This window comes from Bactrocera neohumeralis, unplaced genomic scaffold (assembly GCF_024586455.1).
Source record: "Bactrocera neohumeralis isolate Rockhampton unplaced genomic scaffold, APGP_CSIRO_Bneo_wtdbg2-racon-allhic-juicebox.fasta_v2 cluster09, whole genome shotgun sequence".
NCBI lineage: Eukaryota > Metazoa > Arthropoda > Insecta > Diptera > Tephritidae > Bactrocera > Bactrocera neohumeralis.
The window spans coordinates 28444138-28516226 of record NW_026089622.1 but is presented as its reverse complement, the minus strand read 5'-3'; the positions used below and the strand labels follow the sequence as shown (position 1 = coordinate 28516226).

At 38.3% G+C, this 72089-nt stretch overlaps 2 protein-coding genes and 1 pseudogene across 2 annotated transcripts; all 3 read left to right on the top strand.

Moving 5' to 3' along the window:
* The first annotated feature begins 25995 nt into the window (after positions 1-25995).
* On the top strand, positions 25996-26947 carry LOC126764698 (uncharacterized). Its single transcript, XM_050482349.1, has 2 exons — positions 25996-26764; positions 26871-26947. The coding sequence occupies exons 1-2, from the start codon at positions 25996-25998 to the stop codon at positions 26945-26947; spliced, it is 846 nt and encodes a 281-aa protein (XP_050338306.1).
* Positions 26948-42936: 15989 nt separating this feature from the next.
* LOC126764154 (uncharacterized) lies at positions 42937-43975 on the top strand. The gene has a single exon (XM_050481950.1). The coding sequence runs from the start codon at positions 43009-43011 to the stop codon at positions 43759-43761; it is 753 nt and encodes a 250-aa protein (XP_050337907.1). The 5' UTR covers positions 42937-43008; the 3' UTR covers positions 43762-43975.
* Positions 43976-46006: 2031 nt separating this feature from the next.
* LOC126764143 (jerky protein homolog-like) lies at positions 46007-51322 on the top strand (annotated as a pseudogene).
* The last annotated feature ends 20767 nt before the right edge of the window (positions 51323-72089 follow it).

Here is a 72089-nt window from a genome sequence, read left to right as displayed (position 1 = left end):
AGAAAAGACGGAGGATACAAAGCCCCACTATACTGGTGGTCCGAAGAAATTGCTCAATTGAGAGCTGAATGTCTCAAGCTCCGACGTAGACAACAACGTGCTAGAGGAAGAGAGGATTTCGCGGAACTTCTAATAAACTTCCGGAAAAAAAGAAAAGAAATCCATAAGGCCATAGCCAAAAGCAAAAGAGACGCCTTTAACCAACTTATCTCAGAGGTAGATAATGACCCTTGGGGAAAAGCCTACCGAATCGTGATGAAGAAAATAGGTAGATCAAGAAGCCCACCTATATCTCCCGCAATCCTACGTAAGATAGTCAGTAGTTTATTCCCAAGATGCGAACCCATGCATGTGCCACTTCTTCAAATTAACCCGGACGAAATCGCTGAAGTGTCCCACGAAGAAATACTACATGCGGTGAAAAGAATTAAGGTAGGCAAAGCACCCGGCCTGGACGGAATACCCAATCTCGTATCTAAGCTGATCATCCAGAGAAAGCCAAAATTATTCCAAAACGCATACACAAGCTGCTTGAAGGAAGGGATCTTCCCCAAATGTTGGAAGCGTCAACGCCTCGTTCTTCTCCCCAAAGGTGATAAACCTCCAGAAGAACCCTCGTCATATCGGCCCTTATGTATGCTTGATACGGCTGGAAAAGTTTTTGAGACAATTATCTGCAAGCGACTCGAGAAATATGCGGAAGGAGACGCTGGGTTGAACCCAATGCAATTCGGCTTCAGGAAAGGACGAAGCACAGTGGATGCGATAAATGCGGTTACCAGAATAGCGGAAAAAGCACTGGAAGGGAGTAGATGGCGCTGGGGTGACAAAAAATATTGCGTCGTGATTACCCTGGATATCAAAGATGCTTTCAATTCAGCGAACTGGACCCTAATCATTAGAGCTCTGATAGAGTTAAAGGTCCCGGAACACCTTATCCGAATTGTGGCAAGCTACTTTGACAGCAGAGTATTAGTATACGAAACAGAATGTGGACCTGAAACATATAAAGTCACAGGAGGTGTTCCGCAAGGGTCAGTTCTCGGCCCTGTACTCTGGAACGTGATGTATAATGGGGTTCTGAGAGTCGCGATGCCAGATGCGGTAAACATAGTAGGTTATGCGGATGACATTGCGGTCGTAGTAGTAGCGAAAACTCTAGACGAGGCGAAGAACAAGTGCAGTGAAAGCATCAGCAGTGTTAAAAGATGGCTCCAAACCGCTGGCTTACAACTAGCTGCTCACAAAACGGAGGTTGTTTTGATGAGTAGTCGAAAAAAAGTGGAAACAATTGAGATATGTATTGATGGGCATACAATAAAGTCCAGTCCACATCTAAAATATCTTGGAGTAATCCTGGATCATAGGCTTTCATTTAAGCAGCACCTAATGGCCACACACACCAAAGCGGCGAGGTCCGTTTCGGCAATAGCGAGAATAATGCCCAATATGCGAGGCCCCAGACAACTTGTCAGAAAGCTGCTGACAAGCGTCAGTAGCTCCATCATTCTGTACGCGGCGCCAATTTGGATATCTGCTATTAAACATAGCTCATATATGAGAGGAGTTGCCTCGGTTCACAGACTGGCGTCATTGAGAACTTGCTGTGCATTCAGAACAGTGTCGGATGATGCAATTCATGTTATATCGGGAAGACTTCCCATAGACATAGCAGCAGAACGTTGCTCATCAGTCCGCGATATGAGGGCTAACATGTCACCTAGCCAATATAAACAAGAACTGGCAAAAATCAACGAAAAATGCCTCCGAAAATGGCAGGAGAGATGGAATACCTCAACGAAAGGAAGGTGGACCCACTCTCTGATACCCAATATTAGAGAATGGGTTACACGGGATCATGGGGAGGTGAACTACTACCTCACGCAGTTTCTATCTGGTCACGGCTGCTTTAGAAACTATTTGTACAAATTCAAGCATTTGGAATCTCCTCTTTGCATGCACTGCGAAAATTATATAGAAACGGCAAACCACGTACTGGTGGAATGTGTCCGCTTCCAAAAGAAAAGGCAAATACTTTCTGATAAAATAGGAAAGCCCTTACCCTTACGTTCAAGGGACGTAGTAAATTTTATGCTAACTTCCCACCTAGCATGGGATATGGTATGTGGGATAATAGCATATATTACGCAAAGGCTGCGAGAAGATGAAATCGCTGTAAGACCGAGAGTGCAGTCCCGATAAGCTGCAAACGTATGACAAAATAAGAAATTAAATATAAAAGAGCTGTTACATACTTTAACAATACCTGCCCTGCGAAGGAAAGCCCTATAGGTAGTTCCGCAGGGAAACACAGGTCTGTGGGCAAGGGGGTGCTTTAGCACGTATGCGCTGTATGCGAATCGGGCATAATTTTTGGTACGGGCCAACAATATCTTTTGAAGATTTACACCCACCTTTGGCGTATCCATAAAAAAAAAAACATATGTATATATGTATGTACGTATGACATTCTCATAATATATGCTTACGCATGTAAACCAAAAAATACAAACATTCTTCTGTAAGAACAACAATAGTCTCAAAAATCATCATACATACTTACAATATGAGTACACATGTAAATATGTGCGTATGACATTCCCACACAAACAATGCATACACAACATACATACTTACATGCGTTCACATGCGGATATGCCACCCGCAAAAATTATAAATATTGTTCTACAAAAACAACAATCGTTTGAAAAAGCATCAGAAACCAATATGGCAGCCAAATTGCCGACGTCAAAATTTATAGTAAATTACCCAACAACAAAATTTTCATTCATGAACGCAAACGTACTTTCAAAACGCATATTTGATTCATTCATAAAAGCAGACGCCATTACATCTCCCCGAGCATGCCTTGCCTACAAGCGTCTTTTCGCGACGATTTCAAAAGCTAAAAATCATAAATTGAATATAGATATTTCTGAAATGTATGGGAAGGAAAAAGTGAAAACCTCGGAAATATAAGTATTAAAAAATATAAGAATAAAATAGACAACATAGTTTATTTGTCGAATTTCAAGTCTAGAAATTTTTCAAAGAAAATATTCAATATTCTTCTGATTTTTGTGTACAGTCAGCCCCGGTTAAGTAGTACTCCGCTTAAATGAAAATCAAATCCCTCCCTCATCACAACAGCCTATATTATGTCTTGCTGCATCTCACGGTTTGTTTTTTGAAATACATAGAAGTTATTGTTTTAAGTACGACTCGTTTAAGTATCCGCACTCGCTTATGTGCCAGATTACATTTTTATTTTTAACAAACCACAAATATCCGTATCTTTGAATGTGGCACATAACCAGGATTGACTGTGTTTGTCAAGGAATGTAAAAAATATTTTGAAATTCTGAAATATTTTTATGCAGCTGCGTCGATATGTATGCAAGCTCACGCACAAACATACATACATATTTACGCTGGTTTGCTGGCGGAGCTGTACAGCGGCAAGGGAAGCGGTGACAAACGGCGGCCATTCGTTTATTTTTTTCGGCACAGCTCATTGGTTGTCCGTGACAACGGAGTTTTTGTATGAAACAATGGTTGTATATATTTACATACAAAGTTGTGTGTAGACAAATGTACAAACATTATGCGAATGATTGTTTCAAATTTGTTTACATGAACACAAAATTACATACATAAGTATGTGAACATGTGAACTTTATGCGTACGGTTTTTTAAAATCTGTTTACATGCACACATAATTATATGCATATGACTTTTAAGATTTTATCAAAAGGGGATTTTATCAAAAAAAAATTATATCATTACGGGTACGGTTTTTAAAAATCTGTTTATATGTATGTACATATAATTACAACCATATGCGAATATGTGCGTCGGCTTGGTCTTCAAAATGTTATCAAAACCTCTAATGCCCAATATATGTATGTACATGCATCTACATATATTTATTTAGTTAATAATTGAAATATGACTTTATTATAAATTCCAACAGATTTAATGGAATTTATCATCAAATAGGTCAAATTGCGAATACATATGTATGTACATATTAGCTTTGTTATCAAATATATGGAGAATATCTATAAATGATATCCATAAACATTGAAATTAGCATTACTTTTCTCATTTCACACTGAAAATGCTCAATTCTGCTATTTTCGACCCCTTCATGTTAAATATTGGTGATATCCGCTAATAATATTTTTGTGGTGAGATCCACTAATAGAAAACTCAACCCCTCCAAAATGAGGAATATTTTGACAATCGGCACACCCTGAACCTTCTCTATATTATACGTTCTCTGCCAAGGGGTATCGCAAGAATTATCGCAAGTTATACTTGACTTAGAAAATTTGTTGTTGTTTTTTTTTTTTTTTGGTATTTTATTTTGTGGTGTGTTTGGAAACACGAATTAAGCGAAAAGGCAGGTCGTTGAACCTTGGCGTTATTTAATTTATGTATGTACCATTTGATTACTTAATTACATAGGCATGTACACATATTTGTGTAATAGAATAAAAAATCCTAAAATATATGTACATATGTGTTGCACTTATTATTATATCGGGTGATTTTTTAAGAGCTTGATAACTTTTTTTAAAAAAAAAACGCATAAAATTTGCAAAATCTCATCGGTTCTTTATTTGAATCGTTAGATTGGTTCATGACATTTACTTTTTGAAGATAATTTCATTTAAATGTTGACCGCGGCTGCGTCTTAGGTGGTCCATTCGGAAAGTCCAATTTTGGGCAACTTTTTCGAGCATTTCGGCCGGAATAGCCCGAATTTCTTCGGAAATGTTGTCTTCCAAAGCTGGAATAGTTGCTGGCTTATTTCTGTAGACTTTAGACTTGACGTAGCCCCACAAAAAATAGTCTAAAGGCGTTAAATCGCATGATCTTGGTGGCCAACTTACGGGTCCATTTCTTGAGATGAATTGTTCTCCGAAGTTTTCCCTCAAAATGGCCATAGAATCGCGAGCTGTGTGGCATGTAGCGCCATCTTGTTGAAACCACATGTCAACCAAGTTCAGTTCTTCCATTTTTGGCAACAAAAAGTTTGTTAGCATCGAACGATAGCGATCGCCATTCACCGTAACGTTGCGTCCAACAGCATCTTTGAAAAAATACGGTCCAATGATTCCACCAGCGTACAAACCACACCAAACAGTGCATTTTTCGGGATGCATGGGCAGTTCTTGAACGGCTTCTGGTTGCTCTTCACCCCAAATGCGGCAATTTTGCTTATTTACGTAGCCATTCAACCAGAAATGAGCCTCATCGCTGAACAAAATTTGTCGATAAAAAAGCGCGAAACACATTTCGAACCGAACACTGATTTTGGTAATAAAATTCAATGATTTGCAAGCGTTGCTCGTTAGTAAGTCTATTCATGATGAAATGTCAAAGCATACTGAGCATCTTTCTCTTTGACACCATGTCTGAAATCCCACGTGATCTGTCAAATACTAATGCATGAAAATCCTAACCTCAAAAAAATCACCCGATATATATTAATAAGGTCTATATATATATATACATGTATTTCTCTTATATGTACATATACATATATAGATATATACATATATTTTTTTTTCTCTTCTTTTTTTGTTCGCCTTTGCTTATTAGTTGTACACGATCCTGCTTGTTGCTTACTAGCCCAAGGGGTATCGCCGGATAGTTGCAAGTTGGTATACTTGACTTTGTAAAATTTTAATTTAATTTTTTTTTTTTGAGTTATATTGCGGTGTGTTTGGAAACACAAAATAAGCTTATAGGCAGGTCAGTTATTTCGGTACATACACACATATATACCGAACCGTCTTACTGTATATATATAATATATGTATATATATATATATTATCAAGAAAAAAAAATTCATAAAAGAAAAAAAAACATATGTATATATACATGCGTGCGTAAAACTTCAATTTAAAAAAAAAATAAATTGGACTGGACTCACATTAATTTCCGCCAAGGGTCTTTCAGAGGGTGAGATACTTATTTAAGCGAATATTCCTTCTCCTCTGAGTTTAGTTTTTTTTTCCTTGCTCCGGGGTTATTGCTGTATGTAGCATTCGTTTTCTCTGCTTTCCTGCTGGATTCCTCTCCCGTGCTTAATGTTTTGTTCTTTTTTTCATTTATTCTCATTAAATCGCGCCCGCTTTTAGTTTTTACTGAGTTTTGTGTTAGTTTTGTTTCAGTTGGTTTCGCGCTCGTTTATTATTAAATCGCGCTCGCTTTTAGTTTTTAGTGAGTTTTGTGTTAGTTTGTTTCAATTTGTTTCGCGCCCGTTTATTATAATTTATTTTCACTATTAATATGTATGTATGAGTATCTTGTACTCTGTATTTTTCTTTTTTTTTCTTCTAGGTGCCTTTCAAAGAGGCTCGAAGGACCATTTGTTTAATTGCAAACCTTTTGTTCACACGGATGTTGGTGATATACTCACTTGTTGCACTTGCACTTGCACTTGCACCTGGAATTTTCTTTTTTTTAATGGCAAATTTTCTTTGAAATAAAGAAACGAAGTATTTCACTTTCAAATGAATGGTTTTTTTTATTTTCTCTTTTTTTTTCCTTTAAATGATTGTTCGGTATTCACAACAAATGTTCAAAAGAATGCTTTATACAAAATTTCACTAGCACTTTGGCTTAACTTAGTAAAATTTAAACTTTGTAGAGCGTTGTGTCGACGAAAGCTTCGATGGCGAAAACCTTAGAGGTCACGGGTAAAACGAAAAAAGGCGATCATTCCGATGTGACCAATCCTTTTGTAACGGTTGTGAGTGGTGAAAACGGCGAAGTGTTGGTTCATTCTTCAAGTTATGTGCTCAAGATGATTTCGCGAAAATACTGACATATGACATAGTTCCAAATTACTATACATGGAACCAGAGTTCTAAAACTTTTCAACGGCGAAAACAAGGTACTGCGGTTAATGGTTTCCCCGGAGTAAAAAAAAAAGGATGCTCTTGGCAGAGTCTACGTGATTCATCCCAACAACAGCGAATGCTTTTATCTGAGAATGTTACTTCATATTGTAAAAGGCCCGACATACTTTGCTCACCTTAGAACTGTACAAGGTGTTGTTTACAATACTTATCAAGCAGCATGCAAAGCTATGGGGCTCTTGGAAGACGATTCTCACTGGGAAAACACATTATCAGAAGCAGCTGTTTGTAGTTCAGCTACATCATTAAGATATTTATTTGCCGTCATAGTAGTGTTTTGTCAAGTAACTGATTCTGTCAATCTATGGTATAAATTTCAAGAAAATATGGCCAGTGATATTCTGATTCGGTGACGCCGAGAGTTAAACTCAGATGATGTACAATATGATCAAAACATATTTGACGAAGAATTATTTGAATTTAACAAAGTAGTGCAACTACTTTCGGGTAAATCGATCAAGGATTTTGGGCTGCCGATGCCAGCTAATACTACTAACTCTTATTTAACTAACAGTGCCGAATACACAAGAGAAACATCATACGCATACGATCAAACGAGAATTTTACAAAATATAGCTCAAGATGAGCCACGATTAAACATCGATCAGAAAAAAGTATTCAATGCATTACTATCAACAATTGATAACAATGAAGGGAAATTGTATTTCCTTGATGCCCCAGGAGGCACAGGAAAAACCTTTTTAATCAATATGGTTTTAAAAAAAGTGAGATCCACCGGAAAAATTGCGTTAGCTGTTGCGTCATCCGGCATTGCCGCTACGCTTTTGGAAGGTGGCCGAACCGCACACTCTACATTCAAGCTCCTGCTGAAAATCGCCACCAATGATGATAACAGCGTCTGTAGTGTTTCTAAACAAAGCAATAAAGGAAAATTGATGCGTGACAGCTCATTAATAGTCTGGGACGAAGCTACCATGCCAAACAAGAGTCTGTGGAAGCACTGGATAGGACAATGCGCGATTTGCGCAACAAAAATTTACCCATAGGTGGATGTACAATTCTGTTCTCAGGAGATTTCCGTCAAATCCTACCAGTTGTGACTCGAGGAACACGAGCTGACGAAATAAATGCTTCCCTAAAAAGGTCCAACCTTTGATCACATGTCAATAAATTAGAGCTTAAAACTAATATGAGGGTTTCGTCATCTTCACGTGAGAACAGGCTATTTCCAGAGATGCTGCTAAAAGTTGGCAATGGAGAATTAACACAAAGTGAGGGAAGGATTAACCTAGAAAACCTTTGTGTTTCGATAGACAACATCCAAGAGTTAGTCAACAATGTCTATCCTGACATTGATAACAAAAGTTATAAGACAAATCTTGGTTTAAAGAAAGAGCTATTCTGTCACCAACTAACGAACAAGTAGATAAAGTAAATAACTTTGTTCTTTCAAAGGTTGATGCGCCCACGAAAATATACTACTCGGTCGATACTGCTCTCGATTTGGAAGAAGCTGTTCATTTTCCTACAGAATTTCTAAACTCTTTGAACCCGTCTGGACTCCCTCCTCACAAAATGGTGTTGAAAGTAGGTTGTCCTGTTATTTTATTAAGAAACCTGAATCCACCTAAACTTTGCAATGGCACGCGTTTGCTGGTAAAATCACTGAAAACTTTCATAATAGAGTGCACAATACTCACAGGATGTGGTACCGGAGAAGATGTATTGATTCCCCGAATCCCTATGATACCATCGGATTTACTATTCCAATTTAAACGTTTACAATTTCCGGTAAAGACATCTTTTGTAATGACCATTAACAAATTGCAGGGCCAAACCTTCAACGTTGCAGGCTTAGATTTGAACGTTGACTGCTTTTTACATGGCCAACTGTATGTCGCTCTTTCAAGAGTAACCTCAAGAGAAAACATGTTTGTATTGTCTAATGACAAGAAAGCTGTGAACGTTGTATATAAAGACATTCTGTAATATATTAATTGTTGTTGTAAAAATAAAATAAATATGTAAAAATTCAAAAAAATGTAGGGTATGAATTTAGATATTCCAAAGATAGCAAGGAAAACTTCATGGTATAAAGAAAGGGGAATTGTTTTACTCCAAATGTAAAACAATCAATCAAAACTACGGGATCGATTTTAATCATTTTTTCAGTGAGTGACATAGGCCTTATATTTTATTTCCGTGCAAAGCCGGGACGGGTTGCTAGTAATATATACATTAGGAACCAATGATGATAGCGGAATAAAACTTTACACAAATACGGTATTTGAAAAATATGTAAATGACGGATAATGAAATCTCGATTATCATGCGAGAGTATAAAGTGTTCGGTGACACCCGAACTTAGCCGTTCCTTACTTGTTTTTAATATTTTTTTGTGTTAATTAAACTCATAACTTAAGTTCAGCTAAACGGATTTACTTTTTTAACAAAGGCATTAAACCGTTATAAAAAATTAAAGAGTTTTGCGATTCATTTGATAGAATCAACACAAACTTTAATGATATCAACAATTGCAGTTATAACTTGACTTTCGGCTAAATCAAAGTAAACAAAGTATCCATTAATCAAAAACAGTTCAAATGAATTTAACACGGTTCTTAGGTGATGGTACCGATAAGCTGAAATCGGATTCTGGCGGTATGAGTCGGGATGTTCCAGGTTCACATGACTCCGATGAAATGAATGTAATGAGCGTTGTATTGTATGCACCGTAATTTTTATACTCTCGCAACAAAGTTGCTAAGGAGAGTATTATAGTTTTGTTCACATAACGGTTGTTTGTAAGTCCTAAAACTAAAAGAGTCAAATATAGGGTTATGTATACCAAAGTGATCAGGGTGACAGTAGAAGTTGAAATCCGGATGTCTGTCTGTCCGTCCGTGCGTCTGTCCGTCCGTCCATCCGTGCAAGCTGTAACTTGAGTAAAAATTGAGATATGATGATGAAACTTGGTACACGTATTTCTTGGCACCATAAGAAGGTTAAGTTCGAAGATGGGCAAAATCGGCCCACTGCCACGCCCACAAAATAGCGAAAACCGAAAACCTATAAAGTGTCATAACCAAGCCATAAATAAAGATATTAAAGTGAAATTTGGCACAAAGGATCGCATTAGGGAGGGGCATATTTGGATATATTTTCTTTGGAAAAGTGGGCGTGGCCCCGCCCCCTACTAGGTTTTTTGCATATCTCGGAAACTACTATAGCTATGTCAACCAAACTCTATAGAGTCGCTTCTTTCAGGCATTTTCATATATAGTTTGAAAATAGAAGAAATCGGATAATAACCACGCCCACCTCCCATACAAAGGTTATGTTGAAAATAACTAAAATTGCGTTAACCAACTAACAAAAAACGTTAGAAGCACTAAATTTTACGGAAAAAATGGCAGAAGGAAGCTGCACCCAGGCTTTTTTTAAAAATTGAAAATGAGCTTATGGACCAAAAACCATATCTCGGGAATTACTCTACCGATTTCAATGAAATTCGGTATATATTATTTTCTTACCACCCTGATGACATGTACGAAATATAGGTGAAATCGGTTAACAACCACGCCTTCTTCCAATATAACGCTATTTTGAATTCCATCTGATGCCTTCTCTGTATAATATATAGTACATTAGGAACCAATTATGATAGCGGAATAAAACTTTACTCAAATACGGTATTTGAGCTGAGGTATCCCTTTGGATGCGAGGCTGAATAAATTTCCAGTGTACTAAATTAATTAGGAATGTATGATTGTAATTATGTTGCTACGTCACTTGATTTGTCGCAAAGGCTAACTGTGGAAGTGTGCTCATACGCGGAACAATTTATAAAGCTGCACGAAGTGTTATAAAATAATATAAATCTGGCATCGATTTTTCTTTTAACACTATGTTGGTACATATATCATATTTAATAAAGTTAGTCGGAATATTATATTGATACTGCATAGGTATTTCAGCTCAACATATTTTAATTAACAAGAAGTAAAATATATTAATATAACCACTTGTAAGTGAATTTATGACACAGAAATAAGTAAATAAGATATCAAAATTGATTGCAATCTATTCACGATTTCGTTGAAAAATTAATGTTGAATTCTTTCGCAACCTCGTAATATATAAAAATCCAGTGTCCGTGTGTATGTTCCAAATGAACTCAAAAACGAGTCAACTGATATTCATGAAAGTTGGCATACACATGTAATTTGGTCCAACTGAGATGATATGATAGCTTACATCTCAATTTATACTCGCAATATTATATTATTGCAAATTATTTGTTAGCTCAAAAAGATTCTAACAGATGGCGCTATGTTACTCGTAAAAATACAAACGTTTTGTATAAGCTACAATTTTATCGTCTCCACAATTAATAATTAACATGTTGTTACTTCTAATTTATAGTTACATAAATACAGCCAAATATATAATCTACAAAATCAGAGAACAGTGAAATTCATTCACATTTAATTGAATGAAATTAAATTAAAATTTTATAATTTTCAGCTGTCACAAAAACAACACTGCCAAAATTAAATACCAACACCGAAGTGTTGTATGCGGCAGGTAGTTTACTACAATACCCTATGTGGATGCCATTCGATGGCCACAGGTGGTGTGTATGCAGGAATATCTATTTCTATTTAGGAGATGCATGTATGCATTTATTTATATCATATTTAATGAAAAACTATTTAATAAAAACCGGGTTTGCATAAATATGCTGCTTTCTCAACATGTATCAAAATGTAAAATTTAGCAACGACATGAACCTACGGTTATTTTCCAATTGGAAAAGTGTTATGCACAGCGTATAAGCACATAAAGAGAAGGGTTACCAGAACAAATCAGTTTAATTAAATTACAAGTTTACGAATATAAACTTGAATTAAACGTAAAACATTGTGTTCAAAATTGAACGTGTTCGTTTTCTTTAATAAGATAAGTTAAGAAATTTGTAATATTTAAGATCATGAAAACATATGTATACAGTCCACTAATTTTAGCTAATCATTTCTTTCCCTCGGCAATATGTTCAAATGTCATTGAACATGCTTACTTATCAGCAAAGCCGAAATTCTACTAAATATAAATATCTATTCATATATTAATATACATACATACTTATACACATAATGCATTTAGATGCAAGGCACATCAAATAATAATAATAACGCATGGGTAGACACAAGTCATAAATTTACAAAAGAGATAACATTAAACACACGCACACACATGTATTAAATTGTACACTTGAAAACAACCCCATGTCAAGCAGCAATAAACAATATGCTGCAATACACACATACATACAGTCCACTAATATTAAATATCTATGCATGTTCAAATTTATTGAATATACATACACATATACAGAAACAGACACATACTTAAAATACATGTTAACATGGCATATGTTAACATTGCCGAAATAATAAACTAATAAATCAGCAATACTTACTAATGCAGGTAGAGCGGATATGGAACTCAAGTTACACAATGTTTCCCACAGCACAGCCCAGACGCACTGTCAGCACACGCGCCACCTAAATTAGCGAATTCGTGGAATTTAATTATGTTTTACCCGGTGCATTTAGTTAAGCTTTTAGATTAAGAACATTGTAAAAATCACTTTTAAAAATAAAGTCATAACGAGAAGGTCGTGCTGACCAAAAACGATTTTTTTTCTTTCAATCAGTAGGAAAATCGTTAAGTGGCGCCCAACGTGGGGCCTAGTTGTAGTGAATCGTGAGTGAAGTGTATGAAAAAAGGACACGGTAAAGTCCCTACCATGAACCAAGAAGGACTTAAAAATAAAAGTCTACAAGGAAACCGGCTCACCACGGACTTCAGGTCCATAACGTCGCAACAAACGCCAGGACGAAGGAACATCAGCACTAGGTCCCAGAACCCGGTGACCAAAGTCACCATCCCAGGACAAAAAGTGTGCAGGAAAGAGCCCCTCAGTAGGAAACAAACAGGAGATGCTAGTCGTCAGCCGCCGCACCATTATTTTAAGAATTCTATTGTAAGTCATCTGTTATAATTAAGATAGGTGAATTTAAAAAAAAAAAAAATAGTGAATATTGAAAATGAATTAAAAAAGTTAAACTATGTAAATAAAAATTAACAAGCTTTTATTGAAAGTGGAAAAAAAATATTTTTAGCGAAACTATCTCAAAAATTATTTGAATTGGAATTGTAAAACGAAATTAACAAGTGAAATTTAATGGAAGAAAATTAATTAAAAAAAAAATAAAAAATTGGAAAAGAACGTTTAATTGCGTATAAAAAATTCCAAGGTCAGTTTTTAAAAAAAGAGAACTTAAACTTAAATATATACAATTAATTAGTTTTAGACATCCTAGTTTTAATATACATAAATACGTATATATCTAAACAAAGGCTTGTACAGCCAATAACTTACTAAAACCAAACCATATATTATAGCTTAATTCTGCGATTCTCAACACCAGGGACCCTCCAGAATAGAAAAGCCCTCCTTCCTAGAAGGAGTAATAAAAGCAATAATAATCCTATTCATAAATAAGGGCTCGTACAGCCGATAACTTAATACACATCAAATATAATATTTGCTTAATCCTGCGAATCCTACGGGACCCTCCAAGGTAGAAAGCCCTCCTTCCTAGAAGGAGTAACTAAAATAAATAAAATTAAAACAAATTAGCTTCGTAAGGTCAGTCAAAATTCAAGTCAAACTTTTAAACATATTTAAGAAATATGGCTAATCCTTCAATCCTCGTCCGACCACCCGTGCTCAGCACACTCCCTCCTCAACCAGCTCCTACCACCTCGAACACATTTAACATGGAATAACTGACGAATATGATAACATTTTTAAACAAGAAGGGCGAAACTTAGTTCAAGCCGCCTTCAATCCAATTGCGAATTTCTCAGATTTTTCCGATATTTCAATTGACTCTAACTTCGCAAATAACGTTAGCGAATTAGACAAGATACCGGACGTAGTGAGATGTCTCCGGGAATTCTCGGGAAACCCAGGAGAGTTCAACTCCAGGAAGAAGAGCGTAGATCTGTTCCTCCAGATCTACGAACCACAAGGAGGAACCCCCAAATATTATGGGATCCTCAATGTCATTCGCAATAAGATTGTAGGCAATGCCGACATTGCCTTGGAGTCGTACAATACTCCGCTCGACTGGAAAGCCATCACCAGATGTCTAACGCTTCACTACGCAGATAAGCGCGATTTGGGTACACTGGAGTACCAAATGACTTCACTTGTGCAGGGTAACCTCACAATCCAGGAATTCTACCAGCGAGTGTACTCTCACCTTTCTCTGATCCTTAACAAATTAGGATGCATGGAAGCCGGCGCCGAAGCCGTACATTTGTTAACGCGCACATATAGGGATAAAGCCCTTGATACCTTCATTCATGGGTTAAGAGGAGACTTACCAAGGCTACTTCGAAGGAGCCAGCCGATCTCCCCCAGGCTCTCCATTTATGTTTAAAACTAGAGAATCAGAACTACCGTTCATTCTACGCCTTAAACAGCAATACCCAAGCTTGAAAAGGCCAGGACATTCGTCCACCCCTTCCCCCCAGAAGAGGTTACCAGCGAATCCTACCCAGAATTGGCATACATTCCCCAATAAAGGTTGAATCCAACCTTCCTTAACAAATACGAATAATTTCTGACGGACATTGGTAAATTCGTTTACTCGGACATACCTAAGGACACTATCCTATATCCTATCCTAGAGCACGAACTAACCCAATCCCTCCAAATCTTAGAAACCATTAAACCGGTTGAAAAAAGATCTAGAAGATCAATAAATATTTTGGGAACGGCTTGGAAATTAATCGCCGGATCCCCCGATCATGAAGATCTGGAAATAATATCCAGTAACCTAAATGAAGTTAGTAGGGGAACACCACAAGGTGGGGTTCTCTCTCCTCTTCTATGGATCCTGGTTGTTGACGAATTGCTCAAAAAACTAGAGGATCGCGGCTGCCGGGTGATTGCCTACGCAGACGATGTAGCACTTATGGTCAAAGGAAAGTTCCTTAGCACCGTGTACGAGTTGACGCAGGGATATCTCAGCGATGTAACAAAGTGGGCGGCCGGAAGTGGACTCGCCATTAATCCTAACAAAACGGAAATGGTTTTATTCAGCCGAAAATATAAAATCCCGGCGGCACCGTTGCCGCAGATAGGAGGTATTCACCTGCAGCCGGCGGACTCAGTGAAATATTTAGGGCTCATACTGGATAAGAAGCTTTTATGGAAGCCGAATATCGAGGAGAGAGCAAAAAGGCATCTATTGCCTTATACTGCTGCAGAGGAGCTATTGGCAAAAGATGGGGTCTCTCACCGAAAGTGATCCTCTGGCTCTATGACACCATAGTAAAGCCCATCTCGTTCTATGGTGTCTTCATGTGGTGGAGGGCTTTAGGGAAGACCTCACTGGCCAAAAAGCTCGAAAGCGTTCAACGGGCTGCGCTAATTAGCATATGCGGTGCATTAAGATCTACCCCAACTATGGCACTTAATGCAATTTTGAACATTACGCCGGTGGACATTGCCGGTAGGTGCATAGCCGCGAAGGTGGCTATTAGACTCAGAGAATATGGTTTCTTAAAGGAACGTGCATCTGGTCATTCGGATATCCTTACAAACTTTGACTGCATACCGGATCATCTGGATCATGGAATCGCCGTACCGAACTCTGGCGTCTCCTTCTCTGCCCATATACCGACGAGGGAGATGTGGGTGGGAAGAAGCCGTTGGAGGAGAGGGGCAGCAAGCTTCTTCACGGATGGGTCAAAGCTTGGGGGGAAAGTTGGTGGAGGGGTCTACTGTCGGGAGCTCTCCATCAACTCCTGTTTCAGACTTCCCGACTACTGTAGTGTATTCCAGGCTGAGGTCGCAGCCATCAAGGTAGCAGCTAATTTGCTGTTGCAGTGTGCATCCACCTTCAGACAAGTGACTATTCACTCAGATAGTAGAGCGGCTATATTAGCCTTGAACTCATTCGAAGTGCGTTCAGGGTTGGTCGAAGAATGTCTAACGTCGTTATCTCTAGCAGCCAGATGTTTCGTAATTAGACCGGTGTGGGTGCCGGGCCATAGCGGAATTGCGGGCAATTGCAAAGCTGATGAGTTAGCAAGGAAAGGCACCCGAGATTCATTATCGGTAGAATGGAAACGGATCGGTGCTCCTGTTTCTTCTTGTGGTCTACTACTAGATAGCTGGGCCACGCGGATGCTCGTCCAACGCTGGGCCAGCACCGGCACTTGTGCGGTTGCAAAAGCCTTCTGGCCCAGTATAGATCGCAGGAGATCAAATGATCTCTTAGTCCTCAGTAAGGCCAACATCTCATTGTTAGTGGGTCTTTTAACAGGCCACTGTCCAATTGGCTTACATGCGGTAAGAATGGGTATCTTGCCGGATGCTGAATGCAGATGCTGTTTAGAGGAAGATGTGGTAGAAACAAGCCAGCACTTCCTGTTTGACTGTCCTGCTTTTGGGAGGTCAAGACTAAGACACTTGGGGGCGCATACCTTTGGACACCCCACCGAATTGGCGGGGGTTGAAGTTAAGCGTCTGTGTAACTTTATATTGGCTACAAAGCGCTTCGGCAATCTGTAAGTCCGAATACGGGAGTTTTCATTTAATGGCATCACAAAGGACTAATTTGTTAGTCTACGTGGGATCATCGATCAGCCATTTTTACCTAACCTAACCTAACCTAAATGAAGTTAATAATAATAATAATAATAAACAAGTAATTATAAATGACATATTTGACGAAAAATTAAATAACGTAACTAAAATAGTAAATAAACTTTTTAATAATATAAGAAAAGATTCGGATGTAGAAAATGAAACAATTATTAATTTGCAAAATAGAATAAGATTAATACAAGAAGAATTGATTAACGTAAAATACGCCATACAATGGGCGAAAAAAAGATATTTTGAATACATTATTGTTAAATAAAAAAGAAATTGAAATTGCTTTAGAAAAAGTAGAGAATATATAGAAATTATCGAATACTAACATTGTTAGCAAAAATATGAAAATTTTTTACTTGGTAAAAATACCATTAACTCTTAAGGAAAATTTCCAAAAAATTATATTAAGACCTGTTCTTAAATCTGATAAATCTATTATTAATATTGAATATAATAAAATTTTAAAAGGAAAAATAGAAATATATGGAATAAAAGAAAATTGCGATAGCTTTAAGAAAATTGAAATTTGTAAACATAATCAAGTAATTAACATAAGTAATAACACCTGTATACCTAGAATAATCAATAGTCATAATTCAACTTGCACCAAAAGTAACGGGCACCACATTCCACAAATTAAAGAAATAAAAACCGGAATTTTACCACTTAATGGCTTTCAAGGACACATAGATGCTGACGGAATGATCAAAACTTGTCAGGAACGTAGCTCATTAATTTCCATAATTCAACGCTGAAAATCAATGGTCAAAGTTATATTAACCGCGATTTAATTTCACTTCCCGCTTTCCCAGCAGTCCTGCAACCCGCACCAATTGAGAAAAATAGAATTGAATTACTTTCACTAGAAGCTTTGAAAGAACTCCACATAAGTAACATTCGAAGAATAAATCTCCTGAAGGCAGCAACTATATCCAACGGCTCACTTTCGCTTGGAGCAGTTGCAGCTACCTCTATCGTCACAATAATTTTTTGCAAATTTTGGAAGAAATCTCAAAATAAAATAAGCATCTCATCCAATAGGGATGCTAATCAGATCCCGGCAACAAACCTCAGGATGAATCAAATCAAAGATTCCCCAAATGATCAGCCAACATACATAAATTTCAACAACTTACCTTATTTTTGACAACGCTCGAGGACGAGCGAGAGGGGAAGTTTTAACATGGCATATGTTAACATTGCCGAAATAATAAACTAATTCATCAGCAATACTTACTAATGCAGGTAGAGCGGATATGGAACTCAAGTTACACAATGTTTCCCACAGCACAGCCCAGACGCACTGTCAGCACACGCGCCACCTAAATTAGCGAATTCGTGGAATTTAATTATGTTTTACCCTGTGCATTTAGTTAAGCTTTTAGATTAAGAACATTGTAAAAATCACTTTTAAAAATAAAGTCATAACGAGAAGGTCGTGCTGACCAAAAACGATTTTTTTTTCTTTCAATCAGTAGGAAAGTCGTTAAGTTACATTGTCATGCAAAACAATAGCATTCAACAGACAATAACACAAACATTACTAAGGATAAGATGTTTGCATATGATAACTCACGGGTTTTTAGAATACATTTTAGCAACTGTTTGTAAATGTACGCACATTAAAACAAACCCAAGGTCACACAACATAGGTTAAAACAATAGCCAACATACATACATATAAACATACACATATGCTATATCTAGTTATTTAGGATATTTTGAAAAATAGTATATAAGGCTTTCAAATTTAAAAATAAAAACAGAATGAAATAATTCTGAGCTCAGTGAAGGTCTCTTCATTTCCCCCCACCAGTGGTAAGGAATGATAAATCTTACCGTGCGATTCTGTAACTTGAGACAGTCTCAAGTCTCTAAATTTGAGATTTTAAGTTAGAGACAATTTTTGAGACTTGAGATGATATTGCTACTGTAAGTGACAGTCACAAAATTATTACATTTCATTATTCAGAGATGTTTTTACACTTGAATGAATATAAATATGTCGATAACAAATATTAAATTTTCTATAACATAGTCAAAAAACATAATTATCAATGAAAATAAAAATATATGTTGACTTTGTTTCATAATATTTACGAAATTTATGTAAAATTTATTTATTTTTAACCTTTTCGTGTTTGAGTTGCTTACAAAATATAAAGAAACGACAATCGATTAATATCTATGATGATCTCTATTCAGTATATTCAAAATGGCAGACAAGAGTTCTTTTTAGTTTTGTGACATGCTAACTACCAGGTCTCAATATTTTGAGACTAACGCCAGAGACTGTTTAGTGAATAGTAACTAGTCACAATTTGAGGCTTTGCCTCAAAATGTCTCAAATAGAGACTAGAGACTGGTTACAGAATCCCGCTATTAGTTGAGCTTAAACACATTGCAAGTTAAGAAAGAAAAAGAAATGCAGCTCAAAGAATTCGTACAGCTGAAATTCGTGCACGAGAATCACGAGAACAGCGTGATAATCGTCGAGAAGAAAATGCATTGAGAGCCAGGGTGGCATGTTAACAACACATAGATTCATTTAGAGAACAAAACCGAGAAAATCATCGGACCAACCGCGCAGTAACACGTCGATCATTTGTTCGTCTTGCATTTAATTACGAACCAGACATCAATTACTCGGCTGATTCTAAAAATATGTCCGATGGACAAAATATGCAATTATTGTCAGGCGTTAGAATTTCACAATGAAACACCCGGCATGTGTTGCGCTTCAGGAAAAGTTGTATTGCCACCACTCCCTACTCCACCTGAACCTTTGACATCCCTTCTTTCTGGCATTTCAAATGAATCAAAATTATTTTTGCATAAGACACGAAAATTCAATTCGTGCTTCCAAATGACGTCGTTTGGAGCATCCAAAGTTTGTGATTTTTCATCTGATGGTCGTAATTTTGAAACAACATTCAAAATTCAAGGCTAGGTTTACCATAAAATTGGATCATTGATGCCGATGCCAAATCAAGATCCAAAATTTCTTCAGATTTATTTTATGGGCAATTGCGAAGAACGTGTAACAACTCGATGCCAGTAAAATTTGATTGACCAAGCAGAAGAGTGAGCAATTGTATTGTTGTTAGAATTATTTTTGGAGAGCAATAATCAATTGGTTCAATTGTTTAAAAGAGTGTCACCACAATTAAAAAGTGACAATTATCAAATTGTCATTAAAGCGGACAAAGTGTCTGCGGAAGAACACGCCGGCAGATTCAATGCACCAACCGTTGATGAAGTCGCTATTATTATGGTCGATGATCCAGTTGATAACAGATCCATAAAAAATACACGCCGAGATAATTCAGTCAGTAGAATTTCAGATTAACACCGTACGGACGATGCACTCCAGTACCCACTGATATTCTGACAAGGACAAGATGGATATCATATCCACATTAAATAGTGTGTCAATGGTAATGAATTAAATAAAAAAGTTAGTCCAATGAACTACTATTCGTATCGTTTAATGACTGGACACAATCAAGACAACTACATATATCTTTCGATATCGTCAATTGTATCATCAATACGTTGTGGAGATGTTTGCTAAAATTGAAAGCGAACGTTTGCAATTCATTCGGTTCAACCAAGCTAAACTACGATCAGAGGATTACATTCACTTACGAGATGCTATTGTTGAAAACGTCGATGGAAATTTGAACACAATAGAAATCGGCAGTGCTGTTATTTTACCTTCCAGCTACATAGGTAGCCCACGAAACATGCAAGAATATATACAGGATGCAATGACTAATGTACGTCATTACGTTCGTCCAGATTTATTTATAACATTTACGTGTAATCCAAATTGGGAGGAAATCCAATCTTTACTATTACCAGGTCAACAATCAATACATCGTCACGATATTGTGCAGTAATAAACAAAACAAATAAACAAGTGTTTAAACAAAAGTTGAAATCTTTGATTGATTTTATAACAAAATATTCCGTTTTTGGCAAAACGTGTTGTTGGTTATATTCAATTGGCAGGTGGCAGAAACGAGGCTTACCTCATGCTCACATTTTAATTTGGCTTGAAGATAAAATTCGTCAAGAGGAAATTGATCAAATTATTTCAGCCGAAATTCCAGATTCTTCAATTGATCAAGAATTATTTAATATTGTTACAAGTCATATGATTCATGGACCGTGTGGAGCGTTTAACATGACATCACCATGCATGGAAAATGGGAAATGTAAGAAAAATTTTCCTAAGAAATTCACAAATGATACCATTATTGATATTGATGGTTATCCATTGTATCGCCGCAGAAACGCTGATAATGGTGGTCATACATATAAAATGAGAACTTCAAATTCTAACCAATTAGAAATTGACAATCAATGGGTAGTACCATACTCACCACTACTCTCCAAAACGTACAAGGCTCATATTAATGTTGAGCTTTGCAGTTCTGTCAAATCCATTAAGTATATTTGCAAGTACGTTCATAAGGGCAGTGATTTGGCCGTATTTAAATATAGACGAAAATGATGAAATAACACGCTACCAAATGGGTAGATACATAAGCAGCAATGAAGCTATCAGGCGCATACATAGCTTCCCCATACACCATAGAGAACCTGCTATCCAACATCTTGCAGTGCATCTTAAAAATGGACAACGTGTGTATTTCACGGAAGAAAATATTCTCCAAAAAGCATGTGAACCACCAAAAACGACACTAATCGAATTTTTCACTTTTTGTCAAAAAACTGATATGCATGGTCAATACGCAAAAACACTATTATACACTGATATTCCATGCTATTTTACATGGAACACGTCAGCTAAAAACTGGGAACCACGTAAAAAGGGAGAACGACATCCTTCAATTTCAGGCATATTTAAAGCTAAGACACTGGAACGACTTTATACTGTACATCCAAAACTATGTGAATGCTTTTTTCTGCGTTTATTGTTGGTAAATGTTCCTGGACCAATCCCTTTTCAATTTTTACGAACAGTTTATAGCCGAGTGTTCAGTACATATAAAGATGCATGTCACGCGTTGCAACTTTTAGAAGATGACAGCCATTGGGATCTGACACTTGCTGATGCTGCTTTAACGTTCTCGCCGAGTAATATTCGTCAAATATTTGCCATTATTTTGACGACATGTTTTCCAACACAGTCATCTACATTCTGGGCAAAATATAAGAACTACATGACTGAAGATATACTCTACCGACGTAAACAAATAAACCACTCTACAAACTTAGACTTCGCACCAGATATGTGTAACGAAGCATTATTAATGATTGAAGATTTATGTATTATGATCTGAAGTTTACCACTTAGTCATTAGTCATTCTATCTCCTGATCGCCCAGCTACAGACTTAGTAAATAGTGATTTGCAGCGAGAATAACATTTTAATAATCGTGATTTAAATACATTTGTTACTAACAATGAACCATTATTAACTGAATAGCAGAAGAGCATATGCAATCGAATTATGTTGGCTGTTAGGGCCAAACAAGGCGGTTTTTTCTATTTAGATGCACCAGGTGGGACCGGTAAAACATATTTGTTATCTTTCATTCTTGCGAAACTATGGTCCCAACATAAAATTGCATTAGCATTTGCATCATCAGGCATAGCTGCTACTTCGTTGGATGGTGGGCGCACAGCACATTCTGCTTTCAAGCTACCATTAGATATTCATAACAATCCAAATGCAATGTGTAATATCAAAAAAAGAAGCGGAATGGCAGCAGTGTTACGGAAGACTTCGATCATAATTTGGGATGAGTGTACTATGGCTCATAAGCATTCACTGGAAGCATTAAATAGGACTATGCAGGATTTAAACAATAGTGACAGACTTTTCGGTGGTACTATTTTATTACTCTCTGGTGATTTTCGGCAAACGTTGCCAGTTATTCCTCGCTCTACTATTGCAGATGAAGTTAATGCATGTCTAAAACAATCAATTTTTGGAGAAATGTTGAAACACTCAGACTGACAAAAAACATGCGAGTAAAACTCCAAAATGATCCAACATCACAAGAATTTTCTAAACAATTACTGGATCTTGAAAACGGTGAAATAGAATTTCATCAAGATACTCAACATATTAGATTGCCAGATAATTNCTGTACTGTTGTTCAAACNAAAAATGAACTGATTGAGAGTGTCTTCCCAGATATACTAAATAACTATTTAAATCATGACTGGTTTAGTAATCGTGCAATTTTAGCAGCGAAAAATGTTGATGTTGATCTGATTAACTACCAGATACAACAATTATTACCAGGTGATTTAATGTCATTTAAGTCTATCGATGCTACTGTAGAAGAAAACGAGGCAGTGAACTTCCCAATTGAATTTTTAAATTCTTTAGACATATCAGGAGTGCCACCACACAATCTACGATTGAAAATTGGATCACCGATTATTCTACTGCGTAATTTAAACCCTCCTAAACTATGCAACGGCACACGTTTGGTGATCAAAAGAATTACTGGAAACGTTCTTGAAGCAACTATTTTGACAGGAAAGTTTAAAGGAGAAATTGTTTATTTACCACGTATTCCGATGATACCATCCGATTCTCCCATACCATTTAAAAGACTACAGTTTCCCATTCGTTTAGCTTTCGCGATGACTATAAATAAGTCTCAAGGCCAAACAATGTCTATTTGCGGATTAGACTTGGAAAATCCATGTTTCTCCCATGGGAAATTATACGTGGCGTGTTCACGAGTAGGAAGACTATCAAGTTTATTTGTATTAACAACGGACCGATTGACCAAAAATATTGCACATCGATTGGCGCTTCATTGAAGATTAACTGTGATTTATTACTTTAAAGACATTTAGAGTATATATATCAAATAAAGATATTCAAAGTATTTATTAAACATGTTATAAAAATGTTATGTTAATTTGTGTTAAATTTTGTCTTTCAAATCCTTCTTGAATCACTCAGCCACAGCAACGCGTGGCCAGGCCTGCTAGTTTTTAATATAAAGTTTTGCCGGCACCTAAAGGAATTTCCCGACCTTTTATTCTTGCAAGTTGCAAGAGTATAAAATGTTCACTTACACCCGAACTTAGCCCTTATTTCTAGGGCTGAGCTCAGGCGGTGAGGCTGAGCTCAGGTGGTGGGGCTGAGCTCAGGTGGTGTGGCTGAGCTCAGGCTACTACCGGGGTCACAGCTGGCGGATAGTGGACGGCCTACGCTAAGTAGGTTAGCTGCGAATAGTAATACGCAGCCCCCGACCAAGATCTGCAGAAGAGGAGGGCTTGGCTCAAAACGCCTAATATGCTCAATGAACCTCCGGCGAAGAGGCGAGAAGATGCCGCCTTCAAATAAGCGTCCACAACCCCCACCGGGGTTGTACCGAGGGAGAACCTACCCACGAGAGGGAGGCAACAAAGCGACGAGGGAACCATACAGTAAGCAGCACCAAAAGTGCACAGACGACGGCGAAAACCCTGGGCAAGCGCCCATCCGAATCGAGGCCAGTAAGGTTCTGATTATGGAATACTGAAAACAAATAATGGATTAGTCTAACAAAGGGCTGGTGAGGGCAGTATTCTATCACCTCAGTAGGTAAGAGTGACATCTTACCGAAATGGCTGGCAGGCTAATACTGCTCTCGCCTCCGTCTCGTTAAAACCCTGGCAGGTCTTCAAGTATGTTCAATGCACGTCGCCAAAATTGTTTTGGCCGTACAGGTTCAGTTGAGACGAGCTCCTGATTCGTGCCTAAACCTGGCTCTGAACACAAGCTCCCATAAGGACTTGTGTCAACCCTAGCGTGGCCTCCCTGCCTGCATAGATAACCAAGGGGTTCATAAAGGGCAACTGTTACAACGTGCGGAGATAGCGGCTTGAAGCGGAGACCCACTAGATCTAAAATGAGTGCACCACAACAACAACAAAAACAGCAACAGAAGGAACAACATAAAGAACAACAAAACAAAGATGCTCAAGACGAGGAATACGGGACCGTGTTCCGCAGAAGTAGTAGGATGCTTAGATCCCCTACACTGACCATCACTCCCAAACATCTCGAAAAAGCGGGAGAAAAGATAGCCTTAAAAGAAACTCCTGTCACACAGGAACCACCAGCAAAACAAACAGAAGAGAAGAGCACCCCAGTGGCCACCACAGAAGGACCTCAAAACTTGCCGAAACAGGAGTACATCACTCAAATGAGACGAGCAGAAGAGGAATCTTTGGTAAAATGTAAGAGTATTGTACAAATCATGAAGACGGCGATGGCAAAGCAAAAGAACGTCAGCTTGGATGTCAAGAACGGAGCGGCACAGCTGGACGAACTCTTTGATGTAATGAAGAGTTACCGCAGAAACTGGCTCATCGCAGAAAACGAGAAAAGACGCGGACTTCTAAGCAGACGGATCATGACCCCAGAGCCAACGACCTCGAAGCGGCGGGCGACAAGCCCAGTGGAGCCCCGAGAAACAGTGCTACCAAGAAGCGAAAAGGACGGCCAGTGGCAGAAAGTCTTGCCCAAAAAAGCAAGGAAGACACTCACAACCTAAGGAACGGAAAGCAAAAACCCAAAAGAGGGAGGACAACAAGGGAGGAATACCGTCTCAAACCAGAGAGCAAAAAGCAGGCCCAAACGACAATCGGAGGCCGTAATCATTAAGCCAGCAGAAGGAAACAGCTACGCCGAGGTCCTCAAGAATATCCGAAGCAAGGTAAACCTAAGAGAAGCAGAGGTAAAAATCAAAGGGATCCGCAAAACAAGATGCGGGGCTCTACTACTGGAGCTGGAGAAGGGACAATCCACAAAAACCAGTTTCTGCGAGGCACTCAAGACGACCCTCCGAGAATCCGCAACTGTGGCCGACCTTAAGACAAAAGCCACAATAGAGATCAGAGACCTCGACTCCCTTTCAACAAAGGAGGAAGTAGCAGAGGCTGCAAAAAAAAGTGCTACAAGACTCCATCGGAGACTTGACGAGAAGCATAACAGCACCTAACATAAGAGAGAAGGTCAGGGCATATATAACGCTCGACGAGGATAAGGCTGACACACTGATGCGACAGGCACGCATAAAAATCGGCTGGGTTAACTGCAGGCTGCGACTGAAAGAAACCCCAAAAAGATGCTTTCGCTGCTTTGGACCAGGGCATTTAACCTGGGACTGCAAAGGGCCCGATAGAAGAGGAGAAGGTGATTGCATAAAATGCGGCCAACCAGGTCACAAAATGAAAGAGTGCACAAAGCCTCCCTCATGCTGCCTCTGCGTGAAGGCTAAACACGAAAAAGTTGACCATATCCCGGGTTCCGCAAAATGTATGGTATATAGAAAATATCAAAACAAATGAATATCTTACAGGCCAACATGCATAGATGTAAGGCTGCTGATGCACTACTCTCGCAAATGGTGATGGAGAACGCCTACGAGTTAATCATCATAAGCGAGCAATACAAAATGAAAGAGAGAGGTACCTGGCTGGAAGATAGCAGCTCGACCGCCGCTATATGGCTACCACCAGGGAGTAATGCCATCACTGTAGACAAAGAGAACGGCAATGGTTTTGTCTGGGCCAATTGCGACCTTTTTACAGTAATTAGCTGCTACTTGACGCCGAGCGATAGCATACAGGAATTCCAAGAAAAACTCGACAATATTGAGGACACAGACAGGTCTATAGAAGGTCAATTAATAATCGCCGGAGACCTAAATTCCAAAGCCGTAGAGTGGGGTATGCCAAATACGGATTTGAGGGGAAAGCGCATCCTTGAAATGGCTGCGCGCCTAAGTCTAATAGTGCCCAACACGGGAAATGCAACCACGTTTAGAAGACCGGGATGCGAGGAAACTACAACATACATCACTCTATCATCAGAACGCTTGGCAGGCTCAATAAAGAAATGGAAAGTCCTGGAGGATTACACTGGTAGCGATCACCAGTACATTTCCTTCACTATCGATACTGGAACAAACGCTAACCAGTACAGGAAAAAGACTGCAACACGGAAGTGGAACATTTCGAAGCTAAATACTTCGAAACTGATCTCTGCAATAGACGACCAAAACCCATCTAGCAGCTCCCCAAATAATGCAAAAGAAATTGTCGAGCACACAATGTTTAATATAACAAGAGCCTGTAAAAAGTCAATGCCCAAGGCTTCCCACAGCAAACATAAGGCAGCAGTCTACTGGGGGACTGAAAATATCGCCCAACTCAGACGCACATGCCTCCGCCTTCGCAGATCCTACACGAGATCCAGGCGCAGAGGAGCCGCACCCGAAGAAGCCGAACAATACAAAGCAGCAAAAAAGGAGCTGAAGCACGCCATCGACGACAGCAAAAAGAAAAAATGGGAGGAACTACGCGAGGACATAAACAGAAACCCCTGGGGACTCGGATATAAAGTAGTTATGAAGAAACTCGGCGCTCGAGCAAAGCCGCCTGACTTAACCGCTGTCAAAATGGATCACATCGTGAACGCGCTATTCCCCACACACGAAAGTAGGGCTAGTGATCCAGAACAAACACTAAGGTCTGCGCAAATCCCCCTGTTCACCCTTGAAGAGCTGCAGTTAACCACTGGCAAGCTCAAGGCCAACAAATCACCCGGCAGTATTACTGAACATGTACAACGCCTGCCTTGAAACCGGATTATTCCCTGAACCGTGGAAGAAACAATGGCTAGTGTTAATCAGTAAGGGAAAAGGAGACCCCAATTCGCCATCAGCATACCGTCCTCTATGCATGCTTGATACAGCGGGAAAGTTATACGAAAACCTAATAAAACCCAGACTCGAAGCGGCCATTAACGAAGCTGGAGGATTGTCCCCTAGACAACATGGTTTCAGACCCGGCAGATCAACAATAGGAGCCATAAAATGCGTCGTCGAAAACGTAGAAGCAGCGCAGCGTAGATGGCATAAATATAAAAGAATAGTATTACTGGCGACTCTAGATGTCCGAAACGCTTTCAACAGTGCTAGATGGGTGGACATGATTGACGCTATCGAAAAAAGCTTCAAGATATCCGACTACCTCAGGGCTGTGGTGCGGAGCTACCTCAGCAACAGAAAACTGCTGTATGAAACTAAAGAAGGGTCACGACATATAACGGTTACGTCAGGAGCAGCACAAGGATCCATTCTAGGCCCAGAACATTAGCTACGACGCTATATTAAAACTATAAATGTCAGACGAATCATATTTAATTGGCTACGCGGACGACATTGCGGCAGTAATCACAGCAAGGGACGCAGAAGAAGCGCAAAGAAAGCTGAATTAGGTCATGATACGGACGCAAACATGGCTCGACACACACAACCTCCAGCTCGCTACGGAGAAAACAGAGCTACTGCTGCTAACAAATAAGCACATACCTCTCGAGATAAGCATGCACACAACTACGGATATTCTTAGGACGCAGAGAGCAGTAAACTACCTAGGCGTAAGACTGGACCCCAGACTAACCTTCTGGGTTCAAATCCAGCACGCCGCAGGAAAAGCAGCGAAGATCACCTCTCAACTGAGCCGATTAATGGCCAACATAGGGGGCCCCAGCCAAGAAAAGAGAAAGCTCCTAATGTCGACGACAATAAGCGTCTTACTATACGGAGCCGAGATCTGGGCAGACGCTCTTAAAAAGGAAAACCGGCGCAATATAATGGCCAGAGTGCACCGCACCGCAGCCCTCAGAGTTGCATCAGCGTACCGGACAATATCAGGCGATGCAATATTAGTTATAAGCGTCAATGCCCCAATTGACCTTCTAGCATATGAAAGGAAGAAGCTGTGGGAGCTAAAGAAATCATCCAATAACAACAAGAGCGCAATTCAACAAATAAGGAAAGATACAATAACAACATGGCAACAAAGATGGGAGAATGAAAGTCGCGGCAGATGGACGGCCAGGCTAATAAAAAATCTAGACTTATGGACAAGCCGTAAATTCGGAGAAGTCGATTTTTACACAACTCAGTTATTATCCGGTCACGGATACTTCAAAAAGTACCTCCACAGAATGGGAAAAGTCGAAGAGCCGTCATGCCTATATAACGATGCGACAGAAGACGACGCTGAACACACCTTCTTTGAATGTGTGCGTTGGCAACAAGAACGCACCGGCGTAGAAAACCTGGTTGGCCCAATAAACGCGGACAATTTAGTTAGCGTCATGTTGGAGAGTGAGGCAAATTGGGAGATAATCAAGAATTTCGCAGCAATCTTGCTTCGCAGCAAAAAGCGGGACTTGGACGCAGGTGCGCAGATGTAAATCTCTCAATGAGAAGCAAGTGGCACATACCGCTGCTGTGACGATAGCACCGATGATGCCGAAGGCATTTTCCACCCCCTCACCCGCAAAAAAAAGGAAAAAAATGGTGTTATGTATCCCACACAGTAAAACGCTATTTTATTTTAGGAAGTATGTGCATTATAATTATATATTATAAACGGCTATTGTTTCTTATGGGGAGAAAAAGATGGTAAACATGAATGTAAAAAATATGCAAAGCTACAATATGTATATATGTATGGAGTAATGTGTAGAAGTTCGTGCTAATAAGGAAAGTTCTCTGAGCGACATTCATTTGGGAGTGGCCAGAAAATATTATTTTATATATTAGTCAAGCAGCTCACGCCTTCCGGTCTTAGGCTATGTATCCTATGAGTAGTCAAAAACACGGGAGGCCACTCTTTTGATTTAATGGCATTGATCTGTAACCCGACGTCAATATCGTGCAATCATCAGTGTGCGAGATAATAGAAACTCCCTCTGGTGGTTGTGGGAGTTTCGAGATGTAGAAGTTAAACAAAAGCAGAGAGGACACCACCCTGCGGAACCCCTTGTTTAGTTCTTCTCAGTTTTGAGTTTCACCTCGAAATAGTACGTTTGATTCACGCTCAGATAGTTCATGAGTTCATGGTCCACGTCTTTAGTCTCGGAGGGAACATAGTTTTTTCGATGTCATCTAGTAGCGTTGTGTGACTGACCGTGTGTGGCTGACCGTGTCAAAAAGAAAGACCCCACAATCTGCGCCCACAACTATGGGATAAACCTCCTCAACATCGCATATAAGATTCTATCGAGCCTATTGTGTGAAAGATTAAGTCCCAACGTCAACAAACTTATTGGACTTTATCAATGTGACTTCAAGCATGGAAAATCAACAATTTACCAGATATTCACCATGCGCCAAATCTCGGAAAAGGCTCATGAAAAGAGGATCGACACACTACACATTCGTCGATTTAAAAAAGCTTCTTTTGACAGCACGAAAAGGAGCTGCCTTTATGCCGATATTTCTGAGTTTGGTATCCCCTCAAAACTAATTGTTTGCAAATTGTTGAGTAATACCAAAAGCTGCGTCAGGATCGAGAAGGTCCGTTCCGAGTTCAGCGTATTATATTATAAATCCGCCACATCGATTGAAATGATAACGACAACATACTTATTGTCTGGGCATGATGCCTGTTGATTCTGTGCACAGCATATTCAATCATTTACTTGAAATCCAAGAGTCTGGCCTCATAGTGACTGCTCTATAAAAATAAAGTGTGCTTGTATCAACACCCTCCTATGGAAATTACTGGCAAATATACTGACGCCAAAACGAGAAAAGCTAACATTAAGCTTGCTGTGGTCAGCAACATTAGAAAACACATTATTTCCTTTAGTATATCACAGGAAATTTTTCCATCTTGACTCTCTCCCATTTATATTGGCGAAAATTAAAAATATTAAATAAATTCAATGACTTAAAGTCACTTTGTGATAAAAAAGAAGGATTCAAAAGAGTTTGGACGAGCCTTTAAATTAAACTGATGAAGATTATTTACGATATTTTTGGAATACACGTATAACTGTTTAATACTGCTTTTATAATTGTTGGGCTTTATTAAACAAGAAGAATTAACAAACATAAGAATAAAATTTTATGAAATTCATCAAAGAGAATTTTTAGCATATGTCCCGCGAAAAAAAAGTCAGCAACGAAAATAGTAGTTCTTTTTCAAGGCTAACCATATGAAGGATATATAATATCTTTGATATACTCAGTTTCGAATTTCAATGGAATCCGTCTATCAACATTGATTTAAACTTTAAAAGCAGTTCTGTAAAATTTTCTCTGAAAGTTAGCAATTTGATCTGCGGGTCACATTTCCGATATCTGTACATTTAAAAAGCTATGGTCTGATAACAACCATTTTCAGACACTAGATAGCATACTATACATCGGCAAACAATTTTTAATTCAATATCTCATTCGCGCTTCCTTTACATACTATCAAGTGAAATAATCAGATTATATACACTCGGCGAAAAAAAAACCCACGCAGTCGAAAATTTTCTAATATTCCTATTTTGAAATGTCACTATTTGCTCAAAATTCACTATTTGTCTTATTTGGCTGTTTTGTCATGTGGCTACATTATTTTACTTTTATTGTTAAAACCGTTAGCGTCCGCACGTGTTTATTACAGAATTTGCGGTATTTTCTTTTGAATAAGTTGTGAAAACAAGTAAAATTGAACATGGTGGGGTCAACAAAAAAGAAATCAGAAATCGTAGCTTTATATAAAATAAATTATCCAAAGGTCAAATAGCTCGTGAAATAGGTATAAAGGATTGGAACGTGCGTATTATAATTAAAAATTATACGTATTTTAATTGATTAGCTCGAAAAAAGGGCAGTGGACGTCCGAAAACAGTAAAACCTCGTCAAGAACGACAAATTAAACGGATGTGCATTAGTGATCGCTTTCAATATGCTGGAACAATCAATGCAACATTTTATGAAACCACTGGGGTAAAATTAACTACAAGTCCTTTGCAAGATGTGCTGAATAATCTTGGATTCCGACCGCGACGTCCAGCAAAAAAGCCACTTCTCAACACGCGAATGAAGAAACAGCGACTAGAGTGGGCAAAATTACACAAAACTTGGACTACATCAGATTGGGGAAATGTTATTTTTTCTGATGAATCGAAATTTAATTTGTTGGAACCCGACGGAAATGCCACAGTGCGTCGTAGGAAAGGGGAGCGTTTCTTCGAAAACTGTATTTGGCCCACCGGAAACATTCGCCTTATTCAATGGTGTGGGGAGCTGTAACCAAGTTTGGTGCTGGGTACATCTTACATTATTTAAGGTCGGTATTGGGTGTGGTTGTTGTCTGCGCCCATGTTAACACTATGACATAAATATATCAAAATAATGTAATGAACCAAACTTTGTATACATTGCGGTAGTTCCCGAGAAATAATATTTCAATGTTTTTACCCATTACCTTACAGCTTTTCTGTACCATTATTACTGAAAAATGTTATATCTTAATTTATGAGTTATTTAAATAATTTGATAAATTTTTGACTAACGGTAAAAACGGGTGGACGAACATATGGTATACATACATAGATGTTTGGAATTTAGCTCGCCCTCTTCAACTGAAAGTGTATAGTTTTGTATCTAATTCAATAAGTTTTTTGCGCTAAAAACAACTGTTGCCTGATTTATATTTTGTGATTTATATAAAATACTAAAAAACTATAATCGATTCTAAATTTTATGAAGCAACAGCAATTGCAGAATTAGATGGTAAATTGCTATTAGAAAAAACAAGTAAGGAAGGGCTAAGTTCGGGTGCAACCGAATATTTTATACTCTTGCACTTTGCACGAATCAAAACCAGGAAAATATTTTAAGGTGTTAAACCATTTGTATAGAGTATAGTCACCCGGACGTTTAAAAATCTATATATTAAGTATATGGGGCTAAGGGAGTATTGGTCCGATTGAACTCATTTTTGACATACAGACATACCATTATTATAGAAGGCTTATCTCTGAATTTCAATTATACATATATCCCACACTTTGACCGACATTTTCGATCGAAAGTCAACTATAGGTACTGGGTTCGAAATATTCGGTACCAAGGGGCTTGAACAGTTTTCATTGGACTTAATCCATTTTTAGTAAGAGGGAACATACTAAAACCATTATTCGTACCAAGTTTTATCCTGTTATGTTAATTGTTTCTTGATTTGTGTACTGTAAACTGAACGAATCAAGTCGACTTTAACATTGTACTATATGGGAAGTAGTCGGGGTTGTTGTTCGATTTCGTCCTTTGGCACAATGTGGTATAAGTATGTAAAAAGAATGTTACGAGATATGCGATTTCACCAAAAAGGAAGCGGTGTCACGCCCATAGTCCAATTTTCATACCAGCTCCCATAAAGGCCCTTTATAACATAACGGTGGTAAAATTTATTGTCGCGTTTTTAATAGTTTTTAACAGTACCGTTATATCGGGACACTTTCTGTTGAAGTTGTTATAGGACTGGTTCTCAGCAAATTTGGTTGTTGTAGCTCAAGCAGTTTGGGACATATGCACATTAAAATTGTTAGAGGGCGGGACCACGCCCATAATTTAAAAAAAAAATTTACCGACAGGTGCCCCTTCCTGCTGCAATCCTCTGTACCAAATTACAGCTTTATACCTTAATTAAGTACTTAGTTATGGCACTTTATATGTTTTCGGTTGATGGTGATTTGTAGGAGTGGCAGTGGTCCAATTACGCTCATCTGCGAATTCGACATTTTTTTCATGTTTCATCGAGATATTTCAATTTTTACGCCAGTTACAGCTTGCACGCACGGACGAACGGGCAGGCAAACAGTCAACCAGATTCAACTTTTATTTATATTATATACATATATATATCCCTATATCTATTTCGATTAGTTTTAGGTGATATGTACAACCGTGAGGTGGACAAAACTATAATACTCTGTAGCTACTGGTAACAAGAGTATAACAATTAGCACAACGTACCAACGAATATCATAATGTATGTAAAAAAAAAGAAAGAAATTTTTAATTCCTAGGTATTTCAACAACCAACTAAACTATTTGACTTTTTCGGCATAAGCGTCTAGAGAGACATGTGTCTAAAGGAAATTTTCCGCCTTCTCAGTCACAATTTTATAAAGTCTTGTTTGTTTATATAAAAGTAATTTGTATTTGTATAACCGACTAATCACCTTCCAGTTTTATTCTCCATTTCTTAGTACAATTTACAACGGAGTTCATTGCATATTGCAGATTTATCGCAGATTTTTCTGCTGTGATTGCGATGCATAACATTGCGGTGTTTTCAGCGAAATCTGTACAAATAAACAGAAGTGGACCTACAATACTTCCTTGCTTCAACTTCTTTTAGTTTGGTATATTCATTCCTTTCTGCGAGCGCACAGCCCTGAAGTCTAAAAACATAATTTTTACTTTAGAGTGTTTTACGCGCAAAAAAAATTGCTAATACATACATCCGCAGATGGTGTCATTTATCTCGCATGTGTTAAATATTATGATTGGAGAGTTATCGTATAATACTTGCCGGTACAACTATAAGGAATATTAGCGCATGATCCATCACTTCCCCTAAAGCTCCACTGATGAAACGGACATTCGATATTATCTCCTTTTACTTGACCACCAACTGCCATATTTGCGCCAAGATGAGGACAATATGCATTCAATACGCTTACTTGTCCATCAATACTACGAAAAATAATAAAATGTTCTCCAAGGCAAGAAATATATCTTTTGCTCTCCGGTTTTAATGATGATGATGATTCCAAAATACAATACCAGCCATTGGGATATGGAGGAGGCAATTCCTTCAACCCTATTAAACGTGATCGACGAGTTCTTCTTACAAAGTCTGCGTTGTCAGGCCTATACATTTTACAATTGCTTGCAGATCTTATAAGCGCATATCTCTGAAAAGATTGCATAGAGAAATTGCTAATGATTAAAGTAATTACTTCATACAAGTTATTAAAATAAGAAGAAGAAAGTAAGAAAGGGCTAAGTTCGAGTGCAGCCGAACATTTTATACTCTTGCAACTTTTAAGAACCAAAACCAGGCAAATGCATTATGATGTAACACGTCAACCAGAGGATCGGAACCTAAGCAATTTTATGTATAAATATACTCTATATAACTCATACACTCTCCGACAAAGTCAGCATAAGATTTGTTAGAAAAACGAAAATCACGTTTCATCATACGTAGTATATATGTATAGGATTATCTATTAACTATTGTCATGCCACAAAAAATTTACCCTGGGTTTCATTAAGGTATCTCACATACAATCATATAGAGCAAAGTCAGCCGGATGTTCGAAAATTCCGGTAATAGTTTCCGCCCAATTGTATCTATTTTAAATACAAAGATGTGCTGTAATGAGTAAAACACCATCTGAAATTTTCGTTAAGATAACTCAAATATTGACCGTTATTTGAGACATGCTGGCTCGAGGAACTATTGAACCGATTCAACCAATTTTTGATACATTGAAATTATATTATTGATGGGAAAAGTTTGTCTAAATTTCAATTGTATATCTCACACATTGAGCGATATTTTCGGTTAAAAGTCAACTATAGATGGAACATTTTTGGTCCTAAAGTGGCAGTAACTTTACAGGAATTATTATTCCAAAATTTTATCCGGTTACATCAATTGCTTCCTGTTTTGCGTACTGTAAAGTGAAATAATCAAATGGGATTTACAATTGTGTTATACGGGAAATAGTCGCAGTTGTAGTACGACTTCGCCCATTTTCGCAATGTGATATAGCAATATGAAAAGAATGACATACACTCAATTAAGTCGAAATCGGTTAGTCGGGTGCCGAGATATATGATTTCACCAAAAAGTTGTCAGAGTCACGCCATTCGTCCAATATTCACACCGGCTCCCATTAAGCGGTCTTATGCCATTATTGATTTATTGCGCTTTTAGTAGATTTGAACCGTTATAGGGGGAATGAGCGAAGTTACCTTCCGGAGATATGTACATTAAACTTATTAGATGACGGTCCACGCCCACTTTTCCAAAATTTTTTGCCCTCAGGTGTCCTTTGCATATCAGTTTTATATCTCAATTTAGTGCTTATTTATGACACTGTATACGTGTTAATGGAGGTTTGTGGGCATGACAATGGTTCGATTACGCACATCTTCGAACTCGCAATATTTTTAATACTATATAATTATTTGCATGAGGTACAAGGGTTTCCAATACTATCTAAACGTATATTGGAAATTTTAGGTATCGAAATAGACTTTGATTTCGATCAGAGTATTTGATTTAAAAAAAGAGTGAGAGAATGATTACTTAGTTCTGCTGGACGATGATAATGGTCTTATGTTCTTTTATAACCATATTCCTATTGCAATGAAGTATTCTTAGGTAGTTTCGCACCAGTTGACAGATTTACACGTTCCATACGCATAAACGTTCACCGTAATCGTGATTGTACAGGGTTGTCTAATAAGAGTGTCACCAGCTTCATTTCAATAGAAGATCGATGATTCCAGCTGTCATTTTAGGTGAATGTAATGGTTGGAGGATGGAGTCATATGTTGAAGTTCACGCAAGTGAGGAAAGTTCTCTTATCGCCATTCACTTGGGAGTGGCCAGAAACGATTCTTTTACATATGACTAAACCAGCTCACTACTTCCGGTTTTTGACCAAGTATCCTCTGGGTAGCCTAAGAACATCCGTTTGAAGGAGAGCTAAAGTGAGAAGGCGAAGCATCCCCAGCATAGGGTTGTACGCTAGGTTTGGGACCCGCCACGTAAAAAAACCCTCCAATGAAAAAACAGCAACAGCCTCGGATAAGAGACCCCCATTTTGGTGACGACCATGGCAAACGAAATAAGGACTACGATTTGAGGGCATGCACCTGGAATGTCTGGTCCCTTAATTGGGAAGGTGCCGCTGCCCAGCTGGTTGATGTCTTCATAAAAATAAAGGCTGACATCACCGCCGTCCAAGAAATGCGATGGACGGGACAAGGACTGAGACTAGTAGGTCCTTGTGACATTTGCTACAGTGGCCATATAAAGGAGCGCAAGTTTGGTGTAGGATTCGTGGTGGGAGAGAGACTCCGTCGCCGAGTACTATCATTCACTGCGGTGAATGAACGTCTAGCCACAATTCGCATCAAGGCGAGGTTCTTCAACATATCGCTGATTTGCGCCCACGCCACGACGGAAGAGAAGGACGATGTGACCAAAGATGCCTTTTATGAGTGCTGGGAACGCACATATGAAGGCTGCCCCCGCCACGATGTCAAAACCGTGCTTGGCGACTTTAACGCCAGGGTGGGCAAAGAAGGTATATTTGGCACTAAGGTCGGTAAATTCAGCCTCCACGAGGAAACATCCCCAAATGGGTTGAGGCTGATCGACTTCACCGGGGCCCGAAATATGGTTATCTGTAGTACTAGATTCCAGCATAAGAAGATTCATCAAGCTACCTGGCTGTCTCCGGATCGAAAAACTACCAACCAGATCGATCATGTTGTGATAGACGGAAGACACGTCTCCAGTGTTTTAGATGTGCGTGCGCTCCGAGGTCCTAACATCGACTCGGACCACTATCTTGTTGCAGCTAAGATTTGCACCCGCCTCTGTGCAGCAAAAAACGCGCGCCAACAAACACAAGGAAGGTTCGACGTCGAGAAGCTGCAATCACAACATACAGCCGAACGATTTTCTACTCGGCCTGCACACCCGCTCTCTGAGAGCACTCGTCAACAACTTGGTATAAGGGAACTGTGGGACGGCATTTCAAACTCCTTACGTACAGCTGCAACCGAAACCATTTGTTTCCGGAAAAAGCAAAAGAACAGCTGGTACGACGAGGCGTGCCGTGTCGCAGCGGAGAGAAAACAGGCTGCCTACCTCGCAACGTTACGATCGACTACAACACGTGTGGGATGGGATAGATACTGAGAGTTGAAGAGGGAAGCGAGACGCATTTGCAGACAGAAGAAGAAAAAGGCCGAAATGCGTGAGTACGAAGAGCTTGATAAGCTGGCCGACAGGGGTAATGCTCGAAAATTCTAGGAAAAAATGCGGCGGCTTACAGAAGGTTTTAAGACCGGAACATACTCTTGTAGAAGCCCCAAAGGTGATCTAGTCACTGATGCCCAGAGCATACTTAAATTATGGAGGGAACACTTCTCCAGCCTGCTGAATGGCAGTGAACGCACAACACCAGGAGAAGGAGAACCCGATCCCCCAATCGATGGCGATGGAGCAGACGTTCCATTGCCCGACCATGAAGAAGTTCGAATAGCAATTACCCGTCTGAAGAACAACAAAGCGGCGGGGGCCGATGGATTGCCGGCCGCGCTATTCGAACACGGCGGCGAAGAACTGATAAGGAGCATGCATCAGCTTCTTTGTAAAATATGGTCGGACGAAAGCATGCACAACGATTGGAATTTAAGTGTGCTATGCCCAATTCATAAAAAGGTGACCCACAATCTGCGCCAACTACCGTGGGATTGGCCTCCTCAACATCGCATATAAGGTTCTATCGAGCGTATTGTGTGAAAGATTAAAGCCCACCGTCAACAAACTGATACGACATTATCAGAGTGGCTTTAGACCCGGAAAATCAACAACCGACCAGATATTCACAATACACCAAATCTTGGAAAAGACCCGTGAAAGAAGAATCGACACACACCACCTCTTCGTCGATTTCAAAGCTGCTTTCGACAGCACGAAAAGGAGCTGCCTTTATGCCGCGATGTCTGAATTTGGTATCCCCGCAAAACTAATACGGCTGTGTAGACTGACGTAACACCAAAAGCTCCGTCAGGATCGGGAAGGACCTCTCCGAGCCGTTCGATACCAAACGAGGTTTCAGGCAAGGCGACTCCCTATCGTGCGACTTCTTCAACCTGCTTCTGGAGAAAATAGTTCGAGCTGCAGAACTAAATAGAGAAGGTACCATCTTCTATAAGAGTGTACAGATGCTGGCGTATGCCGATGATATTGATATCATCGGCCTCAACACCCGCGCCGTTAGTTCTGCTTTCTCCAGGCTGGACAAGGAAGCACAGAAAATGGGTCTGGCAGTGAACGAGGGCAAGACGAAATATCTCCTGTCATCAAACAAACAGTCGTCGCACTCGCGACTTGGCTCTCACGTCACTGTTGACAGTCATAACTTTGAAGTTGTAGATAATTTCGTCAATTTAGGAACCAGTATTAACACCACCAACAATGTCAGCCTGGAAATCCAACGCATTATTGCTCTTGCCAACAGGTGCTACTTCGCACTGAGTAGACAATTGAAAAGTAAAGTCCTCTCTCGACGAACAAAAGCTAAACTCTATAAGTCGCTCATAATTCCCGTCCTGCTATATGGTGCAGAGGCTCGGGCGATGTCAACAACCGATGAGTCGACGTTACGAGTTTTCGAGAGAAAAATTCTGCGAAAGATTTATAGTCCTTTGCGTGTTAGCCACGGCGAATACCGCATTCGATGGAACGATGAGCTGTACGAGATATACGACGACATCGACATAGTTCAGCGAATTAAAAGACAGCGGCTACGCTGGCTAGGTCATGTTGTCCGGATGGATGAAAACACTCCAGCTCTGAAAGTATTCGACGCAGTACCCGCCGAAGGAAGCAGAGGAAGAGGAAGACCTCTACTCCGTTGGAAGGACCAAGTGGAGAAGAACCTGGCTTCGCTTGGAATATCCAATTGGCGCCACGTAGCGAAAAGAAGAAACGACTGGCGCGCTGTTGTTAACTCGGCTATAATCGCGTAAGCGGTGTCTACGCCAATTAAGAAGAAGAAGAATTTGCAAACTGTATCCAACGCAAAGTTGTTTGATGAGATCATCGTCATTCGTAGCCTTTGAAAATGCAATGAGTTAATATGTGAAAGAGTTTTCGAGTTGGAAAAACTGGCAGCTTGCTTATACTATGTTCGGACCGACATTGAAAACATTCCGAAAACACATTTGAATGTGTGGAATCAAAGTCGTTCGGACCGACAATGTGTGTTTTCGATGAGTTTTCACTGACTATCAATAGCGGCATTCTTTTGCTCTTGCAAGATTGCATGCACAAAATGCAAAAATCCTATACCGAAATATGCAAGGCCAAGAGAGCACCCTTTGCAGAATCTAGTGATATATATGACGGCACGAAAATAAACATGGGTTTTGGTCTGATATATTCTACAGCCATTGCAAATAATTTTCTGCGTGTGTTTGTTGTTGTGCATTTGCACCAAGAGGAAAATTCTACAATTTCTGCTCAGTGCAAGGTTTTGCAAGAGCAAGAGAATCCCCCTAATATGAGAATATCAAGTGACAGCTGTATTTGTATATGGAATGTAAACAAATATCAAGTGACAATTTAGGGCCGGCAAAATATGTCTTCCAAAAACATGAATTAAACTAGAGCAGGCACCGATTATAATGAGTGGAATGTAAGTTTTCAAATAGTTTTCAGAGAAAACTGTGTTTTTGTTTGACAGATTTTACACGGACGAAAACACAAGTTTTCGTGCGAAAACCAGTTTTTCCCACGAAAACATGTTTACGTTGTCGGTCCGAACATAGTAGTATCAATATAAACTATCCTTCATCTGCACGTACTGAGATTTACGGGATATCTCGACAGGCTAAGGTTTATGGCATACTAACTGTCAAATCTATTGCCATTGCCATTGCCAAATCTGTATGTGGGCATTTGTTATCATAACATAATCATTTGCGAAATGGCGTCGGGTAGGTGGGTCCGAGCTGATGTAGCGCATGTTTTGAGATCCTGAACTGTTCAAATTTTTATATGGGTGAAAAAAATTTATGTGGGAAACAAAAAAAAGGAAAAATATACTTTTTTCTACAAATGTATTTCTTGAAAAAATGATTTCATATTTTCTGACTATATGTTACTAGCCCTGTAGCATAAATCTTAATATATATAAATCTTCTGATCGTGTGTTTGTAATTCAACTGCTTCTAAACGGCTGGACCGATTTTGATGAAAATTTTTGTGTGTGTTTAAGGAGATTCGAGGATGGTTTAAATTCACAATTTGGGCCACTGAAAAATGTTTTTTTTAAATTAATTCTTCATTTGTAATTAATTGCTTATTTTGGAATGTTTTACATTGGATCCCATAGATTGCGCTACCATCGCAGTATCCAATATTCAAACCTTAAATTGGCGTAAACGCGCAATAAACAAAACGATGCAAAAGTAAAAAGCGACATCTGTAGACAAGTTTTCATAATGTGGATAGAGTTGTTATGTGAAGCGTGGATGGGTCCTCTAGTTTTATATACCAATTAAAATAATAAATTTAACATGAGAAATTATATTTTAATTTATACTTGTATAAATTTATTAAATTTAAAACTTCGCTTAACATTATTCAACTAAATATTAATTTTTGGGAAAAATGTATTACATTATTTTGAAAATGTACTTTATTCTTATAATTTTAACACAACCGTCTTACTACTCGCTCGACTAAATTTATTATTACCGAAATGAAACTGAAGTCGGTATATGTGTAAATGGGATGTGTTGTCTCTTCGAAATTTTTTTTGGAATGAAAACTGATCTGTCAAACTGCTGAAGTGACAGTTCATTGCTTTCGATAAATGGCATACTGAAGAATATGAAGAGAGCCATAAATATATGTATGCATGCTCATGATGATACTCCCAACAACATGTTGCAAGTGCAGATAACCCAGCGGATCTGGGGACGAGAGGTTGCAAACCACTTCTCCTCACCAGTACTACACTCTGGTGGAACGGTCCCACATGGCTAACAGAATCACAAGAATTCTGGCCAAAGTCTCCTGCTCGGAATATCATACCTCCGGAAAGTCGGAAAATAGAAAATTTTCATATCACTCCAGAAGAGGATGATATTCTCCAAAGATTATCATCATTTCCTCGAGCACTAAGGGTAGTCGCTTATATGCACAAATTCATCCATAAACTTAAACAAAAGGTGAAAAGGATATCAAACGATCCTGACATACAACTAACATATTCCGACTTGCAACATGCCAAGGTCAGTCTAATTTTGTATACACAAACTCGCTATTTCAGCAAAGAGAAATCAAAGTTGCTTGAAAAGCGACCTCTTGAAAAGGGAAGCTCACTTCTCGTGTTAAACCCATTCCTGGACGATAAGGGATTACTGCGGGCAAATGGAAGACTAGCCAACTCCAGCCTTAGTTACAATGAACGACATCCCATCATTATCCCAGAGAAATCCCGTTTTACCTACTTATTTCTAATATATCTCCACCAGCTTACACTGCATGGTGAGCATCGCTTGATGCAACAAATGGTCCGACAAGAGTTCTATATACCGCGACTAAAGCCACAAATTAAAAGAACCATTTTCATGTGTAAACAGTGTACTCTGTACAAGCACAAAATGCGTACGCAGATCATGGCAGCCCTACCACCTGAACGCTGCAACTATGCTTTACCCTTTACCATCACTGGGGTTGATTTTGCTGGACCTTTCCAGATAAAGGCCTCAATGCTAAGGTCTTCCTCATTTAGGAAAGGGTATGTGGCTGTCTTTGTATGTTTTACAACAAAGGCAGTACACCTCGAGCTATGTTCGGATCTGACTACTGCGGCTTTTCTTGCAGCATTTGCCCGCTTTGTCGGACGGCGCGGATTTCCTTTAAAAATTATGAGCGACAATGGAAAAAACTTTGTCGGAGCTCAAAGAGCCACGGAAAAGGAGTTTTTACAATTCATGAAAGAAGTATGCCCCGAAATTGTCAGAAAATATGCACCCCAAGGGATCGATTGGCAATTCATACCCCCATGTTCTCCACACATGGGCGGACTCTGGGAATCAGCCGTAAAGAGCTTTAAGTCCCATTTAAAGAAAACGGCTGGTAACCATAAATTCAATTATGAGGAGTTTACTACATTACTCACTCGTATCGAAGCCGTACTAAACTCTAGACCTATCTCACCACTCTCGCAAGATCCCTCCGACTTCACAGCCTTAACCCCAGGGCATTTTCTAAAAGGAGCACCCATTCTGGCCATACCTGAGCCAGGCGTGGAGTCGCTATCCATATTAAACAGATGGGAACGAATTAAAATTCTCCATCATGACTTCAGCCGCCGATGGAAGGAAGACTACATAAAGGACCTTCACAAGAGATACCGGTGGAAAACTCAAGAAAAGTCACCAAAGCTTGGAGACTGCGTCCTTATACAAGATGATTGTCTCCCTCCTACGGAATGGCGACTCGGCCGCATAAAACAACTTCATTACGGTTCCGACGGTCATGTTCGAGTAGTTGATCTCCGCACTCAAGCCGGAACGCTAACCAGACCTCTCGTCAAACTGTGCTTTCTACCAACCGCCGAAGATAAAGAAACGTAAAACCGAAACCGCAATATTAATAAATCAATAAATCGATAAAGCATATAAACCGCTTACCAAAACGTAACCTCGAATAACATAAATGACACAAAAGACTTAACATAAATGTCTGATAAAAAAATGACATCCTATTCATGCCACATATCGTGGCACAAAAGTCCATATTATAGTAAATTTCACAATATATTTCTAATATCATCATTTCTCTCACAGAGTAATATGGACGTGGATATGGCATCATCGTCAACGCCAACCATGCGCTCGGCAGTTTCCGCCCCTCGCTCCGAAGCTGCCCCAATAGCAGCACCCCGGACCAACATGGCACCGGCAGCGCCTCGAACAACAACAGGCGCCACCGCGACAACGGCTCCGCGTCAAAGCACGCCAGCATTACCAGCGGATCTGCAACGAATTCGTTGTCCACTATGCCGCCGCCCGCATCGGCTATCGCACTGCGGTATCTTCAAAGGCATGCCGCCGATGCAACGCCAGCAGGTGGCACAGGCGCACGGGTATTGCCTGAATTGTCTGGCAACTTCCCATGCAACTCAGGAGTGCCCATCAAATAATCGTTGCCAAATCTGTGTGCGGGCTCACCATACGCTGTTGCACCGCACTACCAGACGCGACTCCGGGCGACCACCGGCTCCTCGCACCAGCGGTAACGTCAGGCGTTCTCAAAGAACGCCTGTGACGGCTTATCGCCGGCGTGGACACTCTCCAGCAGAATCTCGTTCCTGGCGCCAAAACCGGACAACGTCAACACGGCGCCATCAGCTTAGGCCGCAATCCCGGCGGTCAACAGGCCTCAGCAGCGTTGTAGCTACGCTACAGCAGCTACAGCGGCTTCTAGGCTAAATACTCGCCTAGGGGGGCCGGGATGGCTAAATGAGTAGCGACGTCGCATCAAATTTACATAATTTCACCACACCAAATCACATTAACACACACACACGCACATGCACCAAAACACGATGACATTCTACGTTCTAATTAGAACAAAAGGACAAGAGAAAGGCGCTCGCGCACCTTTGTTCGTTACGACATCGATCGAGCAACACCTCCGCTTTTCTCAGCATCCCGGTTCTTTCCGCTACGTACCCGTTTGTGTGTATATACATACATATATCTATTTAACGTTTTCAAAAGAACTACTGTTTGGCAATTTGTAGCCGCGTTTGCTCATTTTGTACATTTATATATAACATACATACATTGTAACTCGAACTTAAATTTTTAAAACATTTTAAAAACACATTTTTTTATATTATTTTCTAAGTGCATTTTATAAAAATAAAAGTTTATAACGATTCTTTGGAATCTGGTGCATTTTGGTTTTAAAAGAAAGTGTGGTTGGCCAGCCAGAGAATGTTTTTAAGTTCTCTGTCTTAACTGCCCATATCTTGCTGCATCTCACAGTTGTTTTTTGATATACATGGAAATTATTGTTTTAAGTACCACCCGATTAAGTATCCGCACTCGCTTATGTCCCATATTAATTTTTTTTTCCTTAATATTGGAATTATGATTATTTTTCTCATTTAACACTGAAAATGCTCAATTCTGCTATTTTCGTGTCCCCTGGTGTTAAGTGGTGAAATGCGCTAATAATTTTCTGTGGTGAAATGCACTCATCCAAAACAGTAAATATCCCAAAATTGAAATATCCCTAAATTCTCGACATCGTGAACCTTCTCTATAATATACGTTCTCTGGTTATAGCCTACCTTTAGGTTTTGCAAAATAATTAGGCATGAAAATCTGTAACATTATTGTGTATGCAAATTAGTTTTGAGTGAAGTGCGGAACACATAGAGCGCGACAGACTGCAAACTACATCTGTCAAACATTAAAATACAGACGTTCTTATGGACACTGTTATTTTGACAGCTGCACGACTACACGACTGCAGGCCGACAGTTGTCGTTCCCGCTAACTTGAATATTTCCTATATTTGTCAACGGCAGTAGGACGACAGTAGAGTTGACAGTAGAATGGAAGATAGAAAAGGAGGTATAGTGGTGATGCCACTAATATGTAAAATGTAAAATTATTCACAGCTCTAACAAACTTGACGTTATTTTACAAATAAAAGCATAAAATATCTCTATTATAGCTCTATTATATCATTTGTAATAACCAGAGAACGTATATTTACAGAGAAGGTCCAACAACGGACAAGCGTGTGAACTGTCAAAAGCTAACAAAATGCGATGAGTGCATTTCACCACAGCTAGCTAAGAAGGAGAAATCTTAACAGCGGCGCGTGAACAGAGCTGAGCATTAATGAAAATTATGCTCAGAAACATGCTTTGCTATTACAGACGTACATATGTTGGCCTTTTGCTCATATTTTTATATGCTCATATGCCATCATGTTAATTGATGTGATTATCATTTTGCGTATTTCTATGAATATATGCATAATTTATATCATTCTAATTAAATCATGCTATTTTCAAAACAATTAATTATTATTACTACAAATAATGTGCAATTAAGAGTTATTTATTAAAATATTTCTTATGTTTCAGAATATATTATAATTTCATATGTATATGAATATGTTTGTAAATATAATATACATATGTATGTATGTATATGTATATGAGATACTATCATAATATCATAAAAACTTAATATACATATTACAATAATATGTCATTTAATTTTCATACGCATATATATATCAGCGCAGAATTACATATGCACATATGTATGTAAGTACAATTCAAATCAAATCGTAATATCATTTATCAGTAAAAAGTGTGCGCGCACTGCTCTATATGTATGTATGTACATGCATATGTGTACGACATTGCCGAACAAATACAGTAGAATCCCGATTATCCGAACACCGATTATCCGAATATCCGATTATCCGGACTCATTCGTCTCGGCTCTAATTGTCAGTTTGAAAATGTTTTAACGGTGCAATGATACATGTTACGACAAGTTTATTTTCGCGTCTGATCGTGTTACGTGTACTCCCGCTTTCATTTGTTTGCGGGATAGTGTTTGTTATAGTTTCATTTTCTTAGATAGCGTTCAACTGAAAGGTTGTCTCTTACTTTTGTCTGCCTTTTTGTGTTAGAAGTTTACAATGTCCAAGCGAAAAAGAGTAGTGTTGCCTCTTAATGACAAAGTGAAGATAATTAAAAGTATAAAAAATGGTGAATCTGGCAGTAAGTTGGCACAAATATATGGTGTAGGAACTTCTACGATATCAGACATTAAAAAGAATTCTGATGCCATAATGAAATTCACCTGCGCGCTTGAGAAAGAAGATGGAAGTTCGCAACGTAAAGTTATGAAAAAATCTCAAAATGAAATTCTAGAGAATGCAGTTTATACTTGGTTTTTACAAAAGAGAGCATGTGGCCAGCCCATATCAGGACCTCTGTTATGTGAAAAAGCATTGGATTTTAATCAAAAACTTGGTGGTGATAATTCTTTCAAAGCGAGCTGTGGATGGTTAGCAAGATTCAAATCTAGACATGGCATTCGAGAACTGGAGATTCAAGGAGAGAAACTTTCTGCTAACGTTGCATCAGCCGACTCTTTTGTAGACGAGTTAAAAGAATTTCTAGATGAAAAAGAATACGATTTTGATTTTGTATACAATGCAGATGAAACAGGTCTTAATTGGAAAGCTCTACCAAGCAGATCGTTAGCATCGCATCGTGAAAATGCAGCACCTGGGCACAAAGTGAGTAAGGACAGAGTTACAGTTATGGTTTGCGCAAACGCTAATGGAACTCATCGATTGCCACTGCTACTTATTGGTAAATCAAAAAATCCGCGCTGTTTCAAAAATGTTAAAATCCCCTTAACTTACGCTAACCAAAAAAAAGCATGGATGAACACAGATATTTTTCTTAATTGGTATGAAAATACGTTTATTCCTGAAGTGAAGAAATTTCAAAAGGACGTGGGGAAAGAGGGCGACGTATTGTTGTTGTTAGATAATGCACCAACGCACCCTTCCGCTGAAACACTAAATCGAGAAAATGGGAAGTTCACAGTTAAGTTTTTACCTCCTAACGTAACATCGATATTGCAACCAATGGACCAAAGTATCATTGAAACTTTAAAACGTTTATACAGAAAGCAACTATTGCGTCGTCTTTTGACAACAGAGGACAGTGAAATAGAAACGACGTTAAAGTTTTTTAAGGAAACAAATTTGAAAGATTGTTGTTATATGCTGGTAGAAGCAGAGAACATAAAACATAGAGAAGGTGCAGGTTCGACAGCGAACATTTGATAAATTTGTGACACGGAATCTCACCACACAAATACAGAATTCACGCTGTGAAATGTTAAAATTTTAACAGTTCTCCACATATTCAACAAAGAATATGAAGAGAAATAAATATATGTATTTACGGCATATGATGAGAGGGCATATACGCTCAAGCAGAGAATATTGAAGAAAAATAAGTTCTTTGATATTCCATAGGAAATATGTTCTATTACGTATGGAAATATGAATGTATGTAGAACTTTTATTTATTATTTTTCATAATATTTTATGTTAATTTTTTTTTATAATAAGTCATTTTGATATATACGCAATGTACGAATGTAAGGAATTTTGTTTTGCCGTCGGCATTTCTATTTCTCATACTTCAATTTTTGCTTTCAACCAAGGAATTGGTTGTATGTACATATGTATGTGCAATGTATGCCCTTGCGTTATGCCGTCGGCATTTCCATATTGTCATATGTATAAAAGTAATTATATATTTGTTTGTTTCGTTTTGGCCCAATTTTGTATATTAAGACAAGTGTCAATAATTGCGCCAAAATCAAATAAATATTTACATATCATATACCAGGGAACCAGTAAAAATCTTCTTCTTGCATGTTCTTTGTATACATATATCATATGTAAATGTATTGAGCTTTACACACAAATGAAAGTAACCATCCTTCTTTTTCCTACTTATATGTACTTATGTATGTATATTGGCCCAACTGACAAGTGTCGATAATTGCGCCAAAATAAAACATATTATGTATTCATATGTAAATATGTTTTAAACTTTATATAAAATTGAACTGCCAATAATTGCGCCAATTTTCATAAAGTTTGTGATTTTGTTCGGGTAAGACGTGTTGTCGTTCGGTTAAGTCGTGAATTTTCTATTAATTAATTTTAAAAAGTGTACTATGCCTAAAGTTCGGAAGTGTCGCGTGCGCGGATGTGAAAGTACCAACGGCGGGGTACTACGTTTATTTAGTTTCCCAAGTGAATGGGAGTTGGCTGAAAAGTGGAAGGAGAACTTAAAAATTTCTCCCATTGACTACTTTCCAGCCACCAACTCATTCGTTTGTGAGAAACATTTTGTAAAAGAGGCAATTGGCCCAAAAAGACTTAAAGTGAATGCTGTACCAGAGAACTTAAAACATAGAGAAGGTGCAGGTTCGACAGCGAACATTTGATAAATTTGCGACACGGAATCTCACCACACAAATACAGAATTCACGCTGTGAAATGTTAACATTTTTAACAGTTCTCCACATATTCAACAAAGAATATGAAGAGAAATAAATATATGTATTTACGGCATATGATGAGAGGGCATATATGCTCAAGCAGAGAATATTGAAGAAAAATAAGTTCTTTGATATTCCACTTTTAACAGCGAAAAATGTGTACAAAACACACGTCTCACACAGAGAACATAAAGACATTTTTTATTGTGTTCTCTGTCTCACATGGCCAAAAATATGAAGACATAAATATATGTATGTATGCAGGCTCCTTATGATACTCCCAACCACAGCATTGTGATATTTTCATGCTTCAATTTTTGCTTTGAACCAGGCAATCGCAATGTATGCAAATATGTATGCTTTTGCGTTTTGCCGTCGGCATTTCCATATTGGCATGTAAAAATAATTATGAGTATAAATGCATGCATAGTAATATTTACAGTCAATTTGGACTTGCATATTTAATACTTTTATTTGATTTTTACATAGTATACTCTAATATACTAATAAATATTTTTGTATTATGTTTCTTACTAATAGAAATTTAATTTACCACAAAAATATATAGATACATAAATATATCGTCTATCATATTAATCTTATTATCTGCCCATATGATTGCACGTATACGCATGTGCGCATTCAGAAATTCAAATCATGATTTTATCACTTATCAATACACATATTACATGTGCGCGGATTGATCTGCATGTTCATATACATATGTACATACATTCATTTATGCTTATACTTATATGTACATATATTTGCATACATTGCCGAACAAATAATGCACAAGCATACAAACATACATATGCGTACACATGTGAATATGTCGCCAACAAAACAACAATTGTCTAAATAGCAAAAGCACCACAAGTCAATATGGCTGCCGAATTGGCGAAGCCCAAATGTAGTAAATTTTACAACAAAAACGATTTCATTCATAAACGCAGGCGCATATGCCACAAGCGACCTAGCTTCATTCATAAAAACAGACGCCGTAACATCTCCCCGAACATGCCTTTGCCTACAAGCGTCTTTTCGCGGCGATGGCAAAAGCTAAAAATCATAAATTGAACAACTTTCTGATGATTCTTCACAGAAAGAAGTGACAAAAGTGGCAACATAGCCGTTGTCGATTTACAATATTTGTCTAAAATATTTTTCCATGACTCGCAAAAATCTGCGTCGATATGTATGCAAGCTCATACATATGCATACATATTTACGCTAGTTTGTTGGCGAAGCTGTTACATAGGCAAGGGAAGAGGTGACAATCGGCGGCCATTAGTTTATTTTTTCGGCACAGCTTGGATTTTCTATCATCACATAAGTGCTGAACCAATGAGCGCGACACATATTAGAATACACACGTTCTTAGGGACACAGTTATTGAGCCAGCTGCACAACTACATAACTGTGTCCATAAGAACGTGTGTATTGGATAGATATCGTTTGCAGTCTGTCGCGCTCAATGTGTTCAGCACTTGACTCTTTGACAAAACGCAAGTTTCGGCCATTGGTTGACCGTGAAAACGGAGATGCGAAAGAAGCGTGCGACACTTGTTATTATGAATGTATGTACATATGTATATGGCTCACATTTGCTTTCGTAAACATACAAACAAATGTGCCAAAGAAATAATATATGTGCATATGCATGTGTCATAGAAATTGTATTGGTACAAATATGGAAATGATAACGAAATAATGCGAATATGCATATTTCATGAAGGTCATTAATTTTTTTTAAGAAATGGAAGGAATGAATGGAAGTGTTTACATGAGCACATTTAAGTTCATTTCATAATAGTCGAAATTAATATCATTTTTGAAATAATAATTTATTGAAAATTATTTTTTATTTAATTTTATAACTTAAAATTCTTACCATTTTTCGGAAAATAATCACGCATATGTGACAATGGTTCATATAATACAAAATAAGCATGCAGACATACATATGTCACTCAGAGAATGCTTTTTTACATTCTCTGTGTGATTTTGTATATATTTTTCTACAAAGCAATTCTCTTTATTCATTTTCGTATGAATTCAGTCGCTTTAACATATATTTCTGCCATTGCACATGCTCAATTCTGCTAAATAGCAGCGAGAATGGTGAAATTCCGTGTCGCAATTTTATAAGCTCTGTTAACCGTCCAATCGAACATCATACAGAATTCAATTTGCGCCTTCTCTATGTTTTATGTTCTCTGGTAGAAGCGTGGAACTCTGTGGAAATGCAGACATTAAAAAGAGCTTGGAATAAATTATTAAAATTAACACTATCTAATTCCTCGATTAAACCGCACGACGATTTTAAAGAAATTACAGAAGCAATGAAAATTCTTAGCATTGGTGAAGGGTGCGATGAAGAAAATATTAAGGAATGGCTGAACTGCGATAATGAAGACCCTGGATTTCAGATATTAACTGATGAAGAAATCATTGAGGATTTGAACAATAACGAAAGAGAAGATGAAGAAGATACTGAAACTGGGGAAGTATGTCAAGTACCATCTCACGCAGAAGCTTTTGAAGCTCTTGATATTGATTTTAAGTGGTTTGAAAGACAGGATGTATCGGATCCCATACAGTTGTTACAACTGAAACGCATCAGGGACTTGGCCGCAATGAAGCGAAATGATTCTTTACGTCAAAGACCAATAACAAGTTATTTCCAACCAAAGTTTTAAATTACATAGGCATTATGTAATACATTAATTATCGTTATAGCTCGGTTTTTATATATCGTACATATGTATTATCTGAACTACACTTGTAAAACTTATTACATAATAAAACTTTATTATATTTTAAATATTGTTTGATTTGCTTTGAAATCGATTATCCGGATTTTCGATTATACGGAATACCCCTGGTTTTAATTGATCCGGATAATCGGGATTCTACTGTAATGTATACCAACCAACATACAAATATGAGTACATATGTAAATAAAAAAAAAAGCGTTCGGATAGTTGAGTGAAGTGGTAGTGTTTTTTTACGCTCTTGAATTTCTTGGATTAATCCCAATTTTCACTGAAAGTGTAAACACAATGGCTACGACAGACTGCAAACTACATCTGTCAAATATTAAAATACACACGTTCTTATGGGCAGTGTTATTTTCACAGCTGCACGACTACACGACTGCAGGCCGACAGTTGTCGTTCTCGCTAACTTCAATATCCTCCTATTTTTGCCAACGACAGTACGACGACAGTAGAGTTGACAGTAGATTGGAAGATAGAAAGAGGAGGTAGAGTGGTGATGCCACTAATATGTAAAATGTAAAATTATTCACAGCTCTAACAAACTTGACGTTATTTTACAAATAAAAGCATAAAATAGCTATATTATAGCTCTATTATATCATTTGTAATAACAAGTGATAATTTAGAGCAAAAATATTTACCTATTTACTTATTTTTTGCATAAAAAATTTCACTTTGAACAAAATATTAAAATTTCATTGAAGTGAAAGGTATTAGTATGGCCACAACGAAATTGTGTACATGCAAAATGGACAACTGCGTTGTTTTGTATACATGCCGGCCATTGTGTTGTTGTTGCTTCTCAAAATGTACATGTAGTAAGATGAACAACGACGTTTTCAGTTCACTGTCGTGCCGCTGCAGTCTATCGTAGCCATTGTGTTTACACTTTGAGACAGCAAATAGATTTTGTCTTGGCACTTACCGGAAGTCCGGAGGATTCAAGTGGATAATAGGCCTTGAGAAATAGCTAAGTACAATTTGTTTTAAATAAAAATTCATTTGTACATACCTGTACTTTATCGTGGCAAATTTTTTAGTTTTAAGTTTTTTTTCCATTTCCCCTACTAACAGCAAATCACAGCAAAACGTGCACATATTTTTTATGCCGTTTTGTTTTGATTAATCAGCCGTTCTCCGTTTTCGCTTTCTCCCTTTTCGTTTTGCTTATGGGTTAGGCGTTGAACATACTGATCGACAGGTGGAGCCAGACTATTTTCTCACTGAGGCATGGCCTCTGAGAGTAGTATGGGGCGTACCCCAGGGAATCCTTTCCGGAGGAATTCTAAAATTTTGAGAACGCCTCCTAACGGCAGGAATGAGGAATCCACTGCTGCTGGATCAACAATTAGCGATGAAACAACTGACCGAGCAAGCAGAAGTGAAGAGAATTCACTAAATAATGAAACTTCCGACCATTTTAACAAGCTGGGTTGTAAAATTAAAGAGTTGGAAAATATGATGGCTGGGCAAAGGCACGTAAATAAACTATGCGCGATTTACTGAGTAGCATAATGAGCCTATATAAAAAAGCCGAGAAACCGGAGAAAAAAAATATGGTTGAGAAAGCAACCCAGATATCTCATATTCTTAAAGAGATGAATACCCCAAAGCGGCTGCGTGAAGCATCGGGTGACCTACCCCCCACGAAAAAACTGAAAAAAGCTACTGAGAGGTTGCAACAAGTAAGCAGGGAGCCAACGAAAGTAATACAAGAAAATATTACGAGTCAAGATAGCGCAGGTGAAAAATGGGTGGATGTTGTGAAAAAGAAGAAGCCAATTCAGAAGAAAATTAGAACGAAACCGGACGCCATCATAATAATCAAAAAGGAGGGTGCGTCTTATGCTGATATTCTCCGGAAGATAAAAAGCGACAGTGGTCTAGAAGAGCTTGGATCAAACGTGACCTACATACGAAAGGCGATGAAAGGAGACCTACTCATCGAGTTGAAAAATCAGGCAGACAAGAGAGCCGAATCATTTCAAACCGTCTTAGAGGGAGCGGTGGGTGAAATGGCGCTGATACAGCCAAAAACCCATAACGTTACAATAGTGTGTAAAGACCTAGACGAAATTACAACACCAGAAGAAATCTGCGAGGCACTAAAAAAAGAGAGTGGGTTCCAAAACCTGGAGAAAACAAGCGTCAAAAATATGAGGAAAACCCGAAGTGGCACACAAATAGCTCTTCTTTCTCTGCGCGCTCAAGACGCTAAAGTTGCACTAAAATTGGGCAAAGTGAAGATAGGGAGGTCTATCTGTCGTCTTAGAGAATACTCACCCATTACCCGATGTTTTAGGTGCTTCCAACTGGGTCATATAGCACACAAATGTGTCAGTCAGACTGACGGTCAGCCCGCTGTACACGCTGCGGAGCTGCAGGGCACATAGCAAAAGTATGCAAAAATGCCCCGAGTTGTATGCTTTGCAAAGGAGAGCACTCCGTCTTAAGTACGACATGTCCGAAGTACGTACAAATGATGAAAACAATGAAAAAATGAGGTTGTTACAGCTAAAACTTAATCACTGCGCTGCAGCACAAGATCTGCTAAAACAAACAGTCCAAGAAGAGAATATAGATGTCGCCTTACTAAGCGAACCATATAGACTGCGTTCGGAGAGCACTTGGTGTAAAGATAGAAGTGGCAAAGCAGCAATATGGGCCTGCAAAGGACAAGCTTTCTCATCCCGCTCCAAAGAAGTCCATTACGGCTTTACATGGGCGAAGATGCAAGGTATATATTTTGTAAGCTACTATGCTCGTCCTAGCGCAACAATTAGAGAATTTGAAGATTTTCTCCTGGAACTTTCTCTAGAGACCAGAAACAAATCGCCAATAATAAATAATAGCGGGTGATTTTAACGCATGGTCTACTGCTTGCGGTAGCAGAATTACAAATCACCGTGGTCGCCTCATTCTAGAATTTTTGAGTCAAACAAACCTCACGGTTCTAAACAATGGCACAAAAATACGTTTCAAAAGGGTAATAAAGGTTCTATAATAGACCTAATGTTTGCTAACGACACGCTTAGCAGACATATTAAGTGGAAGGTATCAGATATTTACACAAATAGCGACCATATGGCTATAATCGCTGAAGTTTCGTTCTCTCAAGAAAGGGAACTGTCTCGCAGAAATCCCTCTCGAAAACGTAGTTGGCGTGAAAAGGAATTTGATACCGACGTCTTTGAGAGTGTCTGGAGTGCGGCAAAGGCACCAGGCGAAGACGCCACCCACTTAGTATCCGCTGTGCAGAAGGAACTAGTTGCAGCATGCGACGCAACAGGACGAGATACAATAACGATCGAAAGCCGGTATACTGGTGGAGCGACGAAATTGCCAAGCTGAGGAAGCTCTGTCACTCAGCTAGACGTCGCGCTCAACGAAACCAGGGAGGGGAAAACGAAATCCGCCTCAGAGAAGCATTTAAATGCCAAAGAAAGCTCTTGAAGTCAGCCATTATCCGTAGTAAGAGATCCTGTTTCGAAAAGCTATGTGAGGAAGCGAACATAGACCCCTGGGGATCGGCATACAAAATTTGTATGTCGAAATTCAAAAATAAGTCGCAGCAACCTAAGAACGCATCATTTATGGAAAATGTTGTCGAAGCGTTATTCCCCATACATGCATCCATTTCCTACATTAAAAGAAACGAAGCTACGGAGCTACCTCTATTAGTCACAGAAGACGAACTATTGGCTATTGCGAAAAAAATCAAAAACTCTAAAGCGCCTGGAATAGATGGTATACCAAATAGAGCCCTTAAAGAAGCCATAACTCTTAGACCCAATTTATTTATTAACATGTACAACGCGTGTATATTAGAAGAGGTGTTCCCCGATCCGTGGAAGATTCAGCGCCTGGTTCTACTCCGAAAGCCAAAAAAGCCACCAGAAGAACCTTCATCATATCGACCTCTTTCCATGCTCGACACGATTGGGAAAGTGTACGAAACCGCTTGGAACTAGCTATCCAAAAAGCCGGCGGATTATCAGAGAGACAATAAGGCTTCATAAAAAAGAGATCCACTATTGACGCACTACGAGAAGTCGTCGATATTGCGAAATGTGCAGTAAGTGGCAAAAGATGGAAAGGTGACACAAAAAAGTAGCTTATGCGGACGACCTCATGGTGGTAGCAGTCGCCAAACAATTAGCCGACCTGAGAAATAAATGTAATGAGTGCTTAAATAGTCTACGCCAATGGTTCTCATCTATGAGTCTGAAACTGGCGGAGGAAAAAACAGAAGTTTTACTGATAAGCACTAGGAAGATAGAAGAACGAATAGAGCTCACCATAGGGGAATGCAAGATTACCTCGCAGCCGCAATTGAAGTATCTGGGGGTAATACTAGATTCCAAATTAAAATTTAAAGAACACTTGGAGTATACTTCCGCCAAGGCAAACAGAATTTATAATGCGCTATCGAGAATGATGACCAATAGAGGCTGTGTGCGTTCCAGCCGGCGATTCTTAATAGCGAAAGCAATGAGTTCCGTAATACTGTACGCGGCACCAGTATGGATGCAGGCAATGGATATAAAAGCGTATGCAAAACAAATAATTGCAGTGCATAGGCTTTCTGCAATTCGGGTAATTAGTGCTTTCCGGACTATATCGACCGACGCTGCTGAAGTATTAGCCAGCATGCCGCCTATTGACATCCAGGGAGATGAACTCGAGCGTTTATATCAATTATCAACGCCTAAAACAGTATCGGTAAGGACAGAGGAGAGAAACAAGAGTACTAAAATGTGGCAGGAGCGGTGGAGTTCCTCATCCAAAGGGCGCTGGACCCATCGACTTATACCGGACATCTACTCATGGATAGACAGACGACATGGGGACTTAGATTTCTATCTGACCCAAATACTTAGTGGACATGGATGCTTTAGAAGCTACCTTTTCAGATTCCACAATGACATTAGTCCGAACTGTCCGACTTGTACAGAGCATATAGAAGACTCTGAACATGTATTATTTCATTGCCCTCGATTTTCGAATACAAGGGAACAGCTAAAAACCACACTCGGTGGTAGTTTTACGGTCGATAACTTGACGACACTCATGTGTCAGTCGACTGATAAATGGAAAGCTGTCAGCGAAGCGTCAGCGTTCATAATGACCAAACTGAGATCTTTTCAGCAGACTAGGCGGCCGTCAGTCCGCGCAATAGAGGAGACTTAAATGTCTTGTCCCTCCCACGAAGTAATACCTAGCCGGTAGTTCCGTGGGAGAGTCCTGAGTTGGGAGTAGGTTAGGTTTAGCGGATTAAAGTTCCGCACTTCGGCTTTCGATGCTTCCCCCTACTATAAAAAAAAAAAAAAAAAAAACACATGTAAATATGTGCGCATGACATTCCCACACAAATAATGCATACACAACGTACATACTTATACATACGTTCACATGTAGATATGTCACCCGTAAAAACTACGAATATTCTTCTACAAAAACAACAATGGTTTCAAATAGCATTAGCAGCGTCACAAGTCAATATGGCAGCCAAGTCGATGCCCAAATTTGTAGAAGAACACACAAAAACAATATTTTCATTCATGAACGCAAGCACACTTTCAACAAGCAAACTTGCTTCATTCATAAAAACAAATACCATTACATCTCCCCGAGCATGCCTTTGCCAACAAGCGTCCTTTCGCGACGATGGCAAAAGCTAAAAATCATAAATTGAACAATTTCTGATATTTGTATGAGAAGGAAAAAGCGACAACCCGGCAAATATAAGTATAGAATAAAATTGACAACATAGTTTATTTGTCGATTTTCAAGTCAAGAAATGTGCCAAAGAAAATATTCAATATTCCTTTGATTTATGTGTACGGTGAATCCCGGTTAAGTAGTATTCCGCTTAAATGAAAATCAGCCCTCTTAACCAGAGAACTTAAAAACACAGAGAAGGTGCAATTATAAAGTCGATTTTCTTGTATATACATATTTAGCAATCGATATTGAATTGCTTCAAATCACTATTTTAACATATTTAAGTTAATTAACTTTCTTCATCTTACTGAAGTTGATATAAAGCCATAACGGCAGAGTATTTGGAAAAATTCGACATTCTTATATTCGGCTATGAAGTCGATTTTCTTATATATACACATTTAGCAGTCGATATTGAATTGCCTTAAATCATTAACTTAACATATTTAAGTTAATTATGCTTTCTTCATCTTACTGAAGTTGACATAAAGCCATAACGGCAGTGCATTTGGAAAAATTCGACATTCTTATATTCAGGTACAAAATCGGTTTTCTTGTATATACACATTTAGCAGTCGATATTGAGGTGCTTAAAATCATTAATTTAACATATTTAAGTTAATTTATTTAATTTGGAGGATGGAGTCATGTGTAGAAGTTCACGCAAGTGAGGAAAGTTCTCTGATCGCCATTCACTTGGGAGTGGCCAGAAACGATTCTTTTACACATGGCTCAAGCGTAGTGAGCTGCTTCCGGTCTTTGACCAAGTATCTTCTGGGTAGCCGAAGAACATCCGTTCGAAGGCGAGCTAATGTGAGAAGGCGAAACATTCCCTACATAGGGTTGTGCGCTGGGCTTGGGACCCGCCACGTAAAAAACAATACCAATGAAAAGTTGAAACAGCGTTTGATGACGACCATGGCAAACGGAATAAGGACTACGATTTGAGGGCATGCACCTGGAATGTCCGGACCCTTAATTGGGAAGGTGCCGCTGCCCAGCTGGTTGATGTCCTCGTAAAGACAAAGGCTGACATCACCGCCGTCCAAGAAATGCGATGGACGGGACAAGGACAGAGACGAGTAGGTCCTTGTGACATTTACTACAGTGGCCATATAAAGGAGCGCAAGTTTGGTGTAGGATTCGTGGTGGGAGAGAGACTCCGTCGCCGAGTACTATCATTCACTGCGGTGAATGAACGTCTAGCCACAATCCGCATCAAAGCGAGGTTCTTCAACATATCGCTGATTTGCGCCCACGCCCCGATGGAAGAGAAGGACGATGTGACCAAAGATGCCTTCTATGAGCGCTTGGAGCGCGCTTATGAGAGCTGCCCCCGCCACGATGTCAAAATCGTGCTTGGCGACTTTAACGCCAGGGTGGGCAAAGAAGGTATATTTGGCACTACGGTCGGTAAATTCAGCCTCCACGACGAAACATCCCCAAATGGGTTGAGGCTGATTGACTTCGCCGGGGCCCGAAATATGGTTATCTGTAGTACTAGATTCCAGCATAAGAAGATTCATCAAGCTACCTGGCTGTCTCCGGATCGAAAAACTACCAACCAGATCGATCATGTTGTGATAGACGGAACACACGTCTCCAGTGTTTTAGATGTGCGTGCGCTCCGAGGTCCTAACATCGACTCGGACCACTATCTTGTTGCAGCTAAGATTCGCACCCGCCTCTGTGCAGCAAAAAACGCGCGCCAACAAACACAAGGAAGGTTCGACGTCGAGAAGCTGCAATCACAACAGACAGCCGAACGATTTTCTACTCGGCTTGCACTCCTGCTCTCTGAGAGCACTCGTCAACAACTCGGTATAAGGGAACTGTGGGACGGCATTTCAAACTCCTTACGTACAGCTGCAACCGAAACCATTGGTTTTCGGAAAGTGCAAAAGAACAGCTGATACGACGAGGAGTGCCGTGTCGCAGCGGAGAGAAAACAGGCTGCCTACCTCGCAACATTACGATCAACCACTACACGTGCGGGATGGGATAGATACCGAGAGTTGAAAAGGGAAGCGAGACGCATCTGCAGACAGAAAAAGAAAGAGGCTGAAATGCGTGAGTACGAAGAGCTTGATAAGCTGGCCGACAGGGGTAATGCTCGAAAATTCTAGGAAAAAATGCGGCGGCTTACAGAAGGTTTCAAGACCGGAGCGTATTCCTGTAGAACCCTCAAAGGTGATCTAGTCACTGATGCCCAGAGCATACTTAAATTATGGAGGGAACACTTCTCCAGCCTGCTGAATGGCAGTGAACGCACAACACCAGGAGAAGGAGAACGCGATTCCCGAATCGATGACGATGGAGCAGACGTTCCATTACCCGACCATGAAGATGTTCGAATAGCAATTGCCCGCCTGAAGAACAACAAAGCGGCAGGGGCCGACGGATTGCCGGCCGAGCTATTAAAACACGGCGGCGAAGAACTGATAAGGTGCATGCATCAGCTTCTTTATAAAGTATAGTCGGATGAAAGCATGCCCAACGATTGGAATTTAAGTGTGCTATGTCCAATCCATAAAAAAGGAGACCCCACAATCTGCGAGCGTATTGTGTGAAAGATTAAAACCCACCGTCAACAAACTGATTGGACCTTATCTGTGTGGCTTTAGACCTGGAAAATCAATAACCGACCAGATATTCACCATGCGCCAAATCTTGGAAAAGACTCGTGAGAGAAGAATCGACACACATCACCTCTTTGTCGATTTTAAAGCTGCTTTCGACAGCACGAAAAGGAGCTGCCTTTGCCGCGATGTCTGAATTTGGTATCCCCGCAAAACTAATACGGCTGTGTAAACTGACGTTGAGTAACACCAAAAGCTCCGTCAGGATCGGAAAAGACCTCTCCGAGCCGTTCGATACCAAACGAGGTTTCAGACAAGGCGACTCCCTATCGTGCGACTTCTTCAACCTGCTTCTGGAGAAAATAGTTCGAGCTGCAGAACTAAATAGAGAAGGTACCATCTTCTATAAGAGTGTACAGCTGCTGGCGTATGCCGATGGTATTGATATCATCGGCCTCAACACCCACGCCGTTAGTTCTGCTTTCTCCAGGCTGGACAAGGAAGCACAGAAAATGGGTCTGGCAGTGAACGAGGGCAAGACGAAATATCTCCTGTCATCAAACGAACAGTCGTCGCACTCGCGACTTGGCACTCACGTCACTGTTGACAGTCATATCTTTGAAGTCGTAGATAATTTCGTCTATCTTGGAACCAGCGTAAACACCACCAACAATGTCAGCCTAGAAATCCAACGCAGGATAACTCTTGCCAACAGGTGCTACTTCGGACTGAGTAGGCAATTGAGAAACAAAGTCCTCTCTCGACAAACAAAAACCAAACTCTATAAGTCACTCATAATTGCCATCCTGCTGTATGGTGCAGAGTCTTTGACGATGTCAACAACGGATGAGTCGACGTTGCGAGTTTTCGAGAGAAAAGTTCTGCGAAAGATTTATAGTCCTTTGCGTGTTAGCCACGGCGAATACCGCATTCGATGGAACGATGAGCTGTACGAGATATACGACGACATCGACATAGTTCAGCGAATTAAAAGACAGCGGCTACGATGGCTAGGTCATGTTGTCCGGATGGACGAAAGCACTCCAGCTTTGAAAGTATTCGACGCAGTACCCGCCGGGGGAAGCAGAGGAAGAGGAAGATCTCCACTCCGTTGGAAGGACCAAGTGGAGAAGGACCTGGGTTCGCTTGGAATATCCAATTGGCGCCACGTAGCGAAAAGAAGAAACGACTGGCGCGCTGTTGTTAACTCGGCTATAATCGCGTAAGCGGTTTCTACGCCAATTAAGAAGAGGAAGACTTAAAACAATAATTTCCGTGTATATCAAAAAACAACCGTGAGATGCAGCAAGACATGGGCAGTTAAAAGGCTGATTTTCATTTAAGCGGAATACTACTTAACCGGGATTCACCGTACACATAAATCAGAGGAATATTGAATATTTTATATATTTTGGCACATTTCTTGACTTGAAAATCGACAAATAAACAATTTTATTCTTTACTTATATTTGCGGGGTTGTCGCTTTTTCCTTCTCATACAAATATCAGAAATTGTTCAATTTATGATTTTTTGCTTTTGCCATCGTTGCGAAAAGACGCTTGTTGGCAAAGGCATGCTCGGGGAGATGTAATGGTATTTGCTTTTATGAATGAAGCAAGTTTGCCTGTTCAAAGTGCGCTTGCGTTCATGAATGAAAATATTGTTGTTGTGTGTTTTTCTACAAATTTGGGCATCGACTTGGCTGCCATATTGACTTGTGACGCTGCTGATGCTACTTGAAACAATTGTTGTTTTTGTAGAGCAATATTCGTAGTTTTTGCGGGTGACATACATATCTACATGTGAACGTATGTATAAGTATGTATGTTGTGTATGCATTATTTGTGTGGGAATGTCATGCGCACATATTTACATGTGTACTCATATTTGTATGTTGGTTGGTATACATTATTTGTTCGGCAATGTCGTACACATATGCATGTACATATAGAGCAGTGCGCGCACACTTTTTACTGATAAATGATATTACGATTTGAATTTGAATTGTATTTACATACATACATACATACATATGTGCATACGTAATTATGCGCTGATATGTAGATGCGTATGAAAATTAAATGACATATTATTGTAATATGTATATGTATTAAGTTTTTATGATATTATGATAGTATCTCATATACATATACATACATACATATGTATATTATATTTACAAACATATTCATATACATATGAAATTATAATATATTCTGAAACATAAGAAATATTTTAATAAATAACTCTTAATTGCACATTAACTACAAATATTGTTTTGAAAATAGCATAATTTAATTAGAATGATATAAATTATGCATATATTCATAGAAATACGCAAAATGATAGTCACATCAATTAACATGATGGCATGTGAGCATATAAAAATATAAGCATAAGGCCAACATACGTCTGTAATAGCAATGCATGTTTCTGAGCATAATTTTCATTAAATGCTCAGCTCTGTTCACGCGCCACTGTTAAGATTTCTCCTTCTTAGCTAGCTGTGGTGAAATGCACTCATCGCAATTTGTTAGCTTCTTCTTCCTGTCACCTTCTCTGTAAATATACGTTTTCTGCGTATATTATAGAGAAGGTCCAACAACGGACAAGAGTGTAATAAATTTCTTTACGGTAATACATAATTTCAATTCATGTCATCTATTTTTTTAATAAATTTAATTTTTAGAGGCCTTAAAAGATGATTACTCACACCCTGATTTTGAGGCAAAGATCAAAAGGACGTTTCTCAAATGTAAGGCTCAGTTCTACAGGAACACTTATAATATAAAAAAAATAATAGATTTCATGTATATTAATTTAATTAAAAAACTTTAATAAAAAATAAAATTATAAAAATTTGTTTTTGTTAAAATAATTGCAGGTTCAAAATAATATAGGATTTTCCATAGAGATCTCCTATAGTAGTAGTCATAGAGATCTCGTATATCAGTAATCATAGAGATCTCCTAGGTTAAAAGGAGTACTCGCGTTCCAATGACATGCAATGTTAAATGCGAGTATACAATTTTACGTGTATATACACTAGGGTGTCCGTTATTTACCAAATTGATTATTTTTGACGAGACGCCCCCTAAACTTTTAGTTTGCCATCTAAAAAAAAATATCAGACCATAAAAAGCCCTTAATTTTCATAATAAACCTTGCCCCAAACACGATACATTTCCCATTGAAATTACATGGGATTTTACCACTTTTTACGAATATTTTGTTTTCGCTGGAGCTTTGAAAGTTCGAAAATTCCAGAAATTACCCGGAAGTTAACTTTAACCTTGAATAACTTTTAAAGGAGTGAGTATATCGAAATATTGTTCAGACTTTTTTTGTAGAGCATTCAATTCTGTACAAGAATATAACTTTTTTTATTCCTACAAACGAGAAAGTTCCAGAGAAAAAAAAATATTCGGAAAAATGACAAAATCCCATGTAATTTCAATGGGAAATGTATCGTGTTCGGGGCAAGGTTTATTATGAAAATTAAGGGCTTTTTATGGTGTGATATTTTTTTTTAGATGGAAAACTAAAAGTTTAGGGGGCGTTTCGTCAAAAATAACCAATTTGGTAAATAACGGACACCCTAATATACACACGAGTATTAGGAGTAATAGGGAGTATAGGATATCTCCTAAAGGATTGATCCAGGAGGTATCAAACGATCATCCTAAAATCTGCTGGGAAGTGTAAACGAATGTATTCACCTACGTGGTTTGGTATTGGTGTGACTTCATTGGATTGTTTGTTTGGTCTGGTTTGTTCATCTATTTTTATAGCATTTGTTACCTTTGGGTCAATAATTCTGTTCAGTTTGTCAATTAATTCTTCTTTAGTCGAATAAAATGTGTTGTGAATACGATAAAATATTTTGCGAAGAGATTATTTGATAAATTTTTTGCACTCCTATTTTTTTCATCATTTTAGTTTGGTGTTAGGATTTTTATCCGAAATTGAAATGATGAGTGAGTTGGTTGAAATAATTCAACTTGTGCTTTAGTTCGTCTTTTATTTTTATCAAATCCTCAAGTGCGGTTTCGTTTAGATTAATTGAGATCCTTGTGCTTTGATTTTTACTTACATCACCATTGTCTCCGCATATAAATTTTGTTAGAGGTTTAATTATTGTAGCGAAATTCTGTATTAATTTCCGCTAGGCCAAGAAATGATCGTAATTTCGTAATTCTTTTATGTTTTTTGGAAATATAGTGGGAATTTTATTTGGATCCACAGTTATTTTATTATTTGAAAAACTTTTTAACTTTTGGGAAGCCGTCTGTGGTACTCCATACTAAAACTCCAACAACGTAACCCGAAGTGTGAGAAAATTATGCAAAACACTTTCTTAAATCGCATGCGATGCATAAACTATTGATTATAGAACAACATAATGTACTATACATTTGCGAATCATATAATAATCTACAAAAAATGCCGCAACAGCATATGTATAACTATAACTGTATAACTATTCTAGTTTTGTCACATTTTAAAACATACATATAAATGTCACCGTTATAAAAGCTTTTTCTTTTTATTTATACTTTGGAATTAATCCTTATCACAACAAATAATTTCATATTAAATATGTTTCAATACCTTTATACAACTTTTTGAGTTATTCAATTTGGACATTCCATTCGAAAGACATATCAAGTTTAAAATTGTAAGTAATTTGAAAAATGTCGCATGGTCGCCTCTCAAGCAGAGAACTTAAAACACAGAGAAGGTGCAGGTTCGACAGCCAACTTTTGTTGAAATTGAAATAAGGAATTCACCTCACAACCACAGAATTCACGCTGTGAAATGTTAACATTTTTAACAGTTCTCTCACATACTCAAACAAAGAATATGAAGATAAATAAATATATGTATTTTCGGCATATGATGACGTGGTATGTATGCCCACGCAGAGAATATTGAAAAAAAATAAGTTCTTTGATATTTCATTTTTAACAGCGAAAAATGTGTACAAATACAGCTCTCTCACATACTGAAGAATATGAAGAGACGTAAATAGTATCGGGTGATTTTTTTGAGGTTAGGATTTTCATGCATTAGTATTTGACAGATCACGTGGGATTTCAGACATGGTGTCAAAGAGAAAGATGCTCAGTATGCTTTGACATTTCATCATGAATAGACTTACTAACGAGCAACGCTTGCAAATCATTGAATTTTATTACCAAAATCAGTGTTCGGTTCGAAATGTGTTTCGCGCTTTACGTCCGATTTATGGTCTACATAATCGACCAAGTGAGCAAACAATTAATGCGATTGTGACCAAGTTTCGCACTCAGTTTACTTTATTGGACATTAAACCAACCACACGAATGCGTACAGTGCGTACAGAAGAGAATATTGCGTCTGTTTCTGAGAGTGTGGCTGAAGACCGTGAAATGTCGATTCGTCGCCGTTCGCAGCAATTGGGTTTGTGTTATTCGACCACATGGAAGATTTTACGCAAAGATCTTGGTGTAAAACCGTATAAAATACAGCTCGTGCAAGAACTGAAGCCGAACGATCTGCCACAACGTCGAATTTTCAGTGAATGGGCCTAGAAAAGTTGGCAGAAAATCCGCTTTTTTATCGACAAATTTTGTTCAGCGATGAGGCTCATTTCTGGTTGAATGGCTACGTAAATAAGCAAAATTGCCGCATTTGGGTGAAGAGCAACCAGAAGCCGTTCAAGAACTGCCCATGCATCCCGAAAAATGCACTGTTTGGTGTGGTTTGTACGCTGGTGGAATCATTGGACCGTAGTTTTTCAAAGATGCTGTTGGACGCAACGTTACGGTGAATGGCGATCGCTATCGTTCGATGCTAACAAACTTTTTGTTGCCAAAAATGGAAGAACTGAACTTGGTTGACATTGTGGTTTCAACAAGATGGCGCTACATGCCACACAGCTCGCGATTCTATGGCCATTTTGATGGAAAACTTCGGAGAACAATTCATCTCAAGAAATGGACCCGTAAGTTGGCCACCAAGATCATGCGATTTAACGCCTTTAGACTATTTTTTGTGGGGCTACGTCAAGTCTAAAGTCTACAGAAATAAGCCAGCAACTATTCCAGCTTTGGAAGACAACATTTCCGAAGAAATTCGGGCTATTCCGGCCGAAATGCTCGAAAAAGTTGCCCAAAATTGGACTTTCGAATGGACCACCTAAGACGCAGCCGCGGTCAACATTTAAATGAAATTATCTTCAAAAAGTAAATGTCATGAACCAATCTAACGTTTCAAATAAAGAACCGATGAGATTTTGCAAATTTTATGCGTTTTTTTTTTTAAAAAAAGTTATCAAGCTCTTAAAAAATCACCCGATATATGTATGCATGCTCATGATGATACTCCCAACAACAGCAGTGTCATATTTTCGTACTCCAATTTGTGCTTTCAACTAGGGAATCACAATGTATGCAAATATGTATGCTTTTGCGTTTTGCCGTCGGCATTTCCAAAATAATTATAATATGAGTATAATTTTGTATGAATGCATGCATAGTAATATTTACAGTCAATTTGAACTTGCATATTTAATAATTTTATTTGATTTTTACATAACATACTGTAATATATGTACTAATAAATATTTTTGTATTATGTTTCTTACTAATGTAAATTGAATTTATCACAACAATATACATATAAATACATCGTCTATCATATTAATCTTTTTATCTGCTCATATAAATGTACATATGTATGTAGACGCATGTGCCATTCCATTCAGAAATTCAAATCATGATTTTATCACTTATCAATATATTACAAGCGCGCGCATTGACCTGCATGTTCATACATTCATATATAAGTTAACACGAAACATATTCATAATTATAGCTGACGCTAATATTTTAATAACAAATATAGCTGAGCTAATATTTCGCAATCAGAAATAAAGTTATAGCTGACAGTAATATTTTCGTCAACAACAGGAAGCGAACATCCGCCACGAGCCGCAAAGGTGCAATTCCACAGAACTGCAAGTTACGGGACAGGTAGATTAAGGTTACTTTTAGCTTAAGAAAGAATATGTTAATCAGTTGCAATTTAAAGTTTAATAAAGAAGGTCATACGGACCCAATTAAAATAAAACCACTTTTTTTCGGAGCTCTAGCAAAAAGGCCGATAACTGTCGGCCGAGCAATGTGTTAAACAAGCAACTCACAAAAGTACCATAAGCAGTACGGAAAACGAGCAATGTGTTAAACAAGCAACTCACAAAAGTACCATAAGCAGTAAGGAGAGCAATGTGTTAAACAAGCAACTCACAAAAAGTACCATAAGCAGTACGGAAAACAAGCAACTCACAAAAGTACCATAAGCAGTACGGAAAGCAAGCAACTCACAAAAGTACCATAAGCAGTACGGAAAGCAAGCAGCGGAACTGACTTTCTGGCATCGAGGGAGTGAAAGAGTGCGCCCAAGTACCGAGAGGAAAAAGGACAACTGCACGGTCACCGGCCATGGAAGGGAAGCTGATATCTATGTAAGGAATAAGTTAAGCTATTTAAATTTAATAATTAAGAATATAAAAAAAAAGAAAAGAACATTTTTTGAAAATTAATAATTTAGAAATATATAAGCAAATTTTTTGGAAAGGAAAAAAAAGAAACTTTTAAGAGAAAATTAATACTTTAAAAATATTAAATTTTTTTTTTTTTTTGGAAAACAAAGTAAATAATTTAAAGAAAGTTTTAAGAGTTGCAATAAGAAAATTATTTCTTTTACAAATAATAAACGGGCTCGTACAGCCAATAATAAATAATAATACAAAGCTGCGATTCACCACCTAACGGGGGACCCTCGAAAGAATTATAAACCACAAAGAAAAATAACAAAGCGCTTGCACAGCCAATAACATATAAAGTTAAAACGGGCCGCGATTCACCACCTAACGGGGGACCCTCCGGTTCTTATAAAAGTAAAATAACTCTGTGACTTTCCTGTAAAAGGGACCCTCCAGAGATTAATAAAGAAAAAATATTTATATATTTTAAAGAAAATGTCTAACCCAAACAATTTAATCAGTCCACCAGTGCTAGGGAATACAACTCCCGTTGGACCAACAAGACCTTCCGATTCTGGCACCCAAATTTCGCTAGAATTGGCACATTTAGTTAAGAACGTTGTAACTCAGATGTTACAGACGGACGGACAAAGCATAATACAAAGTATTTTGAATAATGGTATGAACCAGAACATTAGGGATCAAACTATAGACGAAAGATACAGAGACAACATGAACGAAATGGACAAAATTCCCGACGTAGTGCGATCACTACGAGAATTTGCAGGAAACGCTTCAGAGTTTACCTCCTGGAAAAAGAGTGTCGAGCGGATTCTGAGGATATATGAACCCTCGAAAGGCACACCAAGATATTTCAGAATTTTAAATGTAATTAGAAACAAAATTATAGGGAAAGGGGACATAGCACTAGAGTCGTATAACATGCCTTTAGATTGGACAGCAATATCTCGTTGTCTAACTACCCATTATGCAGACAAAAGAGACATTGGTACTTTAGAGTATCAAATGACTTGTTTTATACAGGGAAGACTAACGATTAACGAATTTTACCAAAAAGTGTATTCGCACCTATCATTAATCTTCAACAAAATTGGTTGTATGGAAGTTGGAGAGGAAGCAATACATCTTCTTACGGAAAACTACCGTGCTAAAGCCCTTGGCACGTTTGTCAGAGGACTTTCGGGTGACCTTCCTAGGCTTCTCGGGATCAGAGAACCAAAAAGCCTACCAGAAGCTCTTCACCTATGCCTGAAGTTAGAAAATCAAAACTTTAGAGCAAATCACGCTAACAATCAATTTCCTAGACAACAATTCCAACAACAGATTTTTTTTCCAAATCTTAATCGACAACTTCCTCAAACCAAATTCCATCCCGAGTTAGCTTTTATACCAAAACCAAATCAAATATTTAATCCTTATGGTCAACAACGGTATCCCCAAAATCCAGTAAACCAACAACATGGTTTTCATAATTAAAACCCATTTAATCAACCACCAAATAATCCCTCTCCAAGACCACCAAAACCACCTCAACCAATGGACGTAGACGTTAGCTTAAGAACAAATGCTATCAATTTCGCCAATAGACCAAATCCCAAATTCACTGTCAAACGACCATCAAACCTTTCAATCAAAAATGATCTGCAACCAAAAGTTCAAAGGAATTGTCATGTAAACTCAAACTTTGAACCTTACAGCGAACAAAATTATGAATACGACAATGACTACCAAAACAACGAATACAACTATGGCTTTTCCGATACAACACAAATCGACGAAAACGAACAATCACTAGACCTGACAGATGTACATTTTTTAGATTAAACAGCTCTTCGTTACCTTATTTCAACTGCAAAACGAAGAGTGGAGAAAAAATCCTAGTAGATACAGGTTCCAATAAAAACTATATTCAATCAAATTTAGTACCAAATCCCAAAGAAAACAATAACCCTTTTTACGCAAATTCAATCGGTGGAAAAATACACATTACCCATCAAACTTTTCTAAATCTTTTTAATATTGGAGAATGCAAATTAAAATTTTTTTGTTACCCACTCTTACAACTTTTCACGCAATTCTTGGAAATGATAGTTTAAAGGAACTATCAGCAATAATACATACTAAAGAAAATTTCATGATCGTAGCAAACAAACGTAAAATTCAACACTCCATCAATATAGAGCCCAAGATGTTCATTCCATTCAAATCTGTGACGAACATATGAATACTTCAGAAAAAAATGAAATTAAAAAACTTGTACAAAAACATCGAAACTTATTTTCAGAACCTAATGAAAAACTAACGTACACAACAAAAGTAGTAGCGGAAATTAGAACAAATTCAGATACACCTATCTACTACTCAAAATCATACCCATATCCTGCCAGTTTAAAACAAGAAGTAGAAAAACAAATAAATAAACTATTAGGTATTATCAGAAAATCAAGATCACCATACAATTCACCAATATGGGTTGTACCCAAACAAGACGATGCATCTGGCCAGTGGCGAACGCAGGAAAAAAATAGGGGGGGGGAGGGGGCGGTGTTTTAGGTAAAAAGACAATGTTTCATTATTTTATTCACAAATTGAAGTCAAATCTTCTTTTATTTTGGGCCATAACATTTAAAATCTCTTCCTCCGTCACGTCTATATCTCTATGGATATTCAAGAGAGCCATTCCGTTCAGGCGTGCTTCTCCAGTTTTATTTCTTAAATATTTAAGCCTGCGAAGTGAGGAAAACGAGCGTTCACTTGAAGCGACAGATATATTGATTGTTGCTCCAATCTTTTAAAAACGATGCACTGTTTTGAAAATTTTTGCATCGCAACAATTCAACGCGTCTAAAAAAGTTTTGGATATCTTTGTTTGATTTAACCAGTTCCTGAAAATATATTCAAAATTTTTGTTAGAAAATATAATCTGAAGAAAAGATTTTTAACCTTTTCCACGTTCTAAATTCAGCTACGAAATCATCGGTATCTTCTACATCAGCGGACCATTGCTTTTCTAAAACACGAATAGCATCTCAATAGCGTCAAGATTTATGTATTTATATGTTTTAAAAATCGTTCATTGATTTGGTCCAAAAAATGATCTAAAAACGGTATATAAATTGATCTGCAGTAATATTCTTCCGGTTCGCCTTCATAATTGTCGCGATTAGTTTGCCGTTTCGCCAAACGCGGAATTTTGATTTCTAAATCTAATTCTGCGGCTATTGTTTAACTGATTCAAAAATTAGTTTAAACGATTGTTCAGAATCCTTACGCATTTCACTAATCTCAGCATACAAATTATTTGCATAAGCAACGCAGCTGCTCAAATCACAGTCTATTTGCTGCAAACATAGGCTTATGTGTTTTGATAATGCAAAAACTGGCTTTAGTATCGCCATAGCAATCACAAATTGAGGTGATTGGGTTGCAGTCAACAAAGCATGTTGCTTTGATAAATCACTTCTTAAATTTTCAGTATCAAGCTCTTCCAACGCTGTACAGATCAATGGGAATAAATCGTTAAATAAATGCTCCACCCAACGTGTTTCGCAGAATTTAAGTAACCTCACTTGCTTTGAGTTTGGAAAGGATTCAAGAATAAGATTTTTGAGCAGTGTGCCTGCTTTAGTTGACATCAGAAAAAGATTTACGGTCTCTTTCATGGAACCAATACAATTTCTTATAGCAGGTATTTTGCAAGTCGTTGCCAAGCAAAAAAAGTATCAAAAAGTATCAAAAGCACAACCGTTGTTTTAAAAATTTTCATTTGAAAAACAAATAATAAGTAAAGTTGTGTATCTAATTCAGACCAGTTTTTTCTGGTTGTTTTTATTAAAAATATAGACATTTTAGTTAAAGACACTCAAGTATTTTTTTGCAAATAGCATAATTTTATTTAATTTAAATTTATTTCACTACAGTTTGCTCATGGAACGAAAACTGAAAGTTATAATAAATGAGTTTTTATTTTTCCTGTATTTTGATTAACAATAAACTCTAAAAAACATAATAGAAACCTTATTGGTGACTTTTCAGTTCAGAACTAATTTTTAAAAGAAGTCCATTTTCGAATCACAATTCCCCTGAAATCTAAAAAAATCCAGTTCAGCAGCCACAGAGTTATAAGGCAAACTCATTACTTTGAAGCAAATTAAAAAAATGTCTCTGTCCAGTTTATATTTTTCTGGGTTTTTTAATTGGCCTACATTCCCACAACTTTTTAATACTATCCAGATATAATAGGTTTGTTTTTAGTTTAAAATTTTCATAGTTTCAAAAAATTAAATTCTATCAGCAGAAAAGTATCAAACACAAACGGCCTATGTGAACAAAAAATTATCAAATCACAAAATTTAGAAAAAAAAGTATCAAAAAAGATACAATTGTATCAAAACAGAAACGCTGTTAGTGACTAATGTATTCATTTATTTTACATATTCATACATCGTCGGCAGAAAAATTGCTTTGAAAACAACAGATTACAATTTTTCAAATGACTATGTAGAATTAAATTCTATTATTTAAAAATTCAATTACTTTGGGGGGGGGGGGGGGTTTGTGGTCGTTTTAACGATATTCTGAGACAATATATAGGAAAAATATGTTATGTCTCTATAGACGACATAATAATATTTAGCAAAGCTGAAAAATCTCATTCAGAGCATATTGACAAAATTTTTGATACACTCCGTAAAGCTAATATGAAAGTACAAGCAGACAAATGCGAATTCTATTAAAACCAAGCAGAATTTTTAGGATTCATAGTTTCTTCTGCTGGTATTTCCACAAACCCATCTAAAGTAAAAAGTATTGTAGATTTTCCATACCCCAATACACTTAAAGACCTTAGATCATTTCTAGGACTTTAAGGATACTATAGACGTTTCATAAAAGATTATGCAAAATTAGCTAAACCCCTCACAACTCTACTTCGTGGTGAAGAAGGTAGAATGTCAAGAACTGTTTCCAAAAAAATACAAATCCAATTAAACAATGACGCTAAATCAGCATTTAATAAAATAAAATCCACATTGACATCGAAAGACGTC

Bases quoted from the DNA above. Each gene is read 5' to 3' on its own strand.
- LOC126764698 (XM_050482349.1), top strand. From the start codon at position 25,996: ATGCATAGATGTAAGGCTGCTGATGCACTACTCTCGCAAATGGTGATG. The intron at 26,765-26,870 runs GTAAAAAGTCAA...CCGCCTTCGCAG, and splicing joins GTTTAATATAACAAGAGCCT to ATCCTACACGAGATCCAGGC.
- LOC126764154 (XM_050481950.1), top strand. From the start codon at position 43,009: ATGTCTGATAAAAAAATGACATCCTATTCATGCCACATATCGTGGCAC.